The sequence below is a fragment of the Labrus bergylta genome, chromosome 22 (genome assembly GCF_963930695.1).
Source record: "Labrus bergylta chromosome 22, fLabBer1.1, whole genome shotgun sequence".
Lineage (NCBI taxonomy): Eukaryota > Metazoa > Chordata > Actinopteri > Labriformes > Labridae > Labrus > Labrus bergylta.
Genome location: NC_089216.1, coordinates 6,497,224 through 6,567,957, shown reverse-complemented (window position 1 = coordinate 6,567,957; position 70,734 = coordinate 6,497,224). Strand labels below are relative to the sequence as shown.

The 70,734-nt window shown below is 39.9% G+C and overlaps 3 protein-coding genes and 2 non-coding genes across 7 annotated transcripts in view; all 5 read left to right on the top strand.

Annotated features, from left to right (window-relative positions):
* Nucleotides 1-1,432, top strand: part of adissp (adipose secreted signaling protein) — a 31,785-nt gene extending 30,353 nt beyond the window's left edge. For all 3 annotated transcript variants that reach the window (XM_020640375.3, XM_065950533.1, XM_020640374.3), the window contains one exon: nucleotides 1-1,432. This exon is cut by the window's left edge. The gene's annotated coding sequence lies outside the window, so the exon portion shown is untranslated.
* Nucleotides 1,433-8,927: 7,495 nt separating this feature from the next.
* vax2 (ventral anterior homeobox 2) lies at nucleotides 8,928-36,395 on the top strand. Its single transcript, XM_020640294.3, has 3 exons — nucleotides 8,928-10,002; nucleotides 14,500-14,687; nucleotides 32,547-36,395. The coding sequence occupies exons 1-3, from the start codon at nucleotides 9,768-9,770 to the stop codon at nucleotides 33,036-33,038; spliced, it is 915 nt and encodes a 304-aa protein (XP_020495950.1). The 5' UTR covers nucleotides 8,928-9,767; the 3' UTR covers nucleotides 33,039-36,395.
* Nucleotides 36,396-56,183: 19,788 nt separating this feature from the next.
* trnal-cag (transfer RNA leucine (anticodon CAG)) lies at nucleotides 56,184-56,266 on the top strand. Its single transcript has one exon. It is a non-coding gene; the product is annotated as a tRNA-Leu (tRNA).
* Nucleotides 56,267-57,213: 947 nt separating this feature from the next.
* On the top strand, nucleotides 57,214-57,296 carry trnal-cag (transfer RNA leucine (anticodon CAG)). Its single transcript has one exon. It is a non-coding gene; the product is annotated as a tRNA-Leu (tRNA).
* Nucleotides 57,297-59,282: 1,986 nt separating this feature from the next.
* On the top strand, nucleotides 59,283-69,590 carry shtn2 (shootin 2). The gene is made up of 17 exons (XM_020640311.3): nucleotides 59,283-59,425; nucleotides 60,217-60,266; nucleotides 60,652-60,712; nucleotides 60,936-61,030; nucleotides 62,099-62,282; nucleotides 62,933-63,030; nucleotides 63,105-63,186; nucleotides 64,443-64,537; nucleotides 66,646-66,792; nucleotides 67,060-67,213; nucleotides 67,481-67,646; nucleotides 67,774-67,832; nucleotides 68,055-68,152; nucleotides 68,264-68,284; nucleotides 68,369-68,422; nucleotides 68,537-68,675; nucleotides 69,253-69,590. Exons 1-17 carry the CDS (start codon nucleotides 59,338-59,340, stop codon nucleotides 69,408-69,410), a joined length of 1,749 nt encoding a protein of 582 aa, XP_020495967.2. The 5' UTR covers nucleotides 59,283-59,337; the 3' UTR covers nucleotides 69,411-69,590.
* The last annotated feature ends 1,144 nt before the right edge of the window (nucleotides 69,591-70,734 follow it).

Genomic DNA, 70,734 nt, shown 5'->3' with positions numbered 1-70,734 from the left:
ATGGAGAGTTTGTTGTTGTTTTTGTTTATTGTCCTTCAATAACGCCCTCCAGCTCTTCTTTTTTTTCACCGTCTTTCTTAGCCTGTGCTTTCCTCACTCGACCTCTAGAGGGCAGCAGCGCTCTTTGAATCAGTGCAGCCTCAGATCCTTTTTAAAGTCTCTCAGCTCCCCCCCCCCCCCCCCCCCCCCCCCATGTTAACTGTCCAAACTGTATCCAAAAAGGATGACTGAGTGGGAGAACACAAGGGCCCTTTTTTAATTCTTGAAATAGTTTTGAATTGAGCCTGAAGGATTCACAATTCAAGAGAAAGTTGTTAAATGTATTTGTAATGTCTTTGTTCAACCACAAGGGGGCTCTGCTGACCAGTGACAGTAACGCTCCTCCGGTCTAGAAGCTGTGTTTCTATGTGGGCTCATTCATCATCTTTACTATTTCAACATGTGAAGCTTCATGCAGTTCATGAGTTTTCTTTCCTTTATTTAAAAACCTTTTTTCTTTTTTACTTTCCTGATTACTTCTCCTAACTTCTCTTTTCTGAGTTTCCCAGAGAATCTCAGCGATCATGTGTGAATTTATTACATTAGGATTATAACGAGGAAACTAGACACTAATGGCTCAAAACATGCAAACAGATGATGTGATACATTGATCTCAAAGTGTGAATCACTCTTCGCTTTTAGCTTTGTAGATTAAAATCTTTATTTGTGTGTTGATGTTTTTTCTTCATCGATATATCATAGCCTAACTTTTTTGTTTTGTTTTTTTCTCTGTTGATGCAACCAAACAGGATGTTAGAGGCTCTTTGAAGGTGTGACTGACATTTTTTTCAGATTATTGAAACACAATCTTGCTTCAAAGTGTTTGGGACGGGTTCGATCCGTCTTGGTTGGTTTTATTTTCTTTGTCTTTGTTCTGACTTCATGAAGCCTTCAGAACATAGAACTCAAGTGCCTTTCATTGAACCTGTACTGTTTGTCATTTCACTCGAGCCTGATGTGTTTTTGTTTTTTTTTCTACTGTAGCTCCTGTCACACACGCTGACCCGACACTGCGCTCTTTATTTTAATTCATGCTTTAAAAAAAACATTGTGCCATGATGTGGCTCCTTCCTGTCATCACTCTGATTTCACATTTCAACACGTTCACTTTTGTTTTTTTTTTGTTTCTTTTGACATCCTGTTGGATCCATCAGCCTTAAAGGAGACGACTCTGTGTGTGACTTTCTCTCGGTGTAGTGCAGATTAAATCGATGTTTGCCTGCGTGTAATAAAGGTCAAAGAATGTTTGTTCCTTGTTAGTGTAAAACTGAAGCTTTCTGTAGGTGACAGATTCAGAGTGTAGCTGTTTATTTGTTGATATCTGCTCCCCGTGTGTGTGTGTGTGTGATTTGTTTGTTTTAATGTGAAAAGATGAATAAAAGTTTGTGTTTGACTTTGTGTGTCAGTTGACTTTTTGAACACTAGGTGGCACTGCACACCGCTGCTCCGATTGAACCCTGGTTACAAAATCTCTTTTCATGTGACCCAGTGGAGGTTATGAAAACATTTTCCTTGAAATAATGACATCAGAAATTGAACATGACACTGAAGATGAACTGACAGAGTACAACACCTCATAGATCCTCTCCGCTTACAGAGCAACAACTGATTCCCAAAAGTTTCTGGGAAACGCTTTATTTTGTTCCCAATCCCCCCCCCCACCCTAAAAAAAATACCTCAGCTCCAGAGCTACTTTTATTAATATTCAACAAATAGTTTGAAAACTTTAGAAGACGTTTGTTTCACGTTTAAAGAAGCTGCTCCTCAGTCACCGCTCCTGAAAAAGGTAAAAAGTTTTACTCCAGTTTCTTTATAAGTAGGCGAGAAATATCTGTCAAAAAAATAGAGAGCGTAATAAGATATGTTTCCATTAACATCAGGGCCTCTGATCTTCTGTTTGTGTGCATGATCTTCCATCTTAATGTCTAGATTCCAGTCATGAGAATTAAATGAATAAAATCTTCTGATGATTTCACTCTGGGTTATTTTTCATGAGAGTTTCATCATCTTACTGATTTACTCAAAGTCTGGGAGGAAACTGCTTCTGAAATTGAGCATCGACTCAAAGCTTTTGATTTACTACAAACATGGAAGTATTAAACTCTCTCTATATATACAGTAGTATATAAGCAGGGCAGTTTGATAGTGGAGACCTGTTGACTTGTGAAGCATTACAAATTATTTGTAGAGTAAAGTCAGCTGCAGCGTTTATTAAAATCTGAAGATGTCAAATATAAACACTCCAAACAAACGGCACAAAAATAATGAGTGAGACGTGGCAACAAGTGTGAGTCTAAAACTTTACACACCAGAGTGACAAACAGAAGGAAGCTTTTTCTTCTCTCTCTCTGAAGAGGAGCTTCAGACTTTTTACTGTCACTGAAATACAGACACGCTGTGGTTTACCAGCTGCTGAGACTCCAGCCGTGAAACAGACGTCTCATTATGGAGCATGTAGACGTTAAAGAAGTACGTTTTCACACTCAGCTTTAGTGTGCAGGTACATAAACACAAACAAGGACTCTGACTCTCTGTGTACAAACACTACAGTAATGTCTACAAGCATGAGACGGTGGTGCAGAGGTGAGGAGTGTAAACATGAATGAATGAATAAAACCTTTATTGCCCCTTCAGGGGAATTTTCCTCCCACAGAGAGCATAAAAACACAACACACAAAAGACATCAACAACTTTACAGGACAGCACATAAAAACATGAAACAAAGTCATTAAATAAAATACTTAAAATGAATCTTTAAAGCATCTCATGGTTATATGTGAGGAGGTTAAAAGAAGCACGTTCAGTCATTTTATTATGTAACAGAAGGTTTATTATAAGAGGTATTCTTTTTTAGTATTTACACTGACGCAGAGTGCATTGATAATGAGGATAATAATATTTACTCGACAAAGTGTGTGTCCACAGAATGAGGATAAATTACAAACTTTAATTGCAGTTCAAATACAAATGAAAGGTCAGGTAAAATCAGGAAAGACGTGCGGATAAAAGTTCTTGTAAGGGTTTTTTAAAAAAAATAACAGAGTCTTTACTTCCAGCTTCATTCAGGTCTGAGAATTCATCTTTTTCAAGTCGTGTAAAATGAAGATAATGAAAGAGGCCTCACAGTGTTTATCAACATGGAAGTATTCAGACTCTATACAGGTATACTTTATGTTTAGATGACATGTTCCTGACAAAATCAACAACACATCATATAGGCTATAATGAAAAAGGAAAGCAGCAGTAGGCCCTTATTTAAGAGTGTCCACATGAGGAGCTCCAGCCTTTATGTAGCCTAACAAATCTTTTGCATTCCAGATGGAAAGGACAAATTTGTTTCCCCTCAAACATGTTCAATAACGATTTCATTTGATTGAATACAAACAAAAATAAACACAACAGATCGTTGTCTGTCTGGAGGAGGTTTGGTTGAAAGCCATAAACATGGTGGAAGAAGATTCAGAGACATAAAGTTAGAAGAAGCATTAGCACACAAAGATCGTCTCCTGTGAAGATGTTCGAATCCTGAACCGAACCCGGAGTCCAGAAACCACCAAAACAGGTTAATGCTGCTCCATGAGAACATCAAATACTGAAATATCGAGAGACGTAAAGGTGTAGTTTCTTCTTCTTCTCTTTTTTTTGTCAAAGGCGGGAGGCTGCGGAGAGATATTTTGTTTACAAAAGAAGAAGAAATATTTATAATTTCGCTTTTTTACGCTGTTGTTCTATTTGTAGGCGACGTGTAAATATAATTGTATGTCTCTTACTGCGTTTTTACTTTTTTATAAAAGTGTTTGTTTCAAAGAAATGCTTCAAATTCGGGACTCGGGACGAAACATTTTGCAATGAGTTGATGGTGCTGCACAAAACGCTCATATAGATTATGAGGCTAATTATTGGTGTAGACCATTGACTGTGGTGTGCAGTGATAGTATACATTAACATGAGCTGGATTCAATTATCCAACAGTTTGTAATAAATATCGATCAATCTGATCTCTGCTGGAGGTTTAAAGAGACAAATAGGAAGTTCTTCATCAAGACTTTGTTTTAAAAATAATTTTTCAAACCAATATTTTTTCAAATCATCTTAATTTAGTCTCTTTAATGTTCAAAAACAAACGAAATATTTTGTTCCTTTAAAATAAAATAAACATATTAAGAAGCTATCTTTATAGACTACTATAGCCTACATTTTGTTTTCTTTCTTGTAATAAAAATATCTTTTGATTTAAATTAGTTAAATGTAATTATTTTACTTATTGTTTTTTTTTTATTAAATTGTGTTTGAAGTAAGCCTTTAAAACTAAACTGTTTAAAAAAAGTTCACACTCTTAAAACGCTCCAAATTATTCTCAGATAAAGACTGGACGTTTTTAAATATTTTATTTTCAGCACTTAGAGATCCACTTTTAAAGATCGATGTTTGAAAATAAACCAACATTTGGCAGAAACTCTGCAAAAAATCTGAAGTTTTTCAGACATTGAATTTTGATTATGAGTATTTGTTTACTTGTCTCGTGCAATCTGCTTCAGAGGAAACATAAACGTCGTATAATTGTGCAACATGATTCCAGTCTCCTCATCTAAAGTGTGCAAAAAAACTCGAGTATAATCGTCTAAAATCAAATGTCTGACCCTGTAAGAAAGTAAAGAACAGGATTGGAAACTGTTTATTATTTGGATCTGCATCATAAAGGCCGAATTCTGTCTTCACCATCGTTTCTGTGATGTTCGTTTTCCGGTTTTTAATTCTGTGGAGAATCAACTCGAATGAATTTCTGCGTAAAAGTTGTGTCACTGAAGTCCTGCGAGAACTTTCTGCATTTTCAAAATATTCTCCTTCAAGCTTTTATTTTCTCAGACAGTCCACAGTGAACTGTAAACTTCCCCTCTATAGCATTAAAATACATTTTAAAAAACACATCCGTCTGCTTTCAGCTCATCAGCAGCAGCTACACATTTTTAATATTCGATAAAACCGCATTTCCACGAATTAATTTCAATAATTAAAAATCCCTGCGGTGCTTTTTAATTTGACTTTTATTCAAATAGACACGTCATAAAATTATCAGAGGCTAAACTGTCTCTTAAAACGACTTTAGAAATCCTAAATAAATTATTTTACTGTGAAAAATCCAGTCGTTTGTTTTTATTACAGACTCTTTATAAAGAGTCTGTTTTTTCATTCCTGCACAGATTTGTGCGCAGCTCCTGCTGGATGTGTGAACTCTGAGTGGCCCGGTGCCCTCTCTCTGACCTCCAGGATTACTGTAATCCCTGTTGATTGATCTGATTGATCAGATTCATCTCCACGAGGCCGCAATCCAGCCGCACGCGGGGGTGGGGGTGGGGGGGGGGGGGGGGTGGGGGGGTGTGTGTGTGTGTGTGGAGATGAGGCAGTCAGTGCATGGTGCAAACAAACATTTTCTCTCTCACTGTCTCTTTTGGCCTGTGGGCACGTGCATGCAGTGCAGGGAACACATCCAGGTTTTTCTGCACATCAGGATCATGTGCAACCGAAATCTGCTCTCATGGAGGGAAATCAGGATTTAGATATGTCAGAAATGTGATTCTAATGAAATGAGGTGTGAAAATGTGGAGGAATTACTTTAGATTTCATCATCAGAAAAACAAACAATGACACATTTTACAGACTGCTGACACCATCATGTTTGTAAAAAACCCCCAAATCTTTAGCTCCTTGAGGCAAAGAAATCTGATTTAAAAAAAAAAAAGGAAAACTTGCTCATTAGTCTGTCCTACTGAGAAATTAATTAGAAAAACTAACATGCCAGGAGTGGTTAATGAGAAGTGATGGATGTGCAAAATTGAATTAAGAGCCCCTCACGTGAGATCAAAGTGGAGCCTCACTTTTACAGGGGTAGAAGAAGAAAAAGTAAGTAGTAGTAGAAGAAGAAGAAGAAGAAGAAGTGAGGCCATTAAAAAAGAAAACTTAAAAACAATCATGTCAAATTAAAGTCGTATTTTTAAGGCCATGTATAAAAATATTATCAGGAAATCAAGTCATGTCTTCACTTTTCTACACAACAACATTAATCAGCATTTTTTTATCTAGGCTATCTGCAATGCATCACTTTCCATACAACTAAAGTTTACATTATACTGAGAGATAGTCGTGTTATAAACATCCAAAGAGCTTCCATTTCTCTTTATATTCCTCATATCTTTCTATTCTTATCTCTTGTAATAAAAAAAAAAAATGGAGGTAAAAAAAAGATGGAGATAGTTGGAACAAGCTTTTAGGTAAAGGTATAAACAGGACATTTACCTCCTCCATGTTGTGGAGTAGAAATATAAAGTAGCACAAAAGGAAAATATTTAAGGAAAGTAGCGCATGAGTACCTCCGAATGGTGCTTAAATATTTCAGTGAGTGTACATAACACCACTAGCTGTATACTGGTTTAACAATATTGCCTGTTTAGCACAAATGCAGGCTTCATGGTTGAGCTTTTTATCCTTATTTTCGGTTGTTTTAGGCTATACATTAGACAATATAAAAAGAGGCGTCAGTCCATGAAGAAGGCCTTACTGGATGACACATTTTGCAGCCAAAACACACAAAAAAAAAATAGCCAGAAATCTTCCTACAGATGTTAGAATAATCATAGATAATTTTTTTTTTTTTTTTTACAACAGCTAAGAAATGAAAGGTGAATATTTTACAGAAGTTTTAAACGTGTCAAATGTAATCTTTTTAGAGGTTTTGGACGTGCATGAATAAAGACAGGGAGCCTGGAAAGACAAAAACACTGCAGAGAAGGAAGGAAACGTGTGTGTGTGTGTGTGTGTGTGTGTGTGTGTGTGTGTGTGTGTGTGTGTGTGTGTGTGTGTGTGTGTGTCTCAGCACAGCAGCAGCAATCAGTCCCCTCTTGTCTCTCTGCTGAGTGCAGCGTGTGATTGACAGTTTCTATTCTTCCTGGGTGAGATTAGAGACGCTGAAAGGAGTAACGAGCCGCGCCTCAGACCTATAATTACGGCCTCTGTAAGAAAATAAAGAAAAAAAAACACACACTGCTAAACTATAATTATATAATCCAGCTTTCTGCTTCTTTTTTTTCCTTTTTTTTTCTCTCCACCCCACTGTTTTCAAAGATGTTTCACCTGTACACAAGAAGAGGAAATTCCAGTCATTGTTTCAGTCACTGCTTACACTGAAATTATCTCACAATCACAACAAACTACAAGCTGCAACATCAACACACAACTGCTGGAGAGGAGAAAAAAAAAAAAGATGGAGTCTGCGTACATGTAGAATATTTAGAGTGTATGAACACAATGAGAAACCTCCTTTTTTAGGCTGGTGTGGCTGCAGGGAGCTAAGAGCCGGGAGGGTCTGCAACGACCACAGATACAACACTCGGCCATACAGAGAGGGTGGACACATGAACAGGAACACCTGTTGAATGTTAAAACATCATACTCTCAATTCATATTGATCATTTTCAGCCATTTAATTAAAACAGGGGTTCTCAACTGGTCTAGCCTCAGGACCGTCAGGACCCTCAGGACCCACCACCAACTCCATGAAGAGAACCTGCAACAAAAATCTCTGATCTCCCCCCAACCAATCAGATTTATTAAAATGAAAATGTGTGCAGTTTGGAAATGCTTCATGGACTTTTTCATACAATTTTTTTTTTTTTGCAGGTTCACATTTGCGACCCATGAAAGCCCACTTTCGGGTCCCGACCCACCTGTTAAGAACCACTCATTTAACATATTGTTGAACTTAAGTAAAGTGTAATGTGTTGCATGCAGACCTTACTCTTTAAACAATATGAAGACAACAGAGGGTCGCAAATACGGGGTATTGAAGGCCGGCACATTATTTTCCAAATGGATCTGTCAGATAGTATTCTTTTTTTTTTTTTTTAACTAAATTTACACTTTTTTACCCTAAAGACAGAAAATATTGTCTTTTTTAGTTTTTTTCATAATGTTAGAACCAAATCATGGGATCTTTTTACAGCTCATTATTTCAGGTATTTCATTTATAGACTTTTGGATTACACATGTAATACTGTGTGCTGGATTTCTATAATGTCTTTAAAAAACGGGGCTATTTATTTATTGTGTTTTATCATTTAGGTTGAATACATATAGTCTATCTAAAGGGAAATAAAAGCTTAAATCAAAAACTCTGATTGTTTTTATTTCATAGCTGTTTTTAGCACCCTGGAAAAAGTCAAAATTATATATATATTTTTTTAAATGTTGTATTGTCCCCACAGAGATGTGAACTCTGGGCTGTGTGAGGCTTTTAAAAAAATGAAGACTCAAATTCAAAAGCAGGTGAACATTGCTGTAAAAACACTCATGTAACTAAAGACTTTCTGTTTACAGGTAGAAACCACAATGACTGACGTGTTCAGTGAAAAACACCTGCGATAAGAAACCTCAACATGCATTTTTAAGCATTTATTTTCTGTGTTTATGTCTCATGGGAAATATTGATCATTTCAGTCTAGTTTGATTTTAAACGCGATGAAGTTTTACCCAGTGTGAATGAAAGTGATTCTGCCTCTTTGCACTCACATTGATTCCTGGTGCTTTTTATTAACAGTGCACAAACGTGCCCGGCCTCACAGTGTTCCGGTGCTCCGGTGCAGCAGCGGGGGGAGGGAGGGAGGGAGGGGGGGGGGAAGCCCGGGCAGCGTTTTTTAACCAAACATCGTGTCATATCTCCGCGCCCGATCCTCCGGGTCTGCGCTCTGCGTCGTTCACGGCTCTTGGTCAAACCAAACCGTGCCCCTGCTGGCCGACCAATCAGCGACGAGCCTGTTCGTGCACAGGAAGTGACGCGTGGGTGTTCCTGCCTTCTGCAAAGTGTACCGTGTCGCCAGAATGTATCATCCACACAGTAACATCTCTGCTGCGTCGGGAGCGGCGCAGGGTTGCAATCTGACGACCCGCGCAAACCGCGATGTAGCAGCTTCAAAATCAAACTGAAAGAATCGTTTGAATTTAATGGTGCGCCAAGCTGCATGTGTCCCCTTTTTACCTGACATTTCCCCTCCAACCCCCCCCCCCCCCCCAAAAAAAAATACGTGTTTTTGCCCGGCAGCAGAAGAGCAACGACACTCGTTTTTATGTGGCTGAAATTCAGTTGAAGGATCCGTGGGAGTCAGGCTGCACCTCTCCGGACAAAACCTGGAGACACTTCCCCTCCTTGTCTCCAACACACTGAACTGTAACCGGCGTATTTTCTTTTCGTCTCTCTCTCTCTCTCTCTGTGTGTGTGTGTGTGTGTGTGTGTGCGCACCGCCTCTTAGTTTATTTCTACGTGGGTGAGCAGTGTGTGTGTGTGTGTTTGTGGCACCTCCCCGCTCCTCCATAGATCTGGTTGCCCCCCTTGTACTAACCTAACACCATGCACTTCTTCTGCACCTCCTGGCTGCTGTAGTTCCTGAGATTGTGTTCCCCCTCTCCTTTTCCCAACGATCTGGACTTCAGACCCCCTCCTCGCGTCATGTCCCGACGCCTGAAGCCGGTTCCGCTGCAGGACCGTGTGCTTCTTTTTTAACTGGATCTACTTTTCTTTTCTTTTTTTTTTGGAGGGCATGCTCTGCCCGTCTCTTGAGAACACTTGCCAAGAGAAGAAAAGTAAGAAGAAGAGGAGGGTAGAAGAAGAAGAAGAAGCGGCAACAGCGACACACGAAGAAGAAGAGATAATCTTCAGAGAGAGTAAAACTTCCTTGTAGATGTTCGATCAAACCACGACTATGGGCGATGGGAGCCACCGCTGTGGACCCAACCCGCTGTGTCCGGACCGGATGGAGACAAAGTGCCGCGCCGAGATAGGGAGCAGGTCCCCGGTTCAGAGCTCCACCGACACCCCGGGGACGTCAGCGTCCACGCCGACGTCCTCCAGCGAGGACGGACACGACAAACTGTTGGGAGTGGACCCTGACTACTGCCGGAGGATACTAGTGAGAGGTGAGAGGACGCAAACTGAACCAAAAACTGCATTAAATCTGTGCGTAAAAGTAAATGATAACAATAAAAAAAAAGTTTTCAACACAATTACAGCATGTCAAACATTATCTATCAATCCTGTGTTCATTTGTACATTATTTCTAGTCACAGAGAGAAACATATCTTTATTTTGGTCCCAATAACAACCAAGAAGGAGAGAAACAAAAAGCTAAATGTTTCTCTAAAATACCCCAGAAACAAAACAAAACAAAACAAACTGTGTAGCCTATTATTCTATTCAACATGTGTCTTTACTAAAACAGGTCTTTCCTTTTAAAAAAAATAATACACCACCTCTGCTGCAGGCTGCTAACAATAGGCTACTTTCACTTCCGTTAATACCAAAATGAGTGTTACACCAAACCCCACCTGCGAAATACTCGTTTTAAGAACAACCAAAAATGTGTTGTTTTGTCTGGGATAACTTCTGTGTTCGCTTAAATAACAGCAGGGTGAAGTAGGAACTCAAACAGTGACTTAAAGCTTTATAAATGCTGGCTCATTTAGCTTGATTATAAAGGCTACTTTAGTTATAAAACAAAGGGAAACTGTTCAGAATAATACGTTTAAATTCACACCTAGGGGGCTGTTGGGATGTTTTTATTTTTAAAAAAGAGCTAGGAGTAAAAAAATACCACGTAGCCTAAAGCTCTCTATTGATAACCAATGTCAATCTGTGTGTGTGTGTGTGTGTGTGTGTGTGTGTGTGTGTGTGTGTGTGTGTGTTAGGTGACTTGATTGCCTTTGTGTGCCAGCGTTATGTTCATGAACATGAGAATAATATTTAATTCAGAGTGTCCACGCCCTCCTGCTGGAGGCCATCAGCCTCTGAGTCACACTGACACTTTTTTAAACATCCCAAAAATGATGGTAACTTAAATGTAATAAAACGATTTGTTGCCTTTTTTTTTATATATATATATTTTTTAAATAATTATATATAATTCTACAGTGGAGTTTAGGTCGAAGTGTCGTCGTACAATTTAAATTTAGCCTACATGTTTATAGTAAAAATAAATATAGTGTACAGTGAAGGTGTGCTACTGATCTAAATCTAAAAAGCTGCATCGATGTAGGTTAGTCTCTGTAAGGCTCTTTTAATTCAGGGAGATTGGGAAGTATAATAATTGCTGTTATATATTATAGAAAATAGAAGAAAATGTACCCTATTTAGTAAATAATATTGCGTAAAGGGATTTTTAAATTGCAGAAAAAAACAGTATTATAAATGAATCTACTGCTTTCCAGGAACAGAGCACGTAGCACGTTTTCTACCATTCAGAATCCCGTTTAAAAAAACACGTAAAAAAAAAAAGTACAGCTTGTACTTGGGTGATTTCCCCCACAGTGTTTGTGAAACTGTTTTCTGTGGACTCAGTCAATATGTCGGCCTATAAACCCGCGTCTATACACGTAGAAATAAACTGTAGTGTTAGTATGGTTTGCCGGTTGCATAGTTTCTTTTTTTACACATGCAGCTTGTTTAGCTCCAAATAGAATTAAAATAAATGTAGTTACGAGCGATTTTAAACCGTAGAGCTGTGAGTAGTAGACTAAGTGTAACCAGAAGGCGAGAGGGAAGGGTGGCAAACGATAGAAGATACAGATTTGGCTGCAAGAAAAATGAAATAACCTTAGACACGTTTTACCTTCAGGCATCTTTCAGATTCACTAAACGCTGTCTTTTTTTTCACATGCATTTTTGTTCCCATGTGTGTAGCCTAGTATAACACGAAGGCATGTTAGTTGAGAGATATTTTTAAAAGTATTTTCTCTACAGCTAAACTGAGTTTTGTATGATTTCATGTGAGCTGTGGCCGGCTGGTTGGTGTTCATATACTCTCTGTAAACCATCTGTACTCTGTCGTTGTTGTGTTGCTGGTTGTTGATATTGTCAATCAGAGGCGGATGTGGCCTGCAGAAGCACAGGAGGAGTGTGAGTTTGTGTCTTTTTTTTTTGTGAGGAGATACAGTGCACGTAGAAAACACGCCTTCAGTGTCAGGATTTGTTTTTGAAGCTTACGTCTGGATGCACGAGTATTTCTTTTCCGCGGAGAGGCCGGGGTCACCGAGAGGTCAGCAGGTCTACAGTGCAGCCGCAGCTTCCCCTCCTCTGCTGCACGTTGAGCTGATATAATGCAACAATAGAAGCTGTTTATGATTGCCACTATGTGTCTGTGTATTATGAGGTGTTTGTAGCATCTCTGGTGCAGGATCTAGCCTGCCTGGTGACACATTACGCATATCATTACGCGTGCGTAAAGATGGAGACCTCTTGATTCATTACGTAGCGAATGCCAGAACACTTAAGAACAACTGTGTGTAGCAATGTAAGTGAAGTAGCTGTTTGATTCAGACCAGATGCAGATAGTTTGATATAAATCGTTGAACCACGTACACAATATAAATGCATCTGCTGTTGCCAAAAGATGGAACAAGGTTTTTCTTTTACGCACAGATTCTTCTTTTACCTTCTGTATGTGTTACCCATGTTTTCTGTTTCTATCGTCATCAGCCTCCCCCGTCACAAGGGGAGAAAATGCAATACCATGTGCTTTTTAAACAAACAAACAAGCTTACAAAAACGCCAACAAACAAATAATAATAATAATAAAAAAACATACAATCAAAGGTAATTTTCGTTATATAGTTACTCCTGAAGAAACACTATGGATCTTGGATTCAATCAGTTTTGTGTCATATTTAATTCAGTGCTCTTCATATTTTATTGGATTGCATATTTTATGAACTCAAAACCCTGGACAAAGAGGAAGGCTTGTCTGGCCTGCGCTGCCATTCACTGTGATAAATACGAACAAATATTCTCGGTTACAGTGTAACAAAAACAAACACGAATATTAGGGGAGAAAATCTGTGTTTGATGAATGTTATAGGACGATGAAAACAAAAAATTAAAGTAACGAAGGTTTTATTTCGACAAAGCATACAAACCCTAAAGATTTGAAGATTGAGGGCGGGGTGAATTAACTGACTGACAGACATGTTCCATTCATAGTATTTACATTTAATATAATTTACCGTATGAAACATGTTCTTGTAAATTACGTTTGCATTTTGGTTTCATATTTTTTTCTAATTTTATTGACCACATTTCAAATCAAGGCCACCTGGTGTAAATATCGTGGCAGGAAAATAATGCTAAAGGCCATCAGATGAGTGTAAGAGCAGGTAACGTGTCCATAGGCATGAACTGACGACTCGTATAAAATAAGATACACTTACGAAATAAGGAAATTTAATTTAGAAATAAGCACAAAAGTCAAACGCGTTACAAAATGAAAAAAGAAAATCCTCTTTTCAGTGGTGGTGTGTTGAAATGTGCCAAACACACAGTGTCGTTGTTTTGGGTAGTCCAGCGCAATGACGCAAAGCGTTGTTACTTGGAATTGAAACAGTCGAGAGTGAGGCATTGATCACGTTGTCTGATGAACTGCACGTCAGGCAGGGAAATTAGGTGGTGCCATTTTTTTTTTTTTTTTTTTTTTTTTGCGTCACTTCTCGTTGGAACAGAGTGAATAGTCCAACAGTTTATCAGGACAAAATGTGCACAGCTATGTTTGCATAAGTGAACAGAATCCATCAGTTTTGTCACCCACATTCATATTGAACCTTTCCAATAAAGTCTCCAAGCTGTCATGGCTTTCAATCAACGATTTTTTTATTTGAATAACAAGACCAGACTTTTTTTTTTTTCGGAGAAAGACAGAACTTATATATATATTTTTTTAAACCACGCGAAACTGATGTGACGTAGGACTGTCTATAATCACGTTGGCTATCATGACGCAGGCAGTATGACTACAACTCGTATTCATTTTGTAGGCATTCAAAAGTGTTGAGTGTTTATTGCATGGCCTTGCGGAACATTTTTTACATTTCACTGCACATCTGTATGAGCATGTGACAAATACAAATCTTGAATCTTGAATCATTTGCTGTTTAGAAAAAAAAAACGACAACCTGAAACTTAAACCAAATATATTTGTGTAGACTTCCTTACTAGTTTGAAAGACTTGGACGTTTTCATCACTTTGCCTTTAATGTTCGCAGAATTTTACAAAAATGTGCTTAACCTTTAATTAGTTTGCGGTTATTATTATTATTATTATTATTATTATTTTTACTACACACCTGTGTTCTAGACAGCTAAGTTATAATGGCAATAATGTTTTCATAACATGCATGAAAGGCGTGATATAAACACTGCCCTGTGCTTGTTCACGTCAAAAACGCACTTTAGCTTTACTCTGTAATATAACATCAGTTTTCGTCAGCCTGTATTCACTGAAGCTTGAACAATGGTGTTTATCTTCTATTTATAGACCTAGACCTACTATAGGTGACTGTAAACACACACCTTAGTCCACTGTTATAGTCCCAGTGTTGTGTTTTCTCAGAAACAGTACCGAGACTTAGTGTGTTTTCTTTTATGACCAGACGCCAAAGGCACCATCCGGGAGATCGTCCTGCCAAAGGGCCTCGACTTGGACCGGCCAAAGCGCACGCGGACCTCCTTCACTGCCGAACAGCTGTATCGGCTCGAGCTCGAGTTCCAGCGGTGCCAGTATGTGGTGGGCCGCGAGCGTACAGAGCTCGCGAGGCAGCTGAACCTCTCCGAGACACAGGTAAGAGCCAAAGACTTTTTATTTTATTTTTTTATTTTTTTTATTCAAACAGCAGGTGTAAGGCTCCTCCTGCTCCCTCGGGGGGAAAAATGGGGTATTAATTATTTTCTGCTTCATGTTAAATGTTTAACATCAAAATATAAATTCTCCCGCCATTTCTTCATCAACTTTTCATTAGAAGAGGAAGTGTTGTCTCAAAGCGAGAAAAGGCTAATGTTTGGATAAAATATTAAAATAAATAAAGAATAAACGCTACCTAGCCAATGTAAGTTTAAAAATTATAAAAAGCAAACATAAAAATTATGAATATCTGAGTGGAATAATGGGCCTAAGCTAGCCTAGCCACTGGGGGCTAGATGAGCAGGTGTTTAGGTTTAGACTAAAAACTCAACATGTGTTTTCTGATTTATTTTTCTCTTAAGTAAATAGTTCCCTTTTTTTAAATTTAGTTTTGTGCCCTTTCAAATTTGATGTAAATCAAGTAGCCTAGTGAAATGCTAATGTTAGCATAGTAGGCCTACAGGAAGACATTTCAGAATAAAAGCACCAAAAGTAATTAACAAAACAGAGAAAAGAAAAAGTGTCTTCTTTGAAAAGCTTTGTTTTGTAAATTAAGCTAGTAGCCAAACCATCAGTGGCTAGTTTAGGCCTGAGTTTAGCCTGTAGCACATATTTAACTTAAGAACAGACCTCTTATGTATTAGCCAATACTAATGGCCCATTGTAGTTGATTTACATAAACATTACCATAATAAGAAGAGGAATTAAGACGTTTTCATGGCAAGTGTTTTAAGGCCTTTTAACAGGTTTTTTTTCCCCCCTAGCCAATCAGAGAAGAGGAAGAGAAGAAGTGCCCTCCCAGCTTGAATAACAAAATCTATGATCACTATATTTCAATTGTCTTTCTTTCAAGTTTGTGCAAAAGGTGTGCAAAGAAATGCAAAAGTAAAGCTTTACATCCTGTTTTGTCCTTAAAAATCTGAAAGTGGGAGTAGCCCCGGATGCCTTTAGGAAATGAAAAACCTTATCCAAATGTTGGCATATGTTAAAGTTTAAAACACCAGTGTAATGGTGAACCATTGCATCGTGAACAAAGGTCGTAAATGGCCCACATGCTCTCACGTTTTTTCTAATGCCATCTCTTGTTTTGTTTCTACATGAATGTTGAATCGTCCGTTGATATCACACCAACAATTTTTCATAAAAATGTATTTAGATTTTTGCAGTCCTCATTGTGTAATAGAATATAATAGAATATAATAGAATTACTTTATTGATCCCAAACTGGGAAATTGTGACGTTAGAGCAGCAGGTTATCCAAACACACAATATGAGTAAAAAAAACAGAATATTAGCAAATCTAAACATAATATAATATTAAATACAAAGTAAATAAGCACTAAAAATATCAAAACTAAGAATGGGAATATATACAACCAGGATTTAACTAAGCATTACTAGTCTTAAATATGAAAGATTAAATGTAAATGTGCAGAAACAGAGTTGTAAATGGACAGTATTGACATAGGGAGATGTTCAATCAGTCATACTATACGTTAAAGTGCAGGAGTGTAGACATAAGGAGCTGTTGTGTTGCTCTTCATAACTCTGCAGACATTTCATGGCATCCTTTCATCGACCCCGCGCGCTTCATTCAAATATTCCTGCAGCAGCACGAGCCCAACCCCTACGTGTTTGATGATGGCGTCACGGCTGACGCATTGACGTAGAGAGATTACTGCGTATGGGACGGTTTAACACCCCCCCCTTTTTTTGTTGTATCAATTTCTGAACTTTTATTTGTTTTGTCTCATTAACAGTCTTGTTTTTGTTTTTTTTCATATTGCAGGACTTTTTAATTCGTTTTTTTCTTTTAAATAATCACAGTAAAAACAATTTAAAGAAAATATACCTCACAAACAAGACATTTAATTTGGTAAACCCACATTACAAACAACATTATTTTGCATCCTCTTATTTTCAGTCATGTTTGACATTTTTGTTTTAGTTATTATGTCGCTCACTAAATTTACACGAGTAGCCTCTAACTTTTTATTTTTTCTTGCTGCCAAAGTTTAAATGTTCAGATCAAAGTTTAGCAGGCCTTTGTGTGGTTAAAAAAAAGTCATGCAGCGCCTGCATATGTAGTCAGACACTGATTAATACTAATATTTTTAAAGTTGCTGTTTTGCTTGCTGTTCAGAAAATCCCTCGAATTTGAATGGGCATATTTAAATTTCACAATAAAAGCCCTAAAATATACATTTACGAAGAAATACTATCAAATGTAGTTATATTTAGTCTAAAAAAAAAATCAGCCAATTTATCTATGTTGTACAATTAAACATCAGCTAAACCGTTCAGGGGCCTTCTGCTCTTTCAAGGCTTCAATCACCTCTTGTTCAAAAACACTTGTTGCAGAAACTTTACGCGTCTCTGTGACGAAGACCATAACCACAAAAAACCGTCCTCAAACGAGCTTGTGTGTGTGTGCGTGTGTGTGTGCGGGGTGTGTCTGTGTGGGGTGGGGGCACAGAGCAGCCACTGTGTCCCTCATTAGTGCTGACACTCGGGGTGTTAATGGGAGGGCCTGTGCTTCCTGCTGCTGTGAGGAGACGCTGTGAGGGCAGCACACGATTGGCTGAGAGAAAACTGCCTGACCTTCAAAGTGAGAACAAAATGTAAATAGTCCCCTCAGTAATGGCTGTGAAATATTAAACCCAATGCTCTGAATTTCCCGTTAATGCCGTGTGCTATTGAAGCAGCTTTTACGCGTGATCGAAAGGCTTTTAGTTTGCATTAGAGGACTATCTTTTCTTCCTCTTGTCTTCTTTTATTTGTGGCGTTTGCATGTTTTTTTTTTTTTTGAAAGCGAATGCGTCATTCAAGGCTAATCGAGACGAATCACAAAAAAGACATGGAAGCTCTCAAAGTTTTAGTTGCTTTTAAAGTGAGTTGTTTGCGCAGTTTTCTCTCACTTTCAGGTGATTTCCAGTGTTTGTTGATGTTTTTTTTTTTTTTTTTTAGTTCGTTTCTCAAGGCTTTTACAGGAAGCAGTCTGATGTTCATCTCCAAATTAAAGGTCACTTGATTTAAAAGCTGCTGCATTATTGCTAAGTGCGTTTACAGGCTTTTTATCTCTATTATTCCCTTTTTAAAAAGAGTATTCAGAGGAGACATGGGCTTTGAATCTATATATATATCTTGTATTTAATAGCATATTCCTGGAGGGCCTTTTTGTCCTGGCTGCTTTTTAAAATATCTGTTATGAGCTGAAAAACTTTTTCCTCATTAGAAATAACTTCGATAAGACTAGACTAGATAAGTTTAGATAAGAAGTCGAGTTTTGTATTTTTTTTTCAGCACCAAAGGCATGTAGACACATTTCTAATTCACTTCCATAAGATATAAAAATCCAAATATTAGTTGTACCCTGGTTCAGCCTAATAATATGTTCATTTCAGTGCGAACATAAAAACCTAAATGTTAGAGAAAAGTGGTCCCTTCTACTTTCCTTTTTGTGTTTTATTCTTGAGCAACTCAGACCTAATTAGGCTTTAGGCTAACATATAGCCTCTCTTATATTCTGCAGAGTAAACATATAATATGTCTGCACAATTTGAATGTTTTCCGTTAAATCCCAAGCAAATGAGCGCCCCCTTTTTGTTTGAATAAACATTATCATTAAAGCTACATAGCATGCTTTTCAACGTGTCTAAATGAGACAGGCCTCTTTCTGAACACACATACTAATTACAGTAACATGGGAGGTGGTTGGATCGTTAAGTGTTTTTTAACAATGTTTGGGGATTTGGTCATTGACCCATGGACTAACTCCAATTAGTTTGGTCAGGTATTCAAACTGATCACGCAATGAGGCAGCACACTTTGGGGGACACACAAACACTCACAAACGCAGGGACCAACAAGTGGACGGAGAAAAGAAAGAAACTCAATTAGACCCTAAAAAAAAAAACCTGAAAAGAAAGTTCGTTTTTGTTTTTAAGAACAAATAAGACATGAAGCAGGATTATTATTTAATTGTTTTTATAATATTTTCCAAATGACGTCGCCAGGATTGGTAGACTATTTTAAAGTTATGGCTTCCAAACTTATTTCGGACAATTCTGAAGCAACTTTTTATTATATTTTTTGTCTATTTAAAAGGAGAACCAGTCGCTTGTTCAATGAAATAGGCCGTAACTCTGCGCACTATAGTCTATTTCTATTCCAAAAACGTCTTAGGCTACTTAATAATGACACTAAACCTATGGGACTTCATCGTTATGAAACAGAAAATAAAAGCCTATCGAAAACAAGAAAACACCAAATAACAGAATTAAAGCTCTTTTTTTTAAATTTTTTTTTGGTAAACAACTTTTTTATTTCGATCCACCTGCAGAAAAAATAAAACAAAACCTTTTTTGTGCCAATCCGCTTTTAGTCTGAAGGGAGGTGCGGAAATGCGGGTTTGGATGAATAATTCGACCTCATTGTAATGTTTGAGGACAAAAAGCCGCCACAAAGAAAGTTGTTGTGGCTCCCTGCGAGCTGCCTCTGTAACGCGGTACCGAGTAATCCGTTACTACCGGCCCGGAGCTCTCCCTCCGTCCCGGCAGGTGGCTCCCCGATACCGGCTTACACCGCAGGAGGGGGATGACACCAAAGAGCCCCTCCGGTGCTCTCCAGTCTTCAGATCAGTTTGTTCTTAATGGTGTTTTCACAGCTGATTTTAAGGTGTGGTTGATTTATTTTTTTGCCCCTTGAGGATAATTTAAGACTGAATTCTCATGTTTGTTCACATTCACTTTGAGCAGGAACTGAGGAAAGCTTCTTTATGTGGCTCAAAAAAAGAGTGTACCCTGACATATTCTTGGGTTTGTCCTCCCTGTGTCTGAGCACTCTGTCAGTATACAACTTCAACAAGTTTTCATCTGTTTTATTTTGAAGGTGTTGATCATTTAGATTATCCTGGATGTATTCAAGTTCTTAAACTGTGTCTATGGATTGTATACAAGCAGAGAGAAAAAAAGGCTTTAATAGCAAAGTATAACCAAGTTTAATGTTGGACTTTTCTAAGATTTTAAAGCTGAATGTCTGAGTAACTTTATCAACATTTTTGAGGTTATTTCTTCTGTTTTCTCCATATTATTCCAATTACAAATACTCTCTTTAAGTTTTTTTATTTAGCACATAAAAAGGCTAACTTAAGGGCATCCTTGGACAGGCCTGGTTCTGTTTGTTTGCTCTGTCACTGTGACTTGTGCTGGTTCTTAGCGCTCCATGCTGTGTGGTCACTCTGAGCTCTCAGTCCTCCTGAGTTGAGTGCAGCTGACGTCTAGCTAACGCCATTGTATCAGTCCATTGTTGTTTGCTGCTCGTCCGTGGACAAGCTATGGATTTAATGGTCTCTGTGCTGTGTTAAACTGGTTTAATCCCCCTGCAAATGGGAGGGACAAATCATGTTTAATCTTTAATGTAAAGCTGGCCGAACAATGCTTAGATGTGGGCGAGTGTTTGCATTTATTTGCCTGATTTGTTGCGGTTGTTTGATGACACAATCAAACCGGATTTCAATAAGACATCGAGCAAATGTCTGGTCAGGATGTAGTTCATAGGAAGGATGATTTAAAAGGGTTTGAAAAGGCCTCACACTACGTGTTCATGGGCTAGAAATGATACAACCAGACAGCAGGACTTTCTGTTTTATTCTTGATTTGAATCATTTGTTTGCCACCGAAACTTTGCCAACATATTCAGGCGATTTAGACACGCTGTCTGTCTTTAAACATGTTACTGAACATCTGACGTGTTTTTAAAACGTGGTATCCAAAAGTCTCAAAGTATCGAACATTTTTAACAACTTGAATCTGCTCTCGCCGTGTGTGTGTGTGTGTGTGTGTGTGTGTGTGTGTGTGTGTGTGTGTGTGTGTGTGTGTGTGTGTGTGTGTGTGTGTGTGTGTGTGTGTGTGTGTGTGTGTGTGTGTGTGTGTGTGTGTGTGTGTGTGTGTGTGTGTGTGTGTGTGTGTGTGTGATGCACATTTCAATATATATATATTTTTTTACTGTAAATATAAATAACAAAAACAAAGTCAGTTCTAAGTAAGAAAGAAAAACGACAAAGTTAAACTACTCGATTGTGTAAAAAAAATGGATCAAAATGCTTCTTAAATAAAATAAAAAAATGAAAAATGTCCCTTCCTGCAGAACAAAATACACACTGCTGTGTGTTTTGTTTTTTGAGTTTCAGTCAGAGGGCGAGAGAGAGAGAGAGGGCGAGAGAGAGGAACAGACAGGAGAGGAGAAATGGTGAACTTGCCGCTCTACAAAACAAACGTATAACTTTATTTTAGCGCAAAACAATCTGTATTAATACCAAAGATATTGACTTCTCCAAAACTTGGTTTAAGAAAACATTGTTGTATATCTTATAAAGTGGACATATGGCCCGGCCCTGGTTTGTGTTTGACTGGATAGAGCCTGAGAAAAGTTCACACACACACTCAGGCTCACATGCAGGGCTCAAAAACACAGAGCAAGCTCTTCAACTTTCCCCCGTTTTATCTAAGAAATCACATTCCCTCCCTCTGTTTGAGCTTCTTTTATTGGTCAGTTTGCTCGTATGTCATTGTGGAATGATAAACAGGAGGGTGAGGAAAAGTTACGAGATAAGATACAGCTTCATTCATCCCGAAGGAAAATGTTGAGCCTCAAACAAGCTGCCACGCTGAAACAGGGAATAGTCAGTTTCAGCTTATTTTTCTGCTGCTTAAATGCAGATATTTGTATTTTAAAAAAAAAAGGTTTTATTGCTTACTAGAGGTCAAACACATTGCTCTGATTTTATTACCTCATTCAGTGAAATTGTCAGTACGGAAGCCTGCAGGGGACACATTCTGGCAAAAAGCAAGCACAATAAATTGGGCTAAAATGATGTATTTTATTGTGTCAGCCACTTCAGCTTCTTTGACTCATTGAGCTGCAGGAGCGTCGCGTTTTGTTCACTCAGGTGCGTCGTGTGATTTGAAGCTGGCGTTGTGGAGAAGCAGCTGACCTCAGACAGGTGTGCGAGTCATGTGAGATCAGCGTCACGCTCCCTGTCGTGTCCTGCTCGCTGTCTTTTCTCCACACAGCGGAACATTCTTTGATACCAAAGCACCTCGAGCAACAGGTCGGAGACAGAAAACTTTACACTGATGCGTTCTGTTGCTTTCTTCGTGTCTGCCTTGTGTCTTTTTCTACAAAATGTATACATGTCATTCCTCTTTCTTTCTTTCTCCTCATTTCCTGACTCTATCCGCGGTCCTGTCTCTAAATAAAGGCATGAAAAGGCCAAACATAAACCTTATCGTCCTCCAACAGGTGACTTCCTGAGTCTGCCTGGTTTAAAAAACAAAAAACAAAAAAAAACCCTTCTCTAAATCTGAAGTAGAGATGCCAGCACTGATGTGACACATCAGATAAACATCATGCCACATTAATGTCGATGGGCGGATGTCAGTCAACAGGGCGCCGATACCGACATTAAACCGATGAATCGGATGATCCCAAACTGATATCAACAGAAAGTGTTGCTTTTTCCAGAAAGGCCTTCTGATATCTCAAGAAAAGAATCTCAACATTTTATTTAGAAGCAATGATGTCATGTCAGTTTAAAAAAAAAAGTGTAATAGTTGATCGTTGTTTAGATCCAGTTAATCGACACAAAACACACTCGAGGCTTGTTTTTTTTATTTCCACCAAAAAAGAAGAGACAACACTTAAAAATAAAAGCACCACATCCACTGGAAAGATGTCTACTTGTCATTGAGAATCATTTGTTCGATCCAAACAAAGTAAAGTTGAACAGTTTTGTCAACGTTATGGTCGGATTGTCACGATACCAGGATGTTAGACTTTGATATGAACATAATCTATGTCACCACGGCAACAAAAATAAAAGATCTCCCGGTGTTGAGTAATTATTGGTGTTGACAAAATATGCAGACTATCTAATTGCACAAATGCCTTGGCAACCTATTTGTTCAATTAAGACGATGTCACCTCCTCTGCTCTGTCTGTTTGTGAGAGACCAAACCGTGACCTTTACTGACCTCTGAATATGAAGTGACCACCACAGCTCTCTGCAGCTCACGACTGAAGGTCTGTTTGAAAGCTGAGGTATGAACGTTGTGTTGTTTTGAAAACACATGGTATCGAAAAGTATGGAAGTACAACCTTACATTAAAGTGGTAGTTAGACATTGAAGCACATGAAAAGAAAAAGAAAGACATTTTTTTTTTGTCTACAGACTCTGAAACGAGAGGAAAACTCCCTCCGTGTTTCACTCCGCAGGCCGAGGCGATGCGGAACAAGACGACAAGCAGTGTTTGTGTGACTGTGTGCAGTGAATGTCCTCGTTGTGTGTTTTGTTCTCCATGACGGCCCAGACAGACGGTGTCTTGCCGCTCGTCTGGAGCGTCGAGGACCCAGCCATGACGTACAGCCGTGCAGACGTAACGGCGAGGCGGCTAACACAGAGCGAGGATTGTCCAAACACTCGGAATAGAGAAAGGGAGAGGAAGGGACGCAGACAGACTTGCTCTCTTTGTGCTGTTGGTTAAATCTTTGGGCTTCTTGTTGTAAAGAGACAAACTCGTCTGCGACCTAAAGAACGGGAACTTTTGTCCGACTCGCTGATGGTCAGAGAGAAACCTGCGAGGCTCTGATTATCTAATCAGTTGATTAGATAATCAGAGGAACATCGCTGCAATTATGTCCCTTTTTTGCCTTCATCCTTAAGCACTCCCTCCGATTGAATTGACTTGTTTCATCAGCCTCTGGCAGACTGAAGTGTGTGTGTGGTTTTGTGTGTGTGTGTGTGTGTTTTTGTGATGTGAAGGATGGTGTAATTTTCAAAACATATGGAGGACAAAATAGTCCTTCAATTGATGCGAAAACAGGAAAATCAGCTAAATTAGATACAAGAGGTTTTGAATTTTTAGCCACAGTGACACACACACACACAAAGTCCTCAAATCAGAGGAAGCAGCGGGCGAAGGTCAAACATGCATTCTGTGTAAGACAATCAAAGTGGCAGATTTCCTTCAGAGGAGCTCCTTAAAAAAACTTTTTATGAAGGAAATTAAATGAGAAAAGTGCTCAAATGAGAATGTGTAGCACACTTTTACCTGACAGGATAACTCAAAGCAGACTCCTTGAACATTTGTTTTTAAATGAATAAACATTAGGAGATGCAACAGAGAAACAAACCCTCCTACAAAATGAGCAAACATGCGGTAAATCTTTGGCGTGCACAGGCATAAAATAATATGAATTTTTACAAATCTGAAATTTGGCAGCCGAATTCTGAAAGCGCCCTCGGTTTTATAACCTCTGCGTCTTTCTTTTGCCGGCTGTGATAAGCAACCCAAAATGTGATTCCTTACAGAACCAAAAATCCCTAAATGCTGCAGGTGCTCGGTTTGTCTGCGGGGTGACATGCAGGAAAAGTCATGGACCACATTGAAACCCCTGCTGGTGTCTTCTGCAGCTCGTCTCTGACATTACAGTAAACGACAGGAGGAGGTGAAGCTGTTATCCAAACCTGGTGGGAGAGAGAGGCTGGAGGGCAGGTGGGAGGGGCCGAGAGAGAAAGAGAGAGAAAGAGGTGGGCCTAATATTCAAGTACTTTTGCACTAAGGAGGATTAGGCAGCCATATCTACCAGCGATGCTATAAGACGGGGTTAACCCCTGGATGAACCTGGCTGGGCATGTGCTGTGGTGATGGAGGACCAGAGCGGGTTGTACGAGCAGCGTTATAGGTGACGGAGGGGCAGGCGGGGTTCAAGGTGTCAGGGTGAAATGCCAATGGCGGTAGGAAAATGTTGTAGAGGTGTAGTTTAAGAACTTACCCGGCAGAAAGAGAGCAGCTATTGTCTTGACTTTCTGCAGGTGCAGCAGTGGATTTGTTGAGCCGGGCTCAGAGGCGGTGCAGAGCCGTAACGGTGACCTTTCTTTGAACTCTTGTTTCGTAATCCTCCTCATGCTGAAGTCAACCTGGATTGATAAAAACAACCGTTAAGGCCCCTCATGAGACAATTCACAAACCGACTTTGGGTGGATAACTAATACAAAAGAGTTATTCTTTAAACACTCAAAAACAATAGTGAAGTCATTTCTTCTTGAAGCTATAGGTCCGTACACGTGTGACTGTTTAACAACATAGTGCTCTAACTGTGAGCATGAAACACACGGGCAAAAAAAAGATGCAATGGTTACAGAGACAACCTTAACATAATTAAAACTGAACAAAAGAGCAAAAAAAAAAAGTCATTAAGAATGCAAACATGTTGGTTATTTAAGAGGCTATGGTAGCTGACATGGGACACCTCAAGTTTTATAATGAAGTTAAATAACACAGTAAATGTTTTAGTTAAGTCTAAAAAGGAGAAAAAAAAGGTGAATTTGCTTTAAGCTAATACTAAATGATTTATGAAACAGTAACATATATGATTAATATTCTACATGGGCTCTTTGCAGATAAATTAAATAATTAAAAACTTAACTTTTGTCTGAAATTTAGATTTAAATTGAACTTAAATTAAAAAATAATTTAAAGAATTTCTTCATAGCTTGTTGTTTTTAACACAAAAAAAAAAAAAAATTGTAGTCGAGGTTCGACAAACACTGAATCACTACTTTATTTCGGTCTGTTTTTTTATTTAATTGTCATTTCATGTTATTTTACTAGGCTTAATGAATAAAATCGGATGTAAATTTGTGCTAAGCTAACACTTATATAGGGCATGAAATGGAATAAAGTATGTTAGTTCTGTTCAGTGTTAATTACACATTTAATTCATTAATATTTAAAAAAAATTATTCTCATTTCTTTTTGAAAAAATCTTTAAAGTTGGTTCGTCAGTAGTCGCTCCAACCTAAAAGAAAACATGTGATTTAAAAAAAAAGTTAGCAGACTTTTATTGAAAAATAAAAAAAGTTCTGTTATCATTATTATAAGATATAACAATATGAATAAAGGCTGAGGTGTTGATCCATCACTCAGTGTGGTTAGTCGTTGTAACTTCTTAAGTTTCTGAAATAATTCCGACCATCGTCCGTCAGCTTCACTACAGCTGCACACACACACTCGCTGCCATTTGTCCATCAAACCACAGTATCCACTGGAGTGTTACACACAGATCATCGGCCGCCTGGTACTACCTCGAGGAGGAGAAAAAAAAAGGGTTTTCATTGTGTACGGTGGCTCATCACATGCCTGGGATCAGGGGGTCTGAACGGGGTCAAAGTGGGAGCACGGAGCAGCCGGAGGGGTCACGGAAAGTGTGAAAGACGGTCGTCCAGCGTCCTTCTTAAAGACTTTACAATCCCGCATTTCATTTTGCATTATGGGTATTAGACAGCCGGGTGGTAGAGGGTGTTTTTTTAAATCACTCTATATCCTTGAGTTTGTTGTTGTTTCGATCAATTAAGATTAACATGGGAGTGATTAGAATAAAACTGTAAATACAAAACCAAGAAGAGGAATAAATGTTCCAGTTTCCTCGTATTTCGCTCGCTATCTGCTTTGTGTTTGGACACAGTGCAGCTTATGGAACGGACGCATATGGATGCCAAGTTGATCTGTATACTGGGTCTTGATCTGGCTTAACCTTCTACCTCTATCCCAGCTCTCCTGCCGCTCTTTTTTTTCTTTTTTCTTCTACAGCTGTCTCGATTCACAGCGTAGGCCTCTGATTGGTTGACCTCTGCCCGACTGGCCTGTGTATTCATGCATACATGCAGCCCGATCATCTGTCCCTGAAATTGAATATATCCTGCCCACCAACATTTACCTCCATCCTTTCATTTCCATCTAATGCCTCTTTTTCTTTTGTGAATCCTTCCCCGTCTTCAGTGAGGAGCCACATCTCTCTGGTGGTTTGTCCTCCTCGCCCTGGGGTGCTCGCTGCTTTCAATGGGATGTATTTTTCACATGGATTGGGCGGGACCAACAAAAGGAGGGACTTTCAAACATTCTCATCCAAACATACAGGCACATTTTATTTTTTTTAATTTAATTTAAGCTTAACATAAACTGTTTGGCCGAGATATATCATGATGTGTTTTCAAGTTTAACCATTTGGCCGTCAGATCAGAGAAATTGTGCAAGAAACTGATTAAAAAATATCCAAAATACCTTTCATAATGGAGCTGATACACCTTAAAATAAAGGCTTTAAAAGTGATTCAAGTCTCAAATCAAAACAAAATATTTAATATCAATTTGATTGCTGAAAACTTGTACACTAACATGTTTATTTCTATTGCTGATTTTCTCATGAATGTAAATATACTCAGAGCTTTTCTTGGATTACTCCCCTCTCTTCACACACACCATCCTAATGTTGTAATAAAACTATTCTTTGTTTTTTTTATTTCTAACAGGAAGATGCTAATTTTTCTGTGATCAAATTACCGTTCAGATTTCACAGTGTCCATTAAAAAAAGACAAAAATGTGAAGAAAAAAATCTGTTTTTTATTAATATTGCAAAAAAAAAAACATGAAACAGGAATCTCCATCTTATCTTTTAGAGAAAATGCACTGATGTAGATGAACAATTAACAGCAGCTGTTTGATAGTCTACGCCTGGTTTTGTGTTATAATTAGTTCTACCAATTAAAAAAAAAAGAAAGAAAGAAGAAGAAAAAAAAAAACCTCCAACCCAAAACCAACAATGAAATAATCCGACTAACAAGTATTGACTGAGTAGCCAAAGCCGGATAAATCTTATTCCTCGATGTCATAGAGCTCCATTGTTGTTCAAAGAGTCACATTATTGCACTGAGTGACATTTTCCTTCATTGAGCACTGTAGTCGATCCCACACATTTTTTTTGTTGGTCTAATCAGTCTCTCCTTGCTAAGTGCTAAGGCTAGCTCTTTAACTCAGTGGAATGACAAAAAGAGCAACAAGAAATTCAGCCAGTCTCACAGATGACTGGAGTAGATCCTGAACTAATTCATAAATAGACTTTGAATCCATGAATCAAAAATCTTTTTGAATGGAAAATCGATTCTGAATGGAATCGAGACCCCAAGAATCGAATTGTGAGACACCCAACAGACATTTTTCAATGACTACATTCCCCAGCTTTTTAGTAAAGAAAATAATTAAGCCTTTTAAAAATACAACTACATTTTGTAATTAATTTTTTAGATATTCACTTCCTTTCACTTCACCGATGAAGCAGAGGTCATCAGACTTTAACTATGGTTGCTTGAATACATTCGGGCCCATGATAAAAGTTGTATTCACTGTCCGAGATGCACAACACATTTTGAGCTACAATGTGCATGACAATAAAGGCATGCTCGTCTAGTCTATTAGTTGAGGTAAAGTTGTTGAGCTTAAACTCCAGTTTCCCTTTACGTCTGTAACTCCTCCTCCCCGCCCTCTCCTTATAAGTTCTGACCTCCACATCCCACCCTTGCCCAAGCCGGACCAGGGTGCAGCGGGGCGGGGTGGCAAAGGGCACCGCCGGGGCAAATGCAGGTCACGTCATCTGGAGATCTCCCTCGGTAATCTCTGCCCCAGCCCTGAACCCTGGATCCCATTAAAAAGGATTTACATCCAATAGTGTAGATGTACCAAAGGCAGCTTTGCTTTCTTCTCTTCCCATCATTTTACCACTCTAATAAAATCCCTATAAAACACCACACAGCTTTTATTCCCTCCCCCCCTCCCTCCCTGCCATGGTAATGCTGTAGGACTGCGATGTGAGCGTACTGAGCCACGCCCACTTCTGAGGATAACAGCGAGGGATTGGTTGCTAGTCTCATCTGTAGTGAAAGCTTTTTATGGGATGTGGGTGCTTGGCAGGCGGTGGCGCATGAGTAAAAGACACAGCGAGATCTTACAGAGAGAGGCGATGTGTGAGTTGGACTAAAAATAGAGCGATGAGGACGGGATAAGCGGCAGAAATTATCTCTGTGTTCTCCAGCCTCTATTGTCTCCTCCTCCCTCTTATCTCCATCTCCTCTATCCCTCCCTCTTTACAGTAAGACCTGCTGGCGTCAGTATTCCTCCCTGAGCTGCGAGATCTGCTCCGATCTCATTATTTGTGTCGTGGTCAGTAGCTGAAACTATGAGCTCACTCGCCCCGGGTTCCTGTTGAGCCCGCCTTTACTGAACACTGATACTGTGGTTAACTCGGGCCAACCTGATTGCACGGCCACACAATCGACAGCTACTTTTGGATTATAACCGCTGCCAAACATGAGCTCAAGCTTGTTGGCACTGTGGCTGTTTTAGAAGATAAACGCTAACGGATGCGAGCTGCACAAAAGGTGCTGCGATCACACGCTACAGGCAAGAGATAGAAGCGTCAGTGTGGGGCCTTGGAAGGGTTGGGTAGAGAAGTTGGGTTTTCCTCTTGTGAGGCTTACAAAGTCCACAAAGTCTACAGAAGAGGCGACATTTCCGTGCTGGTAATAAAATGTATTTCCTGTCCAAACTACCTGTCAAAGTAAGACACCTGGACCGATTTGCGTTTGCTTTACAAAGCTACCTCTAGTTCAACAAGTTCCCAAAATCAACAAAAAAGTGGTCGCTTGCTTAGTCAATGGTCGAGAGCTGGTCCCCGTATAAAAACGTCTCCCGCCCCTCCTGATCCCTCCAATAACTTTTCTTGACTATAACCTGCTGCGTTGTCACATCAGCTCATCCCGACTTTATGCTGAAAAAAGTACCAGGTGGGCTAGCAGGAGTCGGAGTGAAACATTTTTGGCTGCTTGAGTTCACACATAAAGATCACCCCAAAAAAAACTTCTTGTTTTCGCAAGTGTGAAAGCACTACAGGCTTCTTATGTTTGCATACAGCATCTTAAATGTTTGTCTGGAGCGTTGTCCATCATGATTTTCATTTTAGCCAGAAACATACAGAGCGAGAGAGAGCGAGCAGAAAACTGATTTAGAAGTTGATATGCAGTCGTCCTGTTTGAAGCTCCAAGTGAACGGGACACTTCAGGAAGTTATCTCAAAGTATTTGAACCACTGGACTCAAGTTTAAGCTGCAAAATTAATATTCTGCTGTACAAATCTTTTACACTTTTACTCAGAAGTCAAGATTAGTATTATTTATCTCCTTTTGAAGCAAACTTTTTGAGCAGGCTGTGAAAGGACGACAGTAAAAGAACAAACTTGCTGTGGCTTTGATGATTCTTTGAAGTAAAACTGAAGAGAAGCTGAGAGGTTCTTTGAAGTCGGAAACTTCTTACGTTTTAAAAAAATGTCGGCTATTTCTCTTATCTGATATCAACACAAATCGTTTAAACTTGTATCATGAAAAGGGTCATCAGGAGGTGTTGAAGTTCACCCCCTGAACGTGTGTTTGAATGTTTGTGTGTGTGTTTGTATGTTTGTGTGTGTGAGGTTTTTCAGTGTTCCTATCTCATGTGACCACTGTGTGTGTGTGCGCGTGTGTGTGTGTGTTTTTGTGTGTCTGTGAAGAGTTTAGGAAACTTTTTATAGAATTAAAGCCACAGTCAGACCCTTCACAAGCTGCCATGTTGCTGCTGTTACAGCAGTTTCCCTTCAAGTCGCCTGCTGCCAATCCCCGTTTATCAGGGATTAGATTACTGAATTCCACGAAATATCAGGAAGAGGATGGATGGATGGAAAGTCCAGCTTACTTGATGTTCCCATTGACGGTTAAGAAGACGTGTTGGTCAAATCAGTGTTTTTTTAGCAGAAAGAAAAGTCTAATTGTAATGCGATTGTTTTTTTATGTTAATCGTATTACAACTAAACTAAACTAAAGTGGAAGTTTATTCAACAAGGCCAAAATAAACCCCTTCTGTCGTCTACTTGTTTAATAAAGCAACATGAAGATAATCAAACTAGAAGGGCACTTAGAGAACACATGTGGAGACGTTCCTCGTTCTCCAGTCGGATTCGGATCCCCTCCAAATATTTAATGGGATCCTCCTTGGCTCTTGGCTTCACTCTTTTACCGAGTTTTACGACAATCTTAGCGAACACATGACTCTTGAAACAAAATTGCTTCAGTGGATTTGATTGTGCTCAATTTTTTAAAAAATATTTAACTCTATTAGGAAGCTCAGTTAGTCAAACTGTCCCTCCTTAATCTTACAGAGATTGAATTATCCAGAAACTAATAGTCATGAATAAATGACTAAAACAGAGTCTCTGTATCTGTACAGCAAATCAAAGTTTGCCTTTTACTGTAATCATTTGTTCTCTTGTCACAGCTCTAACATTTCTCAAGCTTTGTTTTCTTTTTTTAAAGAAAAGTCATTAAGTTGGAAATCATCCAGTATTGGATTTAAAAAAAAAAAAAAGGTTCTATAAGACGTTTTCTCACTTTTAAAAAAAGCGGTCTGTGGAGATCAGAATGCTGGCCATTTGTGTTTTCTCTCTCTCTCTCTATATATATATATATTTAATTGACACCACTTTTATGCGTTTCCAAGATTTCCCCCCCAGATTTTTTATTTCAAGGTTTTGCTGAAATCTCCTTTTTTTGTTATCTTTTCCACATATTTGAATTCATACATTTTGTTGCTTCAGAAAGATTGTTTCAGAAACTTTGACGTGAGTTAAAATAAGAACTGAACATTGATCAAGCTTAGACGCTAAGAACTGGTTTAGATTGGTTCCTTTCTTTTATCCATCCAATCAAAAAGGGTTGAACTCGTCTTGTTTGATATTTGAAGTGTGCACAAATCTAACCTCTGCAACAGATCAAGATGGGACCAACATTCATTTTGATTTCTCTCCCCCCCCCCCCCCCCCCCCTGCATGCCTCACTGTTCGCTGTGGCAGCTCTGCAGTGAAACTCGGCCAGAGTTTTATACATTTTTCATGTGTGTGATTCCTCTCCGTGCAGCGATCTGCTGTGACCCCAACATGCCCTCCAATCAACATCCCACCCAACCCCAACTTTGCCACACGCTATACATTAAAGCTACACTGCTCGCCCATCAATTAAACATGGGCTACAAGGACAGGCAGAGTTCAGTGAGCCTCTCTCGATCTGCTGCCAGTGGCGTGATGAAAGATTAGCTGCTTTAGAGGACGATGATTATAAGTTTTTAGCTTCTTTAAAGGACATTTTGACTTTCTTTAAACTCTAATGTTAGCAAAATGTAGGACTAAATTGGTTTTTTTTGGTGGATTTGCAAGTTTTCTTCAATCATTCATCCATTGTTAAAGGCTCAATCTAGACTTTTGTCCACGTACCATCCTGTCTTTCTATTTTCTAAATCTCTTTTACATCTGAGCTCACATTTCCATTCTACATTCTTCTGACTGCCCGTTCCCATATGAGCATTTCTGGCCTGTTAGATCCATGAAGAGTGAGATGATGTAGAGTGCGTGGGACCGACCGTGATCAAATGTGCGCAGGATAACAACATATCTGATCCAATGGCAGGGTGCTGGGGGATTACAGGAACGCTTCTTGTTCTGCACGGCTTTCTGCACGTATAGCCGGTGTACCGCTATGTAGGTGTTGCGTGCTCTCACCGCTCGCATGCTACAGAATAGATATGCATCAAGCGGAGGTCACAGAGAAGTCAGTCACACACATATGATCAACTTCACCTTGAATCAGGACGATTGAAGTTGAAAACCTTCGTGATCGACCATTTGTTCAGTTGTTTAAAAGTCAAGAAAGGTGTTTTTCAGAGCCAAGAGTGATGTACAAATAGCTTCCTTTGTCAAACTGACGGCTCAAAATCCATCGCTTTGCTTTGACAACATGGAACCTTTTTTTTGAGCCTTTGTAGTTCTGATTTTTCAGGTTCTGCTAACTTAACGCTAAAAATCTTTCCTCCTGCTCGTGTTGTTTCAGGTTAAAGTTTGGTTCCAAAACCGGCGGACCAAGCAGAAAAAAGACACCACCAAGGACTCCGACAAACGCTCCTCCACCTCCAACGAGTCCTTGGCCACCTGCAACATCCTGCGCCTCTTGGAGCAGGGCCGCCTCCTGTCGGGCCCTGTCCCTCCCAACTCTCTCCTCGGGCCTCCTCCACATCCGGCTAACGGCTCCCTGCTGAGCAGCCCTGGCGGAGGCTCCTCCACCTCTCCTGGGATCAGCAGCAGCACTCCTCCAAACTCCCTATCCGGAGGCTTCGGGCTGTCCCTGTCCTCGCTGGGCGGCGCTCCACCCTCTCCGCGGCTTGGCGTCCCACCGCCGCACTCACTTTGCTTCTCCATGCCACTGCTGGGGGGCGCTCATCACGAACTCACCTCCGCCTACGGGTGCGGATCTTCAGCTTTTGAGCCTTACATGCGGCTGGACAGGAAGGAGACGGATCTGGGAGGGAAGAAGACGGTTTCTTAAGTTGTCTTCCCTCCTTTAGGACACAGTGGTGCTGGGACTTAAAAGACAACTCCTTAGCTGCCTTTTTGACACCTGACAGGCAACACTCAGGGGGAAGAAACCCTGCTGGATCACAAGAAATCCTAAAAAAGGAAAGTTGCTTTCCTTGCGGCACCATTGTGTGCCACAGCACTGACACAAAATAAGAGAAAATGACTCGATGTGACGGACTTTGCCACATGAAAAAGAAACAATACTTGTGAATTTTTTTGCAGAAATGCAGTGAGTGTACGTGTGTGACCCCTGACAGACAGATGTTTTGATCTCCACTCTCTTCGCAGTGGTTTTAAGTGACTCTTCACTTTGTGTCCAGTGAGTTTGTGTGTGTGTGTGTGTGGTGTTTGTCTCTATACAGGCCTTCATTTACTGTTCAGGAAAAAAATAATAATACTTGACATGAGAAGTTCGGACTGAATCAGCGTCTGAATGAGGAGTCGGGGGGGGTGGGGGGTTTCAAAGCGAGCAGTTTGTACACACTCCGGTACATTTCCTTCCAAGTGGCCATGTTTGATTTTAGTTGATGTGCTTTCACGATATGGAAGAAACACTGAAGAAGAAAAAAAAAAAGAATCGTAGCATTTAAATATCAGCGTGTTTGATGTCCAGCCGTAGTTTCTTTTAGTAAACTCTTCATTTGGTTGTGTTTGTGTATGAAATATGATGTGGTAGGATCTGGACTAAATGGTGCAAAAAAAATCACATATCTAGATCGGATTAGTTGAACATAAAAGAAGAAGAAGAAGCTGGTTAGATTCTGCCAAAGCATTTATGGAGGAAGCTAACATGTTTCCTCCAACTTACTGAAGCAAGTCTCAGAGAGGTGACTTTATAACCCGGGTAACCTTTTCAATCTTTAACTCACACACCTCACAGTTTTAAACACAGTGTTGAACATCTGTCCAGTGTAATAACAGAAAATATGAATTTGCAGACGTGAGTTCTGCTTCTTTGTTCCTCAGTATATTTCGGATTACAGCTGCGACGATTCATGACGGAAGATCTTTGAAAATTTGCGCCGAAATACCAAACATGGTCTGGCTACTGTTCATGTTTGTCTTTTTCATATAAGACATTAAATTAAGTAGACATCTTTTACCCTCCCTACATAATCATTCTTTGCATCCATATATGCAAAAAGATATTTGACATCTTTATAGAGATGAATATAAAGTCACAATAAGCCCAAACCTGACGCATTCTCACACAGGAGACGTTTACCGTGTGCAGCATTAAACTGCAGTGTCACTTGAAAAAAGTTTCCCTCTGCTTGTCCTTTTATTTAAAGCACTTTATGTCTGTCCGCTCCTGATTTTTGACCCCCAGTTCAAAGCAGAACCAAGCGTTCAACAAGAATCATTGTTGGAAGTCACAGATATATTTAAGATGTAAAGCTGTTAATGTCTTCAGGGTCTTCTTTAAAACCTACATTTCAATAGTCTGAGTTAAACGTAAATCGACCTCTCTGAAGTCGGCCCACTTTGGGAACGTTTCTCTGGAGTTGTGCATCCCTGCAGGCTGATCTGCCTCAAGAGGACAGGGAAAAGGATCCGCTGCAGTGTTATGATTTTTATTTTCCTCTCCTCCATATGAGGAAATTTGCCCAAAGAAAATCAAAACTCACTCGCGAGAAAAACTGCAGTTTGACCCCAATTTACTCCCACTTTGCCCTCCGTCGAAATGAGTTAGCGCTTCTTTTCAAAAAACCCTCTCGCCTGCGTCTTATTTCCACCGTACATTTCCACATGTTTATTATTTATTTGTAGGCTTCGCCTCATTGTGAGGTGTAATACGTTCCCTAGAGGTCATTTCACACCGATTAAAAGAAACATGAACGTTCTCCCTGACACAAATTTAAAAGGAAACACCGGGCCAGAAGCACGTTTCTTTCACTGAACATGCCTTTCTTTGCCGAGGGCATGTGCAGGTTTTCGACCTCAGTGGATGAAAAAAAAAAAAAAAAAAAAAACTCCTCCGTCTGTCGGCTCTTTGGGGCCTTTTTGCACCCGTGTAGGTACCCGTTTTGCTAGCAGGTGATTTGTCGCTGTTGTGTTTAGACCCCGGCAGTGCTACTAAAAGAAAAAAGAAAAAAAAAACACAACCCTGTTCTCTCCTTGCAGCTCTTTGCAGCGCTGCAACCTGTGCTGTTGTTGAACACTGTATTATTTTCTATAAGCACCATCCATAATTCACACACCGGGGCATCAAATATTGAGCAGAGAGATGGAGCTGAGAGGTCAGGAGGCTTGCTTCTCGTGTACCCTTTCACAGACCCTTGCGTTTCTTTTTTTTCTTTACTCACATCAGGGTCGTTTTTTCTCTCTCTCTCTCTCTCTGACCGTCTCTATGACCACATTTTTTGCCGCAGGTGTAAAGAAGTGTGATAAATCGGCTCCTGAAACTGTTCTTCCTTGATCTCATTTGTAAGGAGATGTGACCAGAAAGCGTTTAAGCATTTACAGAAACTCACACTATTGTCTTTTTTTTTCATTCTGAATCAGCACTGACTCTGTCGTCACTGTACAGTGGTGTTTCTTCATGTAAATCTGCAGTTACTGTATCGTGTATACGAGGTGATGATGATGATGCCAGGTCTCCAGGGGACAGATGGATGCTTTGTAAAGCCTTGCATCAGTCAAATGAAGCCTTTTGGTTTTTCATTTTATTTTCTGACACTTCTGTTCTCCCTCCTGAGTGGATGAACATATAGGAGGTTTTTTTTTTTTTTTTTTTTTTAAATGTGCAATCTGTGACATCTTGCACTTGTTCACCGCCCTCTCAGAAGGCCTTCCTCTCATGGCTCTTACTGACTACATTATGATTTTCCTTCTTTTTTTATTTCAAGTCCTTTGAGATTGTGTGGAAGTTTGAAATTCAACCACTTCTTTTTTTTTTTTTTTTTGCTTTTCTTCTTATGCACAGCTAAAGGTTCCTGCAGAGGGGCTTTCACTTCTTTTCTTTAAGCAGTAAAAAAAACGTAACTTAACGGCACCAGCTTCTTACTTATGCTGAACAAAAACTCTATGTACATATATATAAAGTTCTATATGAATATATATGAATGGGTCTTCTTTGCACACGTTCTCTCCATGTCCGCTCCGTGTGATTCAAACAGGAAACAAAAACAAAAAACGCAAAGGAAGATTGAGAAGAAAACTTTATATATGCTTTACAGTTCTTTGTCTCATTAACATTTTGCACTTATTTAAAGAGGCTTACTTCTGTTTCCGGGCTGACAGAGCTGTTTTCACGCTCGGCCAGGATATTGTACAATATGTATATGTATTTTTATTCATATGCATATAAATATATGTCTATGTACTTCTGTCTCCTGTGGTCTCTTCTTCTTTGTTTGGATGCATTCAAGATGTGTGGAGGGGGAGCATTTCAAAAAGCAGAAATATGTTTGTATAATGAATCGGAAAGAATTCCAGAAAAAGCTTTTAGAGTACTTTTTGTAACGGTCAACATCATGTAAAAACACGGCTGACACTGGCTCTTTCTATTCACACTCAGGGCTTTGGACTTTGCTTGATCAAAACCTTGGTGTGTTTTGTTATCACTGAGATTTAAAATAAAAGATCAAGGCAGTGGGCATCCTACCTTTTCAGGTCTTTCTGTGGAGCCGTCCTGTGGTCTGGAGTCGGGCACAAACACACCGAATGGTCGCGCCCTTGGGACATTAATTGGATGAAAATATGAGACGTATTAAAAAAAAAATTGAATAGATGAAAATAAAGGAATGCAATTTTAGAAGACTGACACATCAGTGGGATAAAAGAACGGTCATGTAATGACTGCTGGTTAAACTTTGAGTGTAATTCACTAATTTTTTGAATTTATCAAAAAGATTCTTCAACAGTTTTGTCATTTTTCTCTCTCACCTGAAATCTTTTAATTACAACATTTGATTGACCTTTAAAGAATGCCAGCTTTAAAAAAAAAAAAAAAGAAACTTCAAATTAAAATAATTACACTACATGGACAAACAGTCAAGTATTGAATTTTAGTTTTACTTTGTATTTTGCTGACTTTAAGTGAAAAAAAACTTTAAAACTCTGTTTTTTTTTTTTTTTAAATGACTCTAACCAGACGTCATATTTAAAGGACTAATGCAAAATCCTGTAACTGCTATTTATGGGTGATTTAAAAAAAAGCCATGTCCAGAGCTAACTCCATCCTCACATCTCTTTGATTATCAGACAGGTTTACCAAGAGTTTTCACTTCCTGCTACTCTACTCCACACATGCACATTGTACCACAGTTCACAGGTTAATGAATGTTCTTTTCCTATATTACTGCCTCTAAAAATAAAAATAAAATTACTAGTTAGTTTGACAATTTACTAATTCACTTTAATAAAAGAGATTATAATTGAAACACATTTAGATTATATTCATATCATAAGATATGAATATAAAGTGGGATGTTGTTGATCCCTTGTGGACATTTGCCTTTAAGTGCCTGCACCATTAAAATAATGTTGGACATTAATCACATTAAATTTAAATAATTTAAGCACATTAATGTGATATGAAGGTCTGTTTCTGTGCACAATGAATACATTTCAACTACAGGACAAAAATGTCTCCACCAATACTTTTAATCAAATGAAAGATTAAAGTACTTTTTCTCCCCCTACATATGTGAAAGATTGGACACTTGGGGCCTCCATAGAAAGAGGCCTGTGTGTGATACACGACCTGTGAGATGATACCTGGACTGACAGGCTCTTCAGCTAACTCACATTTCTATGATTACTTATGAAAACTTCACCAGTGACACGTCAGATGGAGAACAATCTGCAGAGAAAGAACAAGTCGTGTGTAGGTTAGACTGAGCTGTAAAGGTAACACAGTCCATACCCCCCCCACCCCACCCCCTGTTAGCCCAGACTGCAGCGTGGGGCTCTTCTCCAAGCCGGGACAATTGATCCGCATGGTGCCAATTATAGTGATTGGCACCTTTTTTTGAGTGAGGGAGAGGAGAGAGGGTGGACAGAAAGGAGACCAGATGGGTGGCCTGTGTTAGAGGAGAGCAGGGAGGGGACGCCCAGGAGGAAGGACCCCGCTGCAGAGGAAGAAGCCGGTGGTAAACATTTTGTACAGAGAAGCAGCAGGACTTAGTGGGTTTTTGTTGGCTTTGATTTGTAATTTCTGAACAGCAGAATGATTTACCAAGGTGGTGGAAATAACATGATATCAACTACAATAAAAGTGTAGAAGACATTGTCTTCAATGAAGGGAAATAAAACAAACTAGGTTATTATGAATTATTATGGTCTTTCAAGTCATTTGAAAAATAAATAAAAATAAAAATAAACCAAGAAATTTAACTCCAATTTTTTTGCATTTTAAAAATTAAAATGTATTTTCCATGAAAAAGAAAAAAAAAAAAAAAAAAAAAAAAGTAAAATCTGGCAAACTTGCGAATAAAAACAGACCTGTAAAACAAAAAGGTATTTTATCGACACTGTTAACAGTAAATGTACTTCATGCCTTGAAAAATAAATAAAAACTGCTTGGCACACTGAAAATAACTTTACGGTAATTTATTGTGAGCTCTAATTTTTCACGCACAATAAATAAGAGTGAAGTTTTTGTCAGTGTGCCAAGCAGTTTATATTTATTTTTTATGGTATGTCCCTTTAACCATGTGCACCTAAGAACATATTCAGGCTGTGCACGGGGTTTCCTGTTGGCTTTTTAGATCTTCACGCCTCTTTGAAAATGAACCAAACGCTTAGATTTGTATTTATTTATTTTTTGCATAATGTACTGAAACTACTCATTATCATTTAGCATTTACTAAAAGGTGTTCTATCCAAAGCCATGTGTTGATTTATTTTACAATCTTTGAAATAAAAACTCATCAGTTTGGTTTAAAAAATGTAAAATGTTGATGTTTATGCCGATAACACTCTGATTTATATGAACACACGCACACAAGGCCACCACGGGTGACATGTGAAAACTTTGTTAAAAACAAAATGATGATAGAGATGAAAGTAATTCAATTAAATTATTAATTTGACATTTGAATTAAAAAGAGAAATATTGTAAAATTAAAAATGTTTCCTGAACATTTATAATGACACACAACAGGAACACTTTATTAGACATCTCCTGTTTAGACATTATTCATTTTTATATTATCATTGTATAATTATTTATTAAAACACCTGATTTTTTTTAAAATTAGTGTGTGTTCATGTTACAGAAACTATGGCTGCCAATCAAATCAACTTCAACTTTATTTTTCCCTGAAGGGCGATTCATTTTCCAGCAAGGCATAAAGGACAGAAAATAGATAAAAAGATAAAATACATTTCAAATATACTTTGAATATATCAGGCTTGGAGAAACAACAGTGATCCGTTACTGAGGCTGAGGAACAATGGACTCTGTTGTCTGAACAGATAATGAATACAAATGTTTTAAGATGTTTCTGTAGAGAGAGGAGACACCTCTGACAAATATTACTCTCCACTCCATCACTGATATTGAGTTATTCATTATTCCTTGAACACGTATAGGCAGATCATGATTACATTTTTAAAACAACCACAGGTCACTACAGCTTCTTTTCCTGTAAAGAAAATAAATGAGAAAATGAATGAACTTGTATTTTACTCAAGTGTTTCTTTCTATACATTTTTATTATCCCCCATGTTCCAAATATCATACTTTTTAATACACAGCAATGATGCAACGGCTCTCTTTTCTTTCAGATCAGGATGTTTTGGTCATATCTGTAAATATTTCAGATCAAACTTTCAAAGATTCCTTCGGCTCAACAACAATCAGGTACTCCACTGAGTTTGATTAATCAATTTTTTACTTTTATAATAGCTGTAAATGTTATAAATCTTTTTGCACAGTGAGTTACTTGAAGTACAAACCTCGTCTTTCGTCTCGTGTTGACTGTTGTGTATGCAAGCGAGCTTCAGATCAATTCCACATCAGCACTCTGACACTGTTTGTTGTGCATCAACAGACGATCTCTCAGCTCCATGTTTTCTTTGAACCTCATGGTGTATGTGTTTGTGTGTAATCCTGGAGGGTCTGCAGACCTTTAGGAATGCTTCACTGTCCTGCCGGCCCCCCCTGCTCTTTCCTCCCCTTTCTCTCCTTCCTCTGTCCTCCCACCCTCCTCCCCCTCCTCCTCCTATAAAGCAGCTCAGCGGCCCAGCAGGGGGGCCTCTCTACTAATTAGGGTCACTAATTGGGGGTTGGCCAGGGCAGAGACCCCTCCACACCTGCACGGTCATGTGACTTTCAAAGAGGTGCGCAGGGTCAAGGGTCCCGTAGTCGGGGGGGGGGGGGGGGGGGGAGAGAGGAGAGAGGGAGGGTTTGGATTAGTTTAGCTGAGCAGACGAAGAAAGGGGTTAAAGGAGGAGAGCAGGAGGCAACAGGCGAAAAAAAGGGCAAAATGATGCAGTAGTTATATTAAGTTTACTTATTGAGCACAATCAGTGAGTTCCATGTGGGGTCCAAAAATACCCCCAGAAACTGCAACATCAAAGTACAATGTTTCCTCCCCCTTACTGACAAAAGTGACAAAGATAAGGAGTGAAAATGCAGGGACTTGTTGAGGAAGTGCAAAATGACAGAGTGAAATACACGTTGAGAAATTTGGGCGAGGACACGCTGCCTGGTCAGAGGTTAATTGCCAGGTGACCTTAAGGGCCGGACAGCTCAGCAGAGGCCCCCGAGCCCGCCTGCCTCTCTCGGCTCTCGAGGACTAAGTGATGTATGCTTGTTTTGACACGATTCACACAAGAGTCGGGGCTTAAGCTCTATGAAAGATTCACAGCTGCATTCCTGAGAACCAAACTGACCTCGGAAAAATCTTACAGGAAGAGAGAGAGAGAGAGAGAGAGAGAGAGAGAGAGAGAGAGAGAGAGAGAGAGAGAGAGAGAGAGAGAGAGCGAGAGAGAGACAGACAGACTGTGTTGTGCATGTGACAGAAAAGGGTTATAGCTGTTATTCATGGAGGACTCTTTGACACAGTACAGTAGGAGATGCACATGTGGTTACATTACATTTCGCTGCTTTAGTTTATTTTTTAACACTGGCTCACTTTATCACTAGTTGGCCTATTTGATTATTTTTGTAAATAAACACCAACCCAAACTCTTTGAAACATTCGTTCATTTTGGGGTGCTGGTGGCGCAGTGGGTAGTGCGTGCGTCCCATGTATGGAGGCTTTAGTCCTCCAAGCGCGCGGCCCAGGCTCGAATCCAACCTGTGACTCCTTTCCCGCATATCAATCCCCACTCTCTCTCTCTCTGATGTCCATCTTTATCCACTCTCCTATCTTTCCAATAAAGGCAAAAAAAAGCCCCAAATTAAATCTTAAAAAAAAGAAAAGAAACACCCCACAGGTTCTCCCTCAACCCAACCTGGTTGGTTTTTTGCAAAAGAAATAGACAATCTGAATAAATGGAAGACATTTTTTTAAGTTCAAATTAGTTTTTTTCCAAGTAAAATTAAATCATGTTTTCAAAACAATATTTATTTTAAATTGCTCTGGGTATTTTTCCTGAACTCATTTTGGAGGATTGTTGATGCACTATTGTACATAGGCGAAAATATTTGTAATGCATCCAATCAAGTCCTAACGTTGGCTGAACATGTGGACAAACAGCCATTTAGACCAAAGAATAGAAGGTAGTATAGTTGTATTATGTGACATTGTGCCAGAGGCACTCACACAACTCATCATAATACTGTTCCCTTTCACAGAGATGAATGAATGTTGCCTTTGCATATAAAGACCCACAGCCGAAGGCATAACAAGTTGAGATCATGTGTTGTATTTGCCCTTCTGTTCCTCTTTCCATGGATGACTCTGCCACCTTAACCTTCTTTTCAAGACCTGAGGTCTTCAATTAACACTTCCTGTCGTGGCAGGATTCAAGGACGAGCTCCCCCCCTCCGCTCTTGTTAAGTCTGTGCAACCAAAAGCAGGAGCAAGCCACATTTTCACATCACCTTTTCGTTTTTCATTTATGTGTGTTAAGCCTAGATTCTGGTAGGCTGTCTCTGATATAATGTGAAACAAGCAACGAGTGCACTAAGACCATCCCAGCGTTGTTTTTTACTGTGCTCTAAATCAGTGGACGGAGCTTTGAATTGACTCGGTACATCCGGCCTTGGGTCTGAGGCTGCTTTTGTGGAGGCTGCCATCTCCCTTGTTTAGGTCAGTGGATTTTCAGAACGCGATCATAACTCAAGGACACAAGATGGCTCCAACATTTATCTCCTGGGGCACAATGCACCTGGTCTCTAAAGCCATATTCTTTCACCATAAAAGTCTTTCACCATAAAACCAGCTCAGAAAAACAACAACCTTGGACTCCCTCTAAGAAACACACAACTTGATGCACTCATAAATCCAAAGTAACGTCTTTCACTTTCTCCCTCATCTTTCAAACAAGCGTAAAGAGCGATTCCTCTACTAATTAATGTGCTGAAAGCTTCTTATATTTCATTATCACATACCTTAGGACTCACTGTTTGGGTGAAGCGTCCAAGGCAAATCGACAATAGCTAATTCCATTTCAACGGCATGAGAGTGCTTTCCAAGTAACAGGTGAGGTGATGAGCAGAGTGCAATCTGTGGTGTAAAAAAACAACATTTAGTCTAAAAGAAAGAGCAGAACCAAGAAAGTACTTACGTTTTTTTATTAGACAGTCTTAATAGAGAGTGCGTGTGTCCTTGTATGTCTGAATATCAGTCACTTGTTGCTACACTGGAGTCTTAAGGAGCTCATCGATAACTTAAGGGTACTTGTCTCATGTGAATGAAGTTTTCTGAGATATTTGAGTCGTCTCTTTAGTCACTTACCGATTGATCCTGGCTTCATTTTGAAAGCATTTTTAGTGATTGTAGTCTTTTATCACAATCAAGAATTTCCTCTGCTCCCTTCATTAAACATGTGTTAGTTATATTATCTATGTCCATGGCATGTGAGCGTGTGCTTTCAATCTTTTTTGCTGCAAAGAGCTGCAATTAACCATTAGCTAAAAGGCCTAAACTCATCATTCTCCCAGTGTGACTATACTCTCTCTTTTATGTTTTTTAATGTAGAAAAGTGATCTAAATATTGATAAAACTTCCATGCGTCTAAATTTATCTGCCGCTAAAAAGTCTTCACATGTCTCCAGTGATGGCCTTGTGTGTGTGTGTGTGTGTGTTCATATAAATCAGAGTGTTATCGACATAAACATCAACCTTTTTCATTTTTTAAACCAAACTGATGAGTTTTTATTTCAAAGATTGTAAAATACATCAACAAAGAATTGAACACCTTTTAGTAAATGCTAAATGATAATGAGTAGTTTCAGTACATTTCGTTCGGTTCATTTTCAAAGAGGCGGGAAGCTCTAAGAGTGAAATTGTACATTGGGCCATATTTAAAGGAAAATCAATGTTTTTGTTAACCCAATATAAAGCAAATTCACAACAGCTAACAACAGAATTCAACCCATTTCTAGCTAGTATTGCTGTCACTTGCTCACAATGCTGTTAGCTTAAAATGTGCGCCTTTTCTTAGGTTAACACTATCAAATTGTTACGTTAGCTAGGAAGTGGTTGAATGCTAACAGCACATGTTGAATAACAATCTGAGTTAGAGTGGAACACCTCACGTTCCCAGTTCACCCTCACTAAATGTGTAGGTTTACTAGCAGCCTTCCCTGAAATCTACCGGGTGGTGATCAGCTGACCAAATTCGACCTCCTCCATGGGGGGCCACATGGGAGTTGAAGTACCCTAGTAGAACTAGACCCTAGGCAGAACCCCTTCCACGAGCACACCCAGAGACTCCCAGGAAGCTGTGTACAAATCAGAGCCTTCCTCTCTGCTATCTGACGACACAGGGAAGTGACCCTGTCGTTCACTGGGGAAAAACTCCAACACAGCAGTGCTCAGCCAGGGGCTTGTGAGTATCCCTACACCTGCCTGACTCCTCTCACCCTGGGCAACTCTGGAATACAAAATAGTCCAGCCTGTCAGGAGTTTGGTTCCAGAATCTGTGCTGTGTGTTGAGGCGAGCCCAACCATCACCAGCACATACTGCACCAACTCCAGTTCCTTCCCCGCCAGAGAGGTGACGTTCTATGTCCCGAGGACCAATCTGAACACGCCCGTGCCCAGGACTTCATCTGCCCACTCGGCTTATGGGAACATGGGTCCCTGCCAGAGAAATATGGGTTATGTCAGAAATCACACTCGTTCCCTACTCCCAATATAGGGAGTTCTATGTACAGGAAAATATAATGATCTCATCTCAATATAATGTTTTAGGCTCTACTTGATGTCTAATGGACTGCTCATGATGACATAGTTGTTGTTGTACGTCTAAAACATACAGTTTAAAGCTGGGTTGGGATCAGTATGAGTGATAAATAATGTCATGAATTTCAGTGAAAACTGATTTAATAAGCATATTTTCACAAAATAATTAAAATTCCATATTGAAGGTTTTTAGGTTACAATAGAAAAAGGGTAAGGACTGATGCATGGGTTTAGTGAATGTAACACAACAATCTTAACCTCAGTATGCCTCAGAATCTAAAAGTTAAAGGTCATTATTTAATCATAAAACAGAAGTTGTACACTTGTGGATCTTAAACTCAAGTCCAAAAATCCCTTTTTTTTCATTTTGCATCACCGGTTTTAAACTTGATTTTAACAGTTTGCTTGTATCAGGCTCAGCTTGACCCTCTGCCCCATGGGGTCACTGCAGGTTGCCCTCATTAGTAACAGGGGGTCTCCAAGTCGACCTAGTCCGTCACCCTATTTGTGTCCTCCCTAATAGACCCGAATCGACCACACATGAACCAAGGTTCCTACTTAGATAGTAACCTATAACCTCGGGAACTTCACTCTGTTCTTTGCCTCCATTCATACTTCATTCACTCGGATTCCTGCAATCCGTTTAGTCAATGAAAAGGGAAAAGACACATATGCACCCTAGAGATCATTGCCTCGGCTCAGACCCAGATGCCCACACACACACACACACACACACACACACACACACACACACACACACACACACACACACTTGCTGCTTGCACATCCTCCAGTGCTCACGCAGAGCATATCCGGGCCTAACAGAAAGCAGAGGATCTAGTGAGAAAGAAGAAGCAGGGGCTCAGAAATGGATCATTTAGGAAGAGGAAAGAATGAGGAGGAGGGAGCTCAGGAGCCCCCCTCTCTACATTTCAACTGGTGTGTGAACAAAAGTGTGATCAAACTGTCGGGCCCACAGCTTTGGGTGTTTACTGCTCTTGTATCTATAACCAACAAATCAAGGATCCCACCTCACCACCACCATCTCCACAGCTCCACTCCCCCTGCTGCCCCTTTTCCCCTGAGCTGCACAGCTCTATTGGGAACAGCAAATTAAGGAACCATCCATCTGGGTGTGATCACCAATTACGGAGGGAAGCTGTCAGCATGCATTAAGGCCTGCAGGGAAGGCGGGCGTGTTAGGGCGGCTTTTATGAAGAGGGAAGCAAGAGAGGGAGTTAAGGATTGAGAAAATGATTGGATACGATCGAAAAACCTCCAAAATAATACTTAATATTTCCTTTTCTTTCGAGGCTAAAACACCAAGAACTCATCCCGGGCTGACAGTGTTGGCTGTGTTTTCTCAGGAAAACAAAGTCCTCTCATTATTTGCCGCTCCAAACAAATTTACATTGTTAGGAGAGGCGAGGATGGCTGAGTGCACTTTTTCATAAAGCGACCATGTAAGCGATATAAATATGGTAAAAACTCAACGCAGCATATGGCCGGCCCCCTTTTGTCACTGCTCACTGGCACAGGTCGTGATTCCCTGTAACACTTCTCCTCCGGCCGGCTTTCTCACAACACAAAAGGGCCGTCATTAACTTTTTGCTCCATCGGAATGCTGAAAGACCCCGTCGACCAAATGCCCCCCCCCCCTCCCCTTCCCCTTCCCCTTCCCGTCCCCTGCCTTCCCCTTCGCTCCACCACGCATCACGCTTTTCTCTCCGCTTGCTGGTTTTCCAGGGCCCTAATTTGTGAAGGCCAGGTGTGCATGGACCCACAGTAAGGGGGGGGGGGGGGGAGAGAAGGGGAGGGGGGGGAGAAGGGGTGGGCGGGACACAAAGGGGTCCCAGAAACCAGAGGACATCAGTGCAGACTATACTCTAGAATTTATCTCAAGTGATTTATGGGTTTTAGTGTTTATCAGTTTTATCGTACAATTTAAACCTCTCTGTTTGTTTTCGTGTAATACTACAAGGAGATGAAATCCAAAAACAACATATTTCTGGAGCAAAAATGCACTAAACTACATGAGCACCTTAATCCTACGATAACAGATTTTTGGCCACTTAGCGGCCGAACCAACAGATAAAACGTTGGTCTATTACACTACTTTTGACTTTCAGCAATAGGGAATTCATTTTGGGGAATAGGTGCTCGTTTGAAAGTCCGTTTTTAACTCTCTGTTTGCTCCAATTTTGGTCTCCACCAACTTCTAAGTGAAATATCAGCCTACTTAGCTTCTGAGTAATCTGTTCTTTTCACATGCTAACAGCCAACTTTGTAACAGTGCATACACAGTCTATAGTCTGTCTGTAATTAAGTCTCTTTATTTTTTTCTCAACCAGCCAATAAGGAAAATTTCACCTTCTTTAGCGACACATGATTTTCTCAAGCTAGCAGCTACTTTGTGCATCGCAGCTAGTTTTAACAAATGTCTGTAATTCAATCTCTTTTATCTCCTTTTTGGTCTTCTATGGGAAATACTTTTCTTTTAACCTTCCAATTCCTTTTTTGTTGCTGTGCATGGCAGCTAACACCAGTCTGTCTTTCTCTGTAACCGATTTTAACTTTTATTCCCCGACTTCTACGTGCTCCGCTGACTTTGTTAGTTGGCTTTTTTGTGTGCATGCTATCTCTCTAAGAAACGAGCTTCCATTTGTGGCCAAACGGTGTTAAGACACCCAACTAGTTAGTTTTCTTTTCAGAAAACAGAGACAATTTGCTTTAAGATGCTAATACAGTCCACTGACTTGATACAAAATAAAGCTGCTTAAAATCTGTTTTGCATACTTATCCAAGGCCAGTTTTTGCATTGCAGCCGTGGACATCCCATCTGTGCTGCTCCTGAATGGGATCTGTGGGAGTTTGTGTGCAGAAAACTGTGGTTTCTGTGTGATGTGTCACTTTGAATATGTGCTCTGCCGCTGAATATGAGTATGAATGTGTGAATGAGTCATTGTGTGTGTGTGCGCGAGGGTAATTGGCGGCTGAAGGGGGGGCTACAAGTCGCTCCAAAGTTGTGCACCAGCCAGCCTGCCAGGTTGAGCGGGTTGCTCTAAGCTCGGCAGCTTCGCTTTTTGGAAGAGACGCAGCAGGTGGGTGAGGATGGTGGTGGCAGTGGAAGGGGGTGGGGGTGGGGGGGGGGGGAGGACCAGGACTAATTGCCACTAATTGAATTGGATGTGCTGATCAGATGGGAGGCTGTGGAAGTAATCTGAGTTGTCACAGCAGATAACGCTGGGCCGTCCAAGAGTGTCCGCCTCATGTGACAGCTTGTAACATAGCCTGCGAGAGGGCACCGGCCCCCTTTGTCCCTGCCACAAAAGGGGAGAGAAGCAAAGTTGCCAGTTACAGTGAGAAGCGACAGGCTCAGAGAGAGGGGGGGGGGGAAGGGAGTAAGGAGGGGAGAGAGGAGGGGAGGGATGACTGAGATGAAAGAGGAAAGCTGGAGAGGTTCAGTGGATTGAAACAGTGCTAAAATGAAATGAAGACGTACACTGGACAGAGAGAAAAGGGGGTTGGATAAGGCGGAAACTGCAGAGTCTGCAGGTTTCATTCACAAATAGCAGGCGCTTTACAGTATGTGCTGAGGTTTAAGTTTTCATTGAGATGGACCACAGAGTGCAGGGTGAGACCCACAAAGACCCTCCTTAGCAAGAATTCACATTTTACATCAGCCACAACTAGTTTTGTTGATAACTATGAATAAAAAAAAAGAATCATGCCATTCAAAATGTATCCCTTTAACATGTCTAAAAACTATAACAGACATAATTGTGCCACAAGTCCAAAGCAGGCAAAACTGCAGCAGCACTAAAAATGTACTAATGGGTTCACAGAGCAAATATTTCAATTACCCAAAGTTTTCTTTTCTTATGTAATTTTTCTTGACTTACCATAAAAACAAGGTCTGAATGCATCCACTCTTAACATGATCCTGCAGGAGCATGATATACTTTCTGTTTTTATTCATTGAAGGCTCAGTATATAAGCTGCACTTATTTCATCGAAGGTCTTTAGAGAAATGTTTCAATTCCATGTGCACGAATGTTACATTAAAAATCTTGGTTCAAAGACCCCACGTTATTATTGTGATTATGTTAAGATTGAGCAATTTGAATTCAGGATATTTAACGTTTCACAAAAATGATATTGAACTTTGCAGGAAAGACAAGAACCTCAACAGCATCTTTACTTTTACTAAAAAGTTTTGTATACTTTTTGAAAGTTCTCAACATGCTTTTATCTCAAGCTTCAGTGGCCTGTAAAGTCTCGATAATAAGACTTTTCTTTAATTCCATCCTTTGGTTTTGAAATAATACACACCTGATGAGTGTGTACACATGAACACCTGTTGCCTCTGCTTTAGATAAAGATTGATAATTTTTTTGGGGTCATTATTGGATAGGACACCTGAAGAGAGACAAGAGCAAAGGGCCGAGTCTGGATTTAAACCCACGGCCGCTATACAGCCTCTGCACATGGGGAATATGACACAGCTAAAGGCCCCAAAGAATGATGATGATTCATTTAAGACAACAAGCACAGCTTCATATGAGTACAGGTAGCAATGGACAGAAAATATAGTGAAGTAGAGAGTCTCTGTGGGTCTTTCCCAAGCCTGCAGCAGTCCAATTAAGCAGGATTTCACACACAAGCACACGCACACACGCAAGCACACAAGCACACACTCATACAACAGCTGTGCAGTCAGTCGGTGCTGTCGAGGGAGGGGTTAAGTCTTATCCGCATGATGAAAGCAGGCCGCATTTGTGTGTGAATTTCTACGTTTTTTTTGTGTCACTATGTACATCTACTCTGCAGAAATGTGTGTGTGAATGTGTGTGCATATGTGTGTGTGTGTGTGTGTGTGTGTAGCAGGTTATGCATGCAGTGGGCAACCCAGGGCACGCAGATGTGTGAGTGTGAAGGACTAAGCCCCAGTGAAGCCCGCTGCGAGGGGTCAAGACCTTTACAGAATCAGTGCCTCTGCATGTCAGGACTAATGGAAGGGCCCCACCAGCTGCACCGAAGAGGAGGAGGAGGAGGAGGAGGAGGAGGAGGAAGATAGAGGAGGAAAGGGAGAGAGGTAGGAAACAAGATGAGGAGGGGAAAAAAAGACTAAGGTGGGAAAAAAAGATGCATGGGAAGACATCTGCAGAGGGGGAACTGGAGCAGGATGGGAATATTTATGGAAGAAATGACGAGAAGAAGTGAAATCAAGTTGTGTGTACTCGTACTTTTAAGAGAGAAAAGTTAGAAAGGAAGCAAGAACAAGACGCCATAAAAAAAGAAATCAAGGAATATTGGCCAAAATGGACGGAAAGAGGGAAAGAAAGGATGAAGAAGAGAGCAGCAGGTTTAGGTGAGAATGAACACAAAGAGGGTGTAGTGATTGTATGATGGCAGGATGGAGAGCTGGAGAGAGGAAATAGAGGAGGGGGGGATGTGGGTGTGGCCAAGGTCAGACTCCCATCTCCCCGTTTAACATTATATCTCCAGGATTATAGGATTGTACATGGATGAACAGATTTATACATTTGAAAGTTTGTTGACAGATGATATGTTACTTTAATGGTTAATACTGTAAATGTTAAGTATGGAAGTGCTTTGCTTAAGTATAGTTTTTGCACGTAATGCTTTACACACAAGAATCCAGGGGGCGTCCTCCAAGCCAAAATTCTTAGTCTAAGTTGGAGTGGGGTCAAGGGGTCCTCCACAGAAAAAAATGGGAAGAATTGATGCTATTTTTTGCATTTTGAAACATTTATAATTAAAGGCAAAATGGGTAATATTTCTAATCAGTAATCAGTTTGAAAGTCTGTGGAAGTAAAATCATGCAAATGTCCTCACATCCAAATTACTCATTTTTTTTCCGTAGCTTTTTTATCACCTTCCTTTTAATGATATTATTTATCATAACTTCATATTATACACAAATAAGAGTTATTGTTAATACTCAAGATTTGGGATAAAATCCAGTCAGATTGAAAGAAAATCTGAGGGGGATCAGCCTCCCGAGTTTGAATGAGCACGACGCCTCTGCAAGTATCCAAACTTCATGTTTTATTTTATTTTTGTAACTTCATAATTATTTTACAGCTTTAGTTACCATAGTTACAACTAATTAAGCAAATAAAAAAAATGTATGAATTGGCGAAACATAAAAATCACTTTTTTATTTGACAGTTTATATAATATTATATACATATATACAAAACAAAATGATTTTACCTGTTAATTATAGAATAATACTATAATATGGCCTTTTTTAATACAACAAAATGAAACAGGTTATTATTTAAAGTGAGAACTTGTCATTTTATGTGAACTTTTTACTGAAAATGAGCCACATTCTACCAATAATATGCTGTGAGACCGACATACAGTTTCAGGGATTGATCTAGAAAGATGAAAAAAAGACGAGCACAGAGAAGAAGAAGAACTGAAGAAAAAAGAGGAGATCTAACGGGTTCCACGTTTTCATTTCAACAAGCAGCAATGTCAGTTTGACACCATGACACTCTTGTTGTAACCAGCACACACAACCTCTGGTTCACTGGTGCAAAAATATTAGGACTTCAATTTCACACTCATTTTATTTAACTAGGATTGACAAATTGTTGCTTTAAGAAGTCGATAACAGAGGAAATAGGAGGTGTTGTGTTTTTAGATAATCAGGTTTATGATGTCTAAAGATGATCAACACATGATAAGAACAAATTAGCAACAAAAAAATTAAAAAAAAAAAAAAAGTGAGTGAAGAGAAGTACACAAATCAGGACGAAGGGTACAGAGAATTAAGTTCTGCAAAAAGGAGAAGGTAATTAAATATTTATGTTTATGTAGCCTATCCTGTTCAGCCTTTAAAGATAAATCCAATCCAGACAGACAGACAGACAGACACCTCTATCAGAAGGCTATTAGTGTGCAGTGTGTCAGCTGCTGTGCCTGTCTGCTGACTGTGTGTGTGTGTGTGTGTGTGTGTGTGTGTGTGTGTGAACGCAGACTATCTATGTGTTGAGCTGCAGACAGTGCCACTGTGTGCCCTCCATGTCCAGACAGACACCCCGCTTCCTCTTCTGTTTTGGGCCGCAGACGGAGCATGAGAGGCCGTCTGGTGCCACGTTGTGCCCGGCTCAGCAGACGGCTTCCCCCCGCTGACATCATCACTGAAAGACGGTGTAATGTAGCGGCCGTTACAGGGCAAGCCACGGAGGACACTGACGGAGTGTCTGGGAGGCTGTTTCTATCTGGTGTTTGTTCGTCCTGATCGACTTAAAGAGTTGTTTGTTGTGTGTTAAATAAGAGGTTTTTGTTTGTTAAAAAAAACAACAACTTCTTGATAAATCAGTAAGAATAACCGCTCCCGTGATAATCCATTTACACATTGTTGTGGGAGAAACTGTGTGGATGCACTTTTTTTTTTTTTTTTGTCAACAAACAATCTCAACTTTAAAGGAAATTTCAAAGTTTTCTTTACTTCATATTAAATTAAAAACGTCATGTTTATCAAATAACTGTCATGTGATGCAGGGTGAAGATTTCCTGCTCAGTGGGCCTTCACAATGAAGAGCCGGTTGAAGAAACTCAGCAGAGCAACAGGTGGCAGAACACAGAGTTAGAGTGACACCTACAGTACAAAACTCAGGGTGAGAAAACACACACACACACACACACACACACACACACACACACACACACACACACACACACACACACACACACACACACACACACACACACACAGAGGCCTCAAACTCCTGATCGAGGATGTCCCAGTAGCCATGGGGAGTCTCATATTTTTCAGCAGTAGATAAGTAGGCCTATAATATTTACACCACATGTGACATTAATAACGTTGAACGGTGTAAAGTGTAACAAGAATACTTCTATCAAACGTTTTGTTCTTGTATTCATATCTTTAGCGTGATATTTATATTAATTTTACCTTTATTTAATTCAACTTGATTGGAAACTTTAATCCCCTACGTAACAATTTTTCTTTAAAAAAATTCAAAGAAACATCTGAATCGTATTGTTTTAGGTGAAGTCTTAACACTAACAAAGACACAAACGGTGTTTCTGTTTATAATAGAGGGGGAAATGTTTCGACTTGGTAACTTTACTCAGGTAAGGGTGTGCAAATATGAGAAAAAAACAATAACTATTCATAAATTGGAAAAAGGGATGAAGTACTAAATTCAACAATCTTTAAAAATGAGGATGGGGGGAAAAGTCTTGATAGCGAATAAGATTACCTAAACATGGCACGCTGAAGTTTATATGCAAGTAGCAGCGCTCCAATATGAATATTTAAAAAAGTAAAACATATATGAGGCAATATTTGATCTAAGACTATAAGAATAATAACCTGGATGAGCTTTTAGTGCGAAACGTCTAATTTCAAACATGATCACTTATCATAGACAAAAAGTTAAGAGGACCATTGTCTTCTTAAATATCACAGAACAAGGTGATTATCCGTGATTACAGGCTTTATTGTTTTTTTATTGAAAACCAGATTTATATTTCAAAAGAAAAGAGTTCTGACATAGTTTGAATTCTTCATGCAAACTCTTCATGTTGAACCTGTGAAGTCTGCAGACTTTGTTGGATCATCCCTCAGCAGCAATAGAAGCCCCGTCTGTGAACATGTCCCCTCTGTTGTATGTCTCTCTGCAGTCTATGGTCTCAGTGTGTGAATGTTTGTGTTAATGTGCTCAAGAACTAATCACAGCCAAACACATCGTGACTTACTCCCACTAACACACTCAGTCATCGTCCTCTGCTGCAAACTCACATAGAGATCCTCCTCCCTCAGGGACCTGACTCACTGCTCGCTGCTGTTCTGTGACACAGCCGGATCCCACTTACACCTGCAGCCTCACTTATTTATGTGCAGTCATCAAATACAGTAACTTTTAGAGCATTTTAGATCTGTGACAGTGTGCTGAGGTGATATTAACGCTCCTCATATATTTCATATCCCATGAAGAAAGTCCCCAAGGGTCAAAAAGAGGGACGCTTTATATGAAACAATACATTTACAGGAATATTTATTTTATTTTATTTATTTATATATTATTTATTTATTTTGAGCTTACTTGTCTGTGCTGCTGCAGCGCCCGAATTTCCCCTCTGGGGATCAATAAAGTATTATCCTATCCTATATTTGGGGTCTAAAAAAATGATGTTACTTTTTTTCTGAAGCAAGAAAGCAAAAAAAAGTTTATTTTATTTTGGACAAAAATAAAATTGATCTCCTTTTTGAGTAAAAATACAAACATAGTGCGGATTAGGACAAACGTAAAAGTTGAGATATGCTTTTATGAGATCGTTCACGGAGATTTGCAGTCTTTAAAATATCTTTTTAAGCAACAAAACACAAGAAAAGGATCAATTTGAACAAAATGTGAATTGCAGGACACCATCTATGATAAAAGCTGGTTAAATGACATTTTGAAGTCATAAAAAAAAACATTTAAAATGTGTTTGGAAAGAAACAAGACTTGAACATTTTGACAGTAGCAGGTGTCAGAATATTTGGGTTTTACAACAGTTTGTCTTCTTTTCAGGCACATAATCACACAAAATGTATTTTTCTTGGATAAAGCTTAAGGGCTTGGACAGCATGTGTATTATGATATAAGATGGTTAAAAGATATTTTAAGGTCATAAAAAATATATTCATCTGCTTTTTTTTTAAAATAGAGCGCAACATGTGAATTTGGATGAAAAAAAGAGTCTTGGATATGCTTTAAGGAAGGTCAGAGGTGATGAGAAAAGTGGATAAATCTGGCAGTGTAACAGCCATGTTTTTTTTTTGGCGGTAATTTGAGGATACAGTGGAGTCACAGGGAGGCCAACAGTGTCTGCAAGGCTCTTCTGTCACACTGCATCCCGTCTCCCTCCCTCCCCTCTTCCCCTCTTCCTCTCTTGCTGCTTCCTCCCTCTGAATTCCCAGAAACATGGATCCTGTCTCATCCATCTGCTACCAACAAAAAAAAAACCCTCCTCTTTTCCTCCTTCTTGTAAAAATACCTTCTTCCCTCCGCTCCTGCACTCCTGCCCGAGGTCTCATCTTGTGCAAAAGGTCACGACCCCGCTGCCCTCTTGTTAACCTTTTTGCAGGTTAGCTTCTCTGTCGGCTGCAGCTGTGGTGCCGCGAAAAGCCCAGATAATCCAATCACACAGTCATTAGTGGCGAGGAGGCCCGAGCCTGAGCAGGTGAGTGTGTGTTTGTGTCGATCTCTGCCTCGTAATCTCTCTTTTTGACCTATTCTCTTGTTTTACACACAAAACATACAGAAAATAATCACACAAATGTCCCCTCTGTGTCACAAACCCCACACGGTCAACAGTCAGGCCAATTCTGCTCTGATGAGTAAACATCCAGGTGCTGTAGTGGAAACCTTCCTTCTTCATTAAACCTCGGTTTTATTTTTAAACGTGTGGATGTAAATGAAGGAAGGGTTACCGGGAGTTACATCTTTTTGATGACAGGCATGTGGAGTCAGAGCCAATCATAAGGGTCATTAACTGCGCATTGTTTTGTACTGTTTTTTTATCTATATATATCTGTTTTGTTTACTGTTGTTTTTCTCCCTGAATTCTATGATTGTGTCTTTTCATATTGTTTTTAATAAATGTATAGATTTGAAAACGCCTTTGGGTTTTATTCTCTACAAAGTACACACAGGAAACAAATTAAAAAAAAAAAGGATTTGATGGTTTTATAGTGTGTGTTTAAAGTTGAACTCTGACAGGTGTCACAAGGAGCAAACAAAAAAAACGAGAGTATTGCATTCACTTTAAAGTAATAGTTGACCTAGAAATTCTTCTTTAAAACCCTTTCTAGTTTTGCTGTGTGATCGTTTCCGTCTATTTTTGAAGCCTTAAAGTTAAATAAAAAAACAACTAAAAACCAACACTTATTCAAACATGTTCTTTATGAACCTCTTCAGTTTTATTCAGCTGATTGTCAAATCAATACCAAAATACCAAAACGTGTCAAGCAATCAATATTTGTTTGTATAGCGCCAAATCACAACAAATCTTATTTCAAGACACTACAAAAAGAGCAGGTCCAGAGGTTCAGCATTAACCCACCATGAGTGCACCACTCAGCAACATTTAGCAAAGTTACAGTGGCAAGGACAAACTTCTTTTCAGAGGCAGAAACCTCGAGCAGAACCAGACTCATGTTGAACAGCCATCTGCAGACTGTGTTAAATATAATGTATTCATAGCTACAGCATCAGTGATAATGTTGAAAGTATGTGTCGTACTATTAGCAGTAACAGCCAAGTATACTATAATAGACTGATCAGTCCAATATTAATAAGTTGTGTCAAGATTATTATTTCATTATAAACTGCCGGGAATCCTTAATCAGCATCAATGCAACAAGCTGACCAAAAATGTGGATGTTAGATTATTTAAAATAAGCTATTCAAGCTTTTTAAACATTATATTACAACATGTTGTTCTCATATAAAGGTCTCAAGTCTGACCCTTTGACCTCTCTTCTGTCTTTACCAGATTAGAAACCAGCGTTTCTTCTGATTTCATTACCAATAGAGGCAACAAAAAGTCCGGTGAAGAAAAAAAAAAAAGCAGATTATTATATTAATTATAGAATTATATTAATGCTTTTTTCATTTCGTCAAATTAAATCATCTTACAGTTGTTCTCTCACACTGAACCTGCATTTTTAAATGAGAAAATGTGATATTATACTAATTAAACTGCAGGAAATGCTTTTTATTTATACTTCTGTTTCCGCTTTGCTATATGTCAGGATGGCCGAGCGGTCTAAGGCGCTGCGTTCAGGTCGCAGTCTCCCCTGGAGGCGTGGGTTCGAATCCCACTTCTGACAACAACATTTTTCGTGAGTGCTCTTCTTTACTCCTCAGACTGTTACTGTAAACATAACACTTAACTTATGTTTAACAAAGTCCTGTCTGAGATACGTTCTTTAATTTATGTGCTGTTGTCTGTCCTCAAGTCAACCTCCTTGCATGTAACCTTTAATCTTCACTCAAACTTTATTTTCATTATCTGAGACTTTTATTTTTGAAGGAAGTAATAATAACGTAGATGCAATTGTTGAAGCTGAAAATAGATTTATTTCCAACCACATGCTGAAGCACATGTAGGCAGGTCGACCCTAAACCCCTAACCCTGAAAACAAATAGCCTCAGCTCTAATCTATGAATTCAACAATCTGACACCTTTTGATTTATTCTTTATTTCTTTATTAAAATGTCAATAAGTACATTACATAAATCAGATAATAAACTCGATACATCTGGCAAACAAAGCAATAGTTTGGTTTACTTCAACTACCCATATTGATTATACATAAGCAGCCTTCAAACATGAAGTAAAGTTATTAAAACACACAAAAATGATTTTTTTTAAATATGTTTATAAATGAACAACATTTGGCTTCGGAAAATTTAAGTATCATTAATATTATATTATACATATTTTCTTTATTATCAAGTTATGTTGTGTGTAAACCAGCCTATAAACCAATGTGTGCACTGGAGGAATTGTAGTTCTTTACAAGTACATTATACACACTTGTATCTTTTAATAGTGTAACAATATGAATTGGTTTTAAACCCTTGAACACTACTTTTGAATGTTTAAATAGGTTTTACAGTAAAGTGTTAATAATAGTGATGTGGACCTCCAACAGATCGATACAACTCCAAATAAAATAGGAAATGACCTCACTGAAAAAGAAAAGTTTATATATGATTAATTATCGTTTCATAATTCAATTAGATTATTTGTTTTTAATGCAGAGTGTTTTATGTCAGGATGGCCGAGCGGTCTAAGGCGCTGCGTTCAGGTCGCAGTCTCCCCTGGAGGCGTGGGTTCGAATCCCACTTCTGACAGAACTGTTTTGAGTAGCACCGCGCCTAACGATGCTAAATGATTAAACAACAGTCATAAGTGAGCAACTTCTTCCAGTCTTCCTATGTCTTGTTTACACTGCTGAGAACAGCACAGATATCTGGATCTTCAATACACATCAACATGTTTAACAAATAGTGGAATATTTCATCTCAAGTAGTTCAGAAAACTTTATTTTCAAATAAAGAATAAAAATACTCCAGGCCTAATTATAAATGTGGTCATAAGAAGATTTGAATCTGAGCAGGACTGTAGGCAGGTTGTTAAGAGATCCACACTGATAGTAGTCTTGTTCCTTATTCATCAGATTATATTTTGTCTTAAATATTTTAATTGTTCAAAACTTTTCATTTGATAATCTTTCTGTTATACTTGCTAATAGCGACGATCTCCTCACTTTAGCTCAGCAATTGTACAGCGTAACTGAACCAACATGTCGATGACGGTGACGACGATTTGTTCGGTTCAGGCATCGACAAACTTTGAAAGGAGCATATTTTGAATATTTTCTATTGGACCAGGGTGGGACATCTGTATTGATGGAATTAAAATGGGAAGAGGCTTTCTGATTAAGGATTATTTTTTAACTGTATTATAAAAGAATATCATGATGGTACAATTAACAGCTTGTGTTTATTAGATTAAAAATTAAAACCCTCAAGACAAAGAGTAACAGAGTTACAAATTGCCTTTTTTTTTCTTACCTAACCTTTTATTTCTAAAATGTTCAGGCAGACTAAGTGAGTGAATGAAAACAGTGTTTGATAAAGGCCACAGACCTCCACCAGTCATGTTTACAGTCTTTGTGTTTATTCAAAAATAAATCCCGCTGGCTTCCTTATCGGTCTCCGTTTAACCAGAATTCAGAGACTGTATTAATGAGGACGGCTCTGAGAAACACCAGACAACAGCTAATGTTAAGTGACAATTTCACCTTTATTAAGACGGCGAAGAATCATTAGCAAAGGTCAGGGTGACGGGTGGAGGAGGCTGCGGAGCTCAGGTGGTGCCTCAAAGAGAGCAACACACCGAGAGAGAAAAGACTCATTAAACCACAAGAACGTCACTCAATGCAGCTGTCTATCATCCCGCTCTACAGACTCAATGTGTGTGATGAAGGAGATTTAAAATGACATCTACTGACTATTTAACACTTTAAACAGCAACCGTTACTGATTCTCAGCTTCCTATTTTTATATTGCAATGAGCCATTTCTGAGTTAAGAACCAATGAGCTTGAAACAGTTGCATAGACAAGTCAGAATTAAGTCCAGTAAGAAAATTAAAGGACAACAAAAGCCTTATCCTTTAAGATACTCTTGTCCACCTGGCCTCCTGTTGGTCCTGAGAAGCTAAAGCCAGTTAACTCAGCCGCTAAGAGTTAAATATATGTAGCACTTATCCCTGACCAAACTCTCAGTGTCCTTCTAGAACTAAACTCCCGGAGGGCAGGTGAATAAATAAAAGACAATATTTGAATTATTCATACGAGAGGAATGTGAGTCATCAGCATCACCGCTGCCACTCCTCTTCTTCATCATCTCCTGAATTATCACCTCCAGTTGGGCTCCTGAGTCCTGTGGCTGGTCTGATGTTTCAAAGGTTGTGAACTCTGAGCACAGATGCTAATAGAGGAGTAAAAGCAGCTTTGCCTTTGCCCTGTCTGCTTGAGTGACATTTATCTTGCAGTAGAGAGACAGAGTCGTCCCTCAGAGACATAACATATTCCTCTTCTCACTGTCAGGAAAGGGGGTAAAAGTTCAAACCCCACGTCCTCTTACTTACTTGTAACATTTTCTATATTTCACTAAAAAAAAAAAGGACATCTTTTAAGTCATTAAAATACAAGAAAACCAATCCCTCCCAGCTAACTCAAGCCTGTACCCAAAAATCTTTATCAGATGAAGGATGTAGATTCTTTTCGTTTGGAAGAGTTCCTCATTTAGAAGCTGGGGGAGGGATAAAGCAGAAATGTCCACTTCTTCCTTCACATGCCGAAAGAAAGGTTTTCCGTTTGTTCTTGATGATTGTGCATTTCACCAGGAGGGAAATGTTTGAACAGTGTACGGACGGCAGGATGTCGGTGCAGGCTGAGGATAACGCAGCTGCAGGTGAGAGTTGATCAAACTGATTTAAACTACTTATTCAAGTCACATGATGGTGTTTGTAATTCAGCAAGACTTTCAAATATTCAAAGAAGTTCTTTTTTCCTTACTGGTAACATGTGCAACATAGTATTTTTTTTATCCAGTTCTAAACCTACCTTGTTCAATATGAGTGATTTTGGTGCAAAGAACATGAAAATGACCGTAAGATATTCCAGCACAGTGGACAGATGGCCTCTCACAGGTAAACTGGCACTATGACCATTTAACCCGAGCAATGCCACATTCAGTTCAGGCATGTAGACGTTAAACTGCTAAGGTGGGCAAAACAATTTGACATTGTTTGCAGCGCCCCTTTAAAGTAGCGGTCATTTCATAATTAGCCTAGCTTAGCACTAAGAGTGAAAACAGAATGAAACGTCTTGCCAGGCTTTCCTATTAGGTAACAAAATCCTCCGAACAGCACTATTAAAAAGCTCAGGAATTACATTTTCATGTGTCTTCTATTAACCTCCATTAAAAACAGAAATGTGAGGACAAAAACGCGTGACACTGTCGATGTATTTATCTCACTCTATTTGCAAGAAAGGTGCTTTAAGTGCCAAAAGCCTTCAGTTTGTTTCAGCCGCTCTGAGGCCATAGAAAGTGAAACTGGTTTTCTCAGATCCGTCTTTTATTTCACTTCTTGTTTTACCCCATCATAAAAACTCGTGAAAGTTTCTTTTGCAAGTGCTCTGTTTTTCTAGCCCTTGTCCTCCTGTTGTGTGCGCATAAACTGATTTTCTTTCCCCCCACAGAGTCTGATGAAGAGAGCGGTTTATCCTCTGAAGATGAGGGAGACATTGAGGTATCGGCATTACCGACAGGCACTAAAATACTCCTTAATTTATACCATTTTCTAACCCACTTTTTAAGAAACACTGATTATCCTGCTCAGCCAGATGTCAATCAAAGTGTCCCATGTGATGGAGACATCGTCATGTAATTTGCACAGGCTGTGGTTGAAAGATTTTGAATATTTAGGCAGGGTTTTTTTTAAATTAAAGCAAAGAAAAAGTAATGAAATTGCAGAGTTGCGTTCACGACCCTGATTACATCCAGAAGGAAAAAATACAATTTAGGGGCCTCAGAATGAAATGTGAATAAAATCTGTCATTTATCTTTGGTGACATGATTGATTTCCTTCTTCTGTTAAGTTGATCTTCTCTTTTTTCCATGTTTGATTTTGTTAGTGTGAGATTTTGGAGATGCAGAGGGATGAAGCCAATCAGAGACTGTCTGAGTTGGAAGAAGGTGAGAATCATGTTTTCCTTTTCTTTACATGTTAGTCCTGATTCAGGATCACAGCATGAGGGAAGGGGGCGATGAATGGACAATAATAAATAAACAAAGAGAGGATATAACACATGTTGCCAAACAAATTTGCCACGGCATCATTAGAGTTAATGTTAGTTAAATATCTATTTTCTTATTGTTTCTATGGGACGACAATTAAATGTGTATTTTTAAATTCCAGTGTCCAGTCAGCTCTTGAAAGAGATGAATGTTCTGGAGATCCAGTTTCACATCGAGCGCTCCTGCAGGGAGAGCGCAGAGGCTCTGGCTGTCAAAGTATGTCATTACACTGTAGTGTTGGTTTTTTTAATGTCTTTTCTGTTCTCTTCTTCTACATCCTTACCTTTCCTTGTCTAAATTTTCTTTGTATTTTCTTTTTCATTTCCTCTTTTCCTTTCTTCATGTTCTTAAAATCATTCCCTTCTCTTTCCTAACCTTTCTTTCCCTCTCCTTTTTTTTTATGATTCTCCTCCCCCAACGAGCTTTATTTTTCCATGTCCTCCTATTTCTATTTCTCAGCTTCTTCTTCCCATATCCTTTGCTTTCTGGGGTTATATATTTTCCCTTTAAAGTCTCTCTCCTCTCTTCTTAAATGTCCTTTTCTCTACTAAAAATGTTCATTTCCTGTTTCAGTTTTTCTACTTTTCTGTTGTGGCCTCTGTTCTTTCCTTTCCTCTTTTGCTTCCCCCTCCTGATAGTGTCTTCTCTTTTCTTTTGCTTTGCTGTTTTCTTCATATCATGTCACTTCCTATGTCTTTTCCTGTCATTCACTTTGATATGTCTGATCTTGTACGATTCCATAATTTCTATCAGTTCCCTTTTCCCCCCTTCTCTTCTCTTTGCCTGAGAGCTTCCTCATGTTTACATTTATTCTTTTCTTTAGCAGCTTACAGATTGCGATTCTGCAACAGCACCTTAACACCTTACATCACTTCTGGACCACTTTTCCACATGTTCTTCTCTTCCCATATTCCCTTAACTTTGTTTAATCTTCCTCTTCTCTGTCATTTCTTACTCTTTGATATTTTCTTTCCTTTAGCTTTCCCCACATCTGTACTTCTTTTACAAACCAAAGACTTTCTTTTTCTTTTCACTATCTTATCTTTCCTTCTCTCTGTTTTCACCAAACTATTTTTTTCTTTTCCTAGCCATAATTATCTTTACGTGTATTCCTTCCTTTTCTTTTTATTGACTTTCTTTCCCTCAATTGACAATAGACTGCTGAAAGAATCAACCTCAATTACACTGATGACATACGCTCACCTGATTTAACCTTTGTGTGTTGTTGTCATGGTAAAAGATAAAAAATGACAAAGTGTCATCGTCATCTCCTCTGTCGTCTAGATGACCAAAGAGAACAAAGTCCTGAAGAGGAAGAGCCAGATGATGATGCCGCTCATCGCAGAGCTACCTGAAAACATGGCTGCTGTGACCTTTGACCAGGAGGTCGACGCAGAGCTCAACAGTGATGAGGTTAATGTTGGGAGCGAGGAGACGTTGCTGCTGCAGAGTCAGGCAAAGATCGCAGGTTAGACAAAAGTACTGATGTGGTTTATTCTCATTCAGAATTAAAAACTATTCTGATTCTCTCTTTTTTTTTTTTTTACAAGACTGAATTGAAGAAAAGTATATTTTACAAACATGAAAGATAACACCAGTCCATTCACATTGTTATGATGCGTGTTTTTTAAATTTAAGCAATCCCTGCACCTTTATTTCAACCTTACAGTTTAGACCATTGTAGCATTAAAGGTCACATATTATTCTCCTTTTCAGCAAATTTAAACAACAAGTCTCAGAGCTCCCCAAAACATGTCTGTGAAGTTTCTTGTTCTTAATCCACTCTGATCCTGTATTTGATCATGTCTATAAACCCCTCTATTTCAGCCCTGCTCAGAACAGGCTGTTTCTGTGTCTGTACCTTTAAATATGTAAATGAGCTGTGTCTGACCACGCCCCCTCTCTGGAAGGGCTCGGGTGGTTTGGGCTTTCTTGCTCCTGTTGTTTTTACGGTGAGAAGGCAGACTCAGAGGGCAGAACAAACACCTAGCTGTGGGAGCGTCACCCACCAGGGGGAGGGGCTACTGCCCTTTGTGATGTCACAAAGATATCACATTAGTTTTCCATGTGATGGAAATGTTTTCCGCGTGTGTTTACATGTGTACCTGTGTGTGTCAGAGCTGCAGGTGTCAGTCGACGGTCTCCTGTCAGAGAAGCTGCAGCTGGAGCAACAAGTAGCAGATCTGACCAAAGAGCAGCTCCACCTCCGAGAGCAGGTACGACTTTGTTTATTTACGGTGTGTTTGTGCGCGTTCGTACGTTCACTTTGTCCTCTAACACTCTGTCTCAGATCGCTCTGGAGGTGGACGAGAAAGAGGCCGTACTGAGGAGGATAAACAAACAGAGCAAGACCATGAATAAAATCAAGAGCGGTCGGTTTCATTTTCACATTTCTACTGATAAATTTTTCATAAAAGGTCTAAAACAGGAGTTTATTCAGCCCGATGCAATGAGGAATGTCCACACTTGTACACAAATGCATGGCCCAGCATAGAAGAGCCAGCTCCTCATGTCAGGGCTCATCTTTGTACCTTCATATAAGGACAAAGGACACTCCTTTAGAGACGATGAGCTTTACACCCGGGCCACAGAAAACTGCTGGTTTGAAGGAGGAAGGAAGGAGGCAATCTCTTGCCCATGTCACACTCCTGACATTTTTTCTACATCATTTCAAGGCATTCAGGACCTGACATTTTCAGGAACTTTCCTTTTATTGGTGCTTTCACACTTGCACATAATGCCTTAAAAAAAAACCTCCTGATGTTTTCGGGGTGAGCTGCATGTGTGAACACCAACAGCAGAGTTTTTCACACTGACTGTACCCAGACGTCTTACTGCCAGGTCCATGGTACATTTTCTACATAAAGTCAGGGATGAGCTGATGTGTGAACGCGACAGAAAATTAACTAAAAGCGAGTGGGAGGGGCTCATGGGGCAGTCTACATTAAATTTTTTTAGTAATTTTCACGAGTGCATATGTGAAAATGCCTCAACACATGCACCTCACAGCAGGAGATTATCAGCTTTGGATGCACTCTCGTAAACCTAAATATAACGTTGTCTTCAGGTTAAGAGGGGCGGCTGGGTGGCGCGTGCGGGTGGAGGACGAGGGGAGAAGGAGTCTTGCATGATGGTGATGGTTTCTGTGTTTACATCACTAAAACAGGTTTAAGGACATTTCCTCGACAATGAAAAGCGTGCGTGAACGGGCTAATGTGAAGCTAAATCAAACAGCTCGCCTGAAACTCAGTGGACAGTTTTGAATTCTCCGCCCAAACGTTTTAAGACAACGTTCCCATCATGTCTCCCCAATGACCAACAGATGAGGGTGTTAACGACTCTCAGTGGAACTAGGTCAACGACTTGCTTGAACAACTTCCATTTGACTACGACAACCATAATGACCCACAGGCTTTATATTCTGTTTTCATTTTATCTGCTGAGGTTCTCAACGCTCTCATTTAATGAAGCTTGATTGAAACAGACAAAAGTAGCAACTCTGAAGCTTGAACGACCATATGTAAATATTTTTGTTAGTCTAAGTTTCTTCTTCTCAACAGGACGCCGTCACGAAGCTGCTAAATGTTGCCTTGTTCATTCTCTCTGGGTGTTCTCCGTATGTTCACAGTCTCCCAGCTTGTCAGCGAGGAGTTCACAGAGATGTCTCAGAAGCTGGAGCTGGAGCAGGGCCTGCGGGCGCACGCTGAAGTCTTCGCCCACCAGGTGTGAGCGCGTGGCCCGGTGTGTGTGTGTGTGTGTGTGTGTGTGTGTGTGTTCTGTGTGTGTATATACGTGTGTCTTTTCTGCCTAAAACATTTTGTCAAACATTCACACCTATAGACACTGAGGGTGACAGGTCGTGCTACGGGAAGGAAGCGGGAGTGTCGCTGCTGACCTTCCGGCGGGTATGGCCGAGACTCGGGCGGGTAGGAAGGGCTCGAACACACGCATACACACACACACACACACACACACACACACACACACACACACACACACACACACACACACACACACACACACACACACAGTGCTGTCAAGGGGCTGCTGATGTGGCGGGACAGAGAAGAAGGGGTCTCCATTCTCTGTTTTTCACACTGATGACACTTTGGTCAAATCCAGGCTGTCTGTGTGAGGCGAGGCGTTCACACACACACACACACACACACACACACACACACACACACACGAAACAAAGGCACACACACTCCACAAAAACACAAAGTCCCAAACACACGCAGCACGGTTTCCTTGCCCCAGCTGCTCCCATAATGAAGGCCTTTTCTTTCAAAAAACACCTCTCTGTCTCCGTCTCTCCCCATTTAGCCCCTCCCTCGCCCATAATTAGCGGTCATCACTGCCGCCGAAGGAGAATAGTGGTCTTTAAACACAACCTGTCTTTGCCTGACACCTTTATGTTGTGCCGAGCATATAGCAATTGTTGCCTTTGTGCGTGACGTCCTCCATTTACCGGACAGGCTCACAATGGGCCGCCTCGCAGGGGTCCTTACCTGTGAAAAGGACCCCCGACCGCTCACACAATTCAGCCCCTTTTACTCTCAATTCACGGTAAAAGACCCCCCTGCGCTGAATACCTCTTGTATGCACTACTATTTGTCTGTTTTCATGTGTTTTGAAAACACCAACCATTCACACCCCTCCTCTGTGGTGCATGCTGGTATAATGATGCCGGGCCTCAAACAGGAAACAATTTGGACGTTTTTTTCTTTTTGTGTGTGTTTGTGTGTGTGTGTGTGTGTGTGTGTGTGTGTCTTTGTCTCTTTGTATTGCAGTGTGCGTCTGGACCTGTGTGTTTGTGTGTATACAATAATTGCGCTAATTGCCGTGTGGAAATTGTTCTGTGCCTAATAATGGAGAAAGCAGATTAGAGCGTGTTATTTCAGAGCGATGAGTCTCGAAACGTGTTCTCCGAAACAGAGCGCACCAAAACCCGCAGCTTTGGTTGGTTCTCACCCGGAGAAACAAGGAAATGAAAACCATTTTTTTGCTCACACTTCCTGTTGAATCACTCGGCAGAAAAGAAGTGCATACAGTTTGTCAGAGAGATGCATGGCAGCGGCGGAGGTCACATCCTTTCTGTTCTCTCTGTGAATAAATGGTTTTAATGAGTAGAGATACACACAGGTTACACACGATGGATTTTACAGAAAATACTAATTGTTTTTGGGTTTAACTCGATAATATCTGTTTCTTTCTAGCATTAAAAAATGTAATTAAATACGCAATGCCTTTTTTGGTGGTCAAATTTTCAGTTGCATCCCTTTTAGTTTGCTTATTTATTTATAATTTGACAAATTATTAATTTTCTCTTAAGACCAATGCTAGCTCCTGAGCTAATTAAACAAGCCACCTGAATGTACAATATCGCACAAACTCTTTCAAAAGAACAAAATGTTTCTTTAAAACACTCTCACTTCTGTTTCAAATGAAACCTGTCATTTTGTGGGAGTCAAAGGAGAGAAGACGATTCAAGACAAAGCTGTAGACTTTCTTTCCTTTTAAGCCAATTATCTTGTTGTAGGAAAAAACGATCCTTTGTCTCACGGCTAATTCATCGTTTTCCCTTTGTTGCTCTTCTCTGCTGAGGAGTTTTTAACATTATTGTTTGACTCTGACAACATTTCATCCTGACAACCTCCTGGGGAGAGAATAAACAAGCTGCATAGAACTTTTTCTTTTCATCTAATTTAGCCTCATTGTCCTTGGTGTTTTGGTGTTTTGTTTTTTCCCCATTTTTCTGAGAAGCAGATGATTAAGATGGATGTGTTCAAGATACCAAGAGGTGAAGCTGTTGTGGTTTGTGTTGTCAGATGTTGGTGCAGCAGAAAGATTCCCACAGACAGAGTGTGTTACTGATGCAGAGCTCCGACGCCGGCCTGCAGCTGCAGCAGGCGCTGGAACAGATCTCCTCCATCAGCTCCGCCCTGACTGACATTCAGCGCTGTTACCACGACCAGGTGTGTGCAGATGAAAAGGCACATTGTGGGTTTTTTTTGTGTCTTTTTTTTTGGGGGGGGGGCATTATTGCCTCCATTAGATAGGACAGCAGAAGATAGACAGGAAATGCTGGGAGGAGAGAGTGTGGGACGGCATGCAGCAAAGGGGCAGAGAGGTCAGATTTGAACCCACAGCCACTGCGGCAAGGACTATAGCATCTGTACATTGGGTGCCCAACATAACCGCTAGACTACCTGTTCTTTATTTTGTCCTCTTGATTCTTTCAGATCACGCGGTGTCAGAGCGCCGTTCAGGAGAGCGGTGTCGTCCCTGAGCTGCAGGAGCTGAAAGAACAGCTGGAGAGGAGTGAGGAGGAGAGGAAGGCCGTAGAAACTCAGCTAACTGAGGCGAAGAGCACGATATCAGAGCTTCAGGAGGAAGGTAATAGCTGATTTGGCTGTCATATACATTTGGTTGATTAGTTCCTAATTTTTCATCAATACAACCATGAAGCTTTACGTTTCCTATAAGTGTCCTTCAGCGACTCTAAATTAGGCGTAATGTTGTGATGTGCCATAGAGCTCAGGTGATGCTGTGTCACAGGAACTTTTTTTCTCTCCCTGAAGTTGAAGAAGTCTCCAACAATTATTTTATATTTAATAAAGATTTTTAAAAAATGATAACCAGTCAGTGCTTCTTCTATTTTAGTGAAAAAGTTACAGGAGACACTGGATGAGAAAGACAAAACCGAAGAACCAGAAGGAGAGTCAACCCCGGCTCCACCTCCGCCTCCTCCACCGCCCCCACCTCCTCCACCTCCCCCTCCCCCTCCTCCTCCTCCTCCTCCACCTCCACCTCCCACTTCTGTCACCAAGTACGTTACACTAAAGCCAGAGCGACCTCTACCATTTCACCAGTACACAATAGAGTATCAGGGGCCAGACTACGTTATATTACCAACAGTGTGATCGCTTAACATCTTTAATTCTTTCTGTTCCAAGTCCTCTTGACTTCCTGAGAAGCAGGAGAAAAGACGGATCATGTAAAGCTGATCAAAACAGTGAGTCGAACTATTTTTCAATGAACTGAAGAGTTTCAACCGCAAGGTCAAAAACATTTTCTTTCTGGTTTCACCAAACACAGCAACATTTCTTCTTAATTACCTCTAAATTAAATGTAGCATTTACCCATTTTTACTTGAAATAATGACACTGTGACACAGAAATGAAGCTCTCTGCAGCAAAGGCTTGAAATGGTTTTAAATATCTGATTCATTTCTGAGAACCTGCACCGTTGTTGGACATGAAGACGAAAGCAGTGGATGAAATGATGGCGAGAATCAAGAAAGGCATCGTCCTGAGGCCCATCAAGATAAAACAGGTAGATAAATGAACCAGCAGAAGCATTTGTAGATCTTGAGCAGATAGACGTATAGAATTACAAAGACTTAAAACAAACTTTAAAACTGATTTTAACCATCTATGCTTACAGGAAGATGACAGCTCGTGGAAGGTGAGATTTTTTCACACCTCTTTCTTATTTTCAGTTTGGACATTAAGAAAATCTTTCTAACAATCATCTCAAATCTTCTTGAAGGAACCGAGTTGTGAAAAAAGAAAATCGGCCATCCTGGAGCTGAAAGGAATGCTGGTATTGTACCTAGAAATCACATTGTTCCATCAAGGCCAAACGCTTCAGCGGTAAACGACAGCGTCGGCGAGATTCCGTTAAGTTAAGCAACTGTGAAATATTTTCCCACCCCAGGACAATATAAAACGTCAGCCCCTCTGCAGACTGCCGTCCAGAAGAGGGATAAGCCGACACGTTGAGGAAGCTGAGCTCCTGCAGGTTCTCCAGAGGAGGAGGAGGGCGATGGGAGAGAATCGGGAGTCAAAAACACAGGGTACACATTATTACAACATAAATATCATTGCTTTAGTTTTTTCACAGTCCCTTCTGTGTCCTTTTAAGCTTCTGTTTACTTTAAACTTAAGCCGTACCAAACTCCCTGCATGTACATTTGTCTTTAAACGGACTCAAAAAAAAAAAAATGTTTTAAACGTTTGGATTCAGCTATAAAGTTTCAGGTTTTTTTTTAATGTGGGTCTATGGGATTTGACTCACTTTAAGAGCCAGCCTCTAGTGGCCGTTAAATGAACTGCGGTTTTGGCGCTTCTGTATTGGTTTTAGTTTTGAGCCCAAAATGTTTCAGCTCGTTTTAAAACGTTTCATCTGTAGGTCTCATTGTTTTTGATGCAGCATTCCTTTAATGACACATAAGACACTTGAATTCAATAAGAGTTGGGCAAATACTCTTTAATCTATTAAATTAGAGAGGCTCCACCTTTGATGTAAATGAGAAATGTATATTTTCTTTTGCAGTAGTTGTCATAAGACTGATCACATCCCTGTGGTCAGCCTTTAGTTCTCATTTCTGTGTTTCTCTGCCTAACTCGAGGATGTGCTCATGCCTTTCTTAGACCCCCTGCCTGGTCCACAGAGCGTCCCAGCGGCAGGAGACGTTCCCTGGACCGGCGAGATTGGCAGAGCCCCTGTGCTCCGGAGGCTGAGACAGAACCGAGAGAAGAGAGACTCTCGCATCAGAGCGTCAGCATTGATCCTTAACCAACAACACTGAGGGCAAGAAACACTGAAGATGAGGTTGATGATTGAACTACACCTACAAAAAAAAAAAAAAAAAAAACTTTTTACACAGATTATTTCATCTTGACTTCAAAGAAACCAAACGTATCTGTAGAGATCTGTTCAGAATAAATTCTTTGCCTTTGAAATATCTCATAATAAATTGTCAGTCGCTCTTGTGTTTTGATTTAAAAAAACATCTGGATCAAAAAATGTCAGAAGAAAATTCTCAGTAACTGTCTCCTTGAGAGAACCAGTGAGGAGGGGTGTACGTTGCAAGCTAAAACCAGAGTTAATATTTATGACTGATGAAAAACAAGGAAAAGCATTTTTTAGATACCATTTAACCCAGATCTGTTCGAATGGTTCTAATGGTCTGGACTTGTTGCGTGTGAAGGGAAAGGAAACTCATTCAACCATGTTTAAAATCCAGCATTGCTCTTTTTTTCATTCCTGGGTCTGAGATGATCTAAGTGCAGTTTTTTATGCTACAGATCATAGATGAAAAAATAGCCGGAGCCATAAAAAAAAAAAAAAAAAAACACTTAGGTTATATGAACGCCAGCTTCTCTCTCTCTGTCTCTCTCTCTCTCTCTCTCGAGGTGTCGGCCTCTTGAAGCTCAATCCACCAGAAGAGCAGAGGTGGCCATCTTTTTTTCAGCACATTAAAGCTCTCACACCCAGGGCCCAGAGGTGTTGGTGAGATAAGAGCCGACGGTGATCTGTGCGCTTTCCTCCTGAAAGTATCTTTAAATGCGGCAGGTCGCCTTTTGTTTTCTCACCTCCGCACAGAAACTGTATCTATGCATGCATGAACGACCACATGCGCCACACCCTCGCTCCACGCCATCCATCCACCTGCACGTCTGCCTTTTGTTAAAAGCGTTTTAAAAGGAGGATGAGATTATTCTCACCCTTGACGCCGACACCATTTTAGTTCCTTCACACTGTTTCACATTATATATTTACTTTATTTAGCTCTTTTTACCACGAGGTCTGGCCCCTTTCACTCTCCAGCATACATTTTTTATTGTTTTCCTCCACCGTCTCAGAGGGTGTTAGCTTTTGGGACGCAGTAATGTATTCTGACTGCAATGTGTTATTGAATCAATGCACATGAATGCCTGTGTGTGTGTGTGTGGAGGTGTAGGAGAGAGAGAGAGGGATGGGGACATGCTGATAATGACAGAGACAGGAGGGCCTGAAACTGATACAAAGACACTATTGTACTGAAGCCCTAAGCTATCCATACATTTTATTTATTCCGTTTTCAGTGGATAACAAGTCATTCAAGTTATTTTCTCAGGATCTCGTCTTGT

Bases quoted from the DNA above. Each gene is read 5' to 3' on its own strand.
- vax2 (XM_020640294.3), top strand. From the start codon at position 9,768: ATGTTCGATCAAACCACGACTATGGGCGATGGGAGCCACCGCTGTGGA. The intron at 10,003-14,499 runs GTGAGAGGACGC...TTTTATGACCAG, and splicing joins CCGGAGGATACTAGTGAGAG to ACGCCAAAGGCACCATCCGG. The intron at 14,688-32,546 runs GTAAGAGCCAAA...GTGTTGTTTCAG, and splicing joins TGAACCTCTCCGAGACACAG to GTTAAAGTTTGGTTCCAAAA.
- shtn2 (XM_020640311.3), top strand. From the start codon at position 59,338: ATGATTGTGCATTTCACCAGGAGGGAAATGTTTGAACAGTGTACGGAC. The intron at 62,283-62,932 runs GTTAGACAAAAG...TGTGTGTGTCAG, and splicing joins GAGTCAGGCAAAGATCGCAG to AGCTGCAGGTGTCAGTCGAC. The intron at 64,538-66,645 runs GTGTGAGCGCGT...TTGTGTTGTCAG, and splicing joins CTGAAGTCTTCGCCCACCAG to ATGTTGGTGCAGCAGAAAGA.